Source organism: Zea mays, chromosome 7, assembly GCF_902167145.1.
Source record: "Zea mays cultivar B73 chromosome 7, Zm-B73-REFERENCE-NAM-5.0, whole genome shotgun sequence".
Taxonomy (NCBI): domain Eukaryota; kingdom Viridiplantae; phylum Streptophyta; class Magnoliopsida; order Poales; family Poaceae; genus Zea; species Zea mays.
The window spans coordinates 4,676,178-4,748,266 of NC_050102.1; the positions used below are offsets into that span (position 1 = coordinate 4,676,178).

General features: G+C 44.6%; 3 protein-coding genes and 1 pseudogene across 3 annotated transcripts in view; 3 read left to right on the plus strand and 1 right to left on the minus strand.

The window, feature by feature from the left end:
• The first annotated feature begins 26,904 nt into the window (after nt 1-26,904).
• On the plus strand, nt 26,905-34,597 carry LOC103631932 (GYF domain-containing protein). Its single transcript, XM_008653777.3, has 10 exons — nt 26,905-27,165; nt 28,043-28,110; nt 28,225-29,127; nt 29,212-29,293; nt 29,431-29,469; nt 29,807-30,451; nt 30,546-33,261; nt 33,593-33,756; nt 33,834-33,893; nt 33,977-34,597. Exons 1-10 carry the CDS (start codon nt 27,081-27,083, stop codon nt 34,333-34,335), a joined length of 5,121 nt encoding a protein of 1,706 aa, XP_008651999.1. The 5' UTR covers nt 26,905-27,080; the 3' UTR covers nt 34,336-34,597.
• Nucleotides 34,598-35,734: 1,137 nt separating this feature from the next.
• Nucleotides 35,735-36,954, minus strand: LOC103631933 (uncharacterized). Its single transcript, XM_008653778.4, has one exon. The coding sequence runs from the start codon at nt 36,704-36,706 to the stop codon at nt 35,876-35,878; it is 831 nt and encodes a 276-aa protein (XP_008652000.1). The 5' UTR covers nt 36,707-36,954; the 3' UTR covers nt 35,735-35,875.
• A 717-nt stretch (nt 36,955-37,671) lies between these two features.
• On the plus strand, nt 37,672-39,365 carry LOC103633672 (uncharacterized; annotated as a pseudogene).
• Nucleotides 39,366-71,374: 32,009 nt separating this feature from the next.
• LOC103633674 (uncharacterized) overlaps nt 71,375-72,089 on the plus strand; it is a 1,791-nt gene continuing 1,076 nt past the window's right edge. Inside the window, exons 1-2 of the mRNA XM_008655384.3 lie at nt 71,375-71,879; nt 71,972-72,089. The exon at nt 71,972-72,089 is cut by the window's right edge and continues 1,076 nt beyond it. Coding sequence (XP_008653606.2) covers nt 71,627-71,879; nt 71,972-72,089 — 371 coding nt within the window. The 5' untranslated portion in view covers nt 71,375-71,626. The remainder of the gene's footprint in view (nt 71,880-71,971) is intronic.

A 72,089-nucleotide genomic window follows, 5' to 3' on the forward strand; every position in this document is an offset into this window, starting at 1 on the left:
GGTGCATGTGGGCCCAATAACTTGGGAGGTTCTGCCACACTTTGCTTGATTCATCAATAATGATTCAAGTCCTCTACAACTTATTTAACTTGAGATGAACATGGGATTAGAATTGCACAATCATTCAACCTTGGGTCTATGAATAGACAATAAAAATCAACAGCTTAAGCATAGAGTTTGAATTAACCATCTTAAGCTCTCCCATGGTCTCTAGTCCATCTCGAGGCACCTGCATGGTCTAGTTGGCACAGTTTGGTACCCATCTCGGGATGGGTCCATAACGATCATCCAAAAGAGCCTTTGGTACCCAAATAGCAATTGTGCTAGTTCTAGGTGATCTCATTACTGATCTAGCACAAGTGTATGGTTTGGGTCTTCTAAGCGAATAAGATTGAGACAAATTTACTTGCTTAGGAACCTTACCTTTATTACATACCTCAGGTGGATGACCATGCTCACCACACATATAGCAGAAACGTCGCTCAACCCGACATGACGCTTGTTGTTTATCATTTTCCTTGGTGAGGGTCATCTTGGAGGGTGCATGTCCTTGATTCTTTATGACCGGACATGAGGTGATCACGTGGTCCTTTTCATTGCATCCAAAACATCTCCTTATCCCTTCGTCCTTGTCTTTGTATGGACAAGAAGCAATGAGGTGACCTAATCTCTTGCACTTGAAGCACCTCCTTTTTCCTCTTCTCTTTTTGCTTTTGGATGACATAGAGAGATTATTAGTGCAAATAACATGACTAATTGAATCATTACCTTTTTCTTGTTTCTTGTTGATTGCTTCACTTATTGCTTTAGGAACATCTTTCTCAAGGAGTTTGACCCTTGTTGCGGTTTCTCCTTCCTCAAGCTTCTTTTTTGACCCTACAACTTGTTGCTTATTCAAACATTTGCTTCCTTTTGAGCGACAGGGGTTAGCACATGGTGATATATTATCCAAATGTGCACTTGTGCAAGAATGAGGTTCACATGAATTTAAGTTTGTAATTACAACCTCATTAGCAACATCAAGCATGATATGGTCATCAACTAGTTTACTATGAGAATACGACAACATATCATACTTTTCACCTAGAGCAAGTTTTTCCAAAATTATCATTTCTACTTGTCTCCTAAGCATAGAATTTCCAGTTTTAAGTTGAGCAACATTAGATAAAACATCATCATTATTTCTTTGCTCAATTAAAACTGAATCATACCGTTGGACCACATCATCATGAGAGCACTTTAGCTCCTCATGTTCTTTGATCATCTTCTCCAGGCTGTCGTTGGTTTTGATGAGAGTCTTCTCTAGCCTGAGAAGCGTCTCGCCTTGTTCCTTGTTCCTTCTCAACAGCTTAACCAAGAGCGATTTGTCTTCTTTGTTGAGATGGGTGTAGAAACGGCGAATCTCCTCTTCTTCTACATCGTCGATCTCATTTTCCCTGTCACTGTTGTCAGTGGAAGCAAAATAGGAAAATGTACCTTGTGATGATGTAGACTCCTCATCCTCCTCCTCATGATTGCTTTCATCTCCATTCTCATCGTTAGCAACAAGACATGTATAACAAGTGGGAGATGAACCTGTCGGAGAGGTGGATCCATCGCTTGGTGTCCATCTCTCTTGTTCTTCTCCCTTGGACAAGTTAGTACTACCAGCAATAAAGGGAGCAGAAGCAGTGCATATGGACTTAAAAAATTTTAACTTAATTTTGGTCCATAGATCATGAGCATCAACAAATAAATCACTATCACTACTCATGATTGCAAAATAGGCACTTTTAGAAAGTGACTCAACTAAGATGTTGCAAGCATGGTGATTGAGAGACAGATATCTTAGTTCATCATTAGAAGGATTTTGACTAAATTTGGAGGGAAAAATACTTCTACTAAAGATCTGTCTCAAATCAGGATCAACACGCATGAAGGCATTATAAATAGAGACAGACCAAGATTTATAATTAGAGCCATCGCCTAGAAGAAGTTCTATAGTTACCTCTTGAGACGACATCATCATCTCCGGACGGCTAAGCCCACACTGGAGAGGCCTAGCTCCGATACCAATTGAAAGTTCCCTTTGACCGGGAACAGGATCTGGATGTCGCCTAGAAGGGGGGGTGAATAGGCGAATAATAATAATCACTTTGAATACTTAAATTCTTACTCTACTCGAAGACCAGATCGCAGTGGAATGAAAGACCCTTTGAGTAGGTTGCAGCGGAATAGAAGATCTTGTCTCAAAGTGCCCTGCACTTCAAATATAACTTGAACCACAGATAAGTATTGAAGTGCAGATATAAAGAGTAGATAAGACAGAGGATCAGCACACAACACAGAGCAGAGCACACAGACACAGTAATTTATCCCGAGGTTCGGCCAAGCCTGAAATGCTTGCCTAGTCCTCGTTGGAGTTAGCCACACCTGGGCTTGGAGTCTATTTCAACTCCTTCCTCCGTTTGCTCAGATCTGTCAGTATGACAGATAGAGCCTTCCACTATGTTGAGTTCGGTTACAACAACGTCGTGGCTGCTTACAGTCTTCTTGACAGCACTCCGGCAGAGTAACAATGCGCCCAAGGCTTTGCTCTAGCTCTTTGCAGCACCTCTCCACTCTCTAAAGGCTTATAACTTTGCCTTCACACAAACTAGAGAGAGATACACAAGAGAGAGAGAGAATTGATCCGAGTGATGTATACAATTGTTGGCTACTCTTGTATTTCTGTTGGAGGCGCCTAGGAGTCCCTTTTTGAAAGTCGCCTAGAGGGGGGTGAATAGGGCGAATCTGAAATTTACAAACTTAATCACAACTACAAGCTGGGTTAGCGTTAGAAATAATAACGAGTCCGAGAGAGAGGGCAAAACAAATCGTGAGCGAAAAAAGAGCGAGACACGATGATTTGTTTTACCGAGGTTCGGTTCTTGCAAACCTACTCCCCGTTGAGGTGGTCACAAAGACCGGGTCTCTTTCAACCCTTTCCCTCTCTCAAACGGTCCCTCGGACCGAGTGAGCTTCTCTTCTCAATCAAACGGGACAACAAGTCCCCGCAAAGACCACCACACAATTGGTGTCTCTTGCCTTGGTTACAATTGAGATGTTCACAAGAAAGAATGAGAAAGAAAAGAAGCGATCCAAGCGCAAGAGCTCAAATGAACACAACAAATCACTCTCTCTAATCACTAAAGCTTTGTGTGGAGTTGGGAGAGGATTTGATCTCTTTGGTGTGTCTTGTATAGAATGCTAGCTCTTGTAAGGTGTAGAAGAGTGAAAACTTGGATGCCAATGAATGTGGGGTGGTTGGGGTATTTATAGCCCCAACCACCACAAAGTGGCCGTTGGAAGGCTGCTGTCGCATGGCGCACCGGACAGTCCGGTGCGCCACCGGACACTGTCCGGTGCGCCAGCCACGTCAGCAGACCATTGGGGTTCGACCATTGGAGCTCTGTCTTGTGGGTCCGACTGGCTGTCCGGTGGTGCACCGGACAAGTCCTGTAGACTGTCCGGTGTGCCACCCGCGCGTGCTCTGTCCTCTGCGCGCGCAGGCGCGCATTTAATGTGTTGTAGTCGACCATTGCGCGTGAAGTAGCCGTTGCTCCGCTGGCTCACCGGACAGTCCGGTGTTACACCAGACAGTCCGGTGTTACACCAGACAGTCCGGTGAATTTTAGCGGAGCGGATTCCCGAAGCTGGCGAGTTCAGAGTCGCTCTCCCTTGGGGCACCGGACAGTCCGGTGAATTATAGCGGAGCGCCTCTGAGAATTCCCGAAGGTGAGGAGTTCAGCTTGGAGTCTCCTGGTGCACCGGACACTGTCCGGTGGCACACCGGACAGTCCGGTGCGCCAGACCAGGGAGCACTTCGGTTGTCCCTTGCTCTCTTTGTTTGAACCCTTTTTCTTGGTCTTTTTATTGGCTTATTGTGAACTTTTGGCACCTGTTGAACTTATAGACTAGAGCAAACTAGTTAGTCCAATTATTTGTGTTGAGCAATTCAACCACCAAAATCAATTAGGAAATAGGTGTAAGCCTAATTCCCTTTCAATCTCCCCCTTTTTGGTGATTGATGCCAACACAAACCAAAGCAAATATAGAAGTGCATAATTGAACTAGTTTGCATAATTGTAAGTGCAAAGGTTACTTAGAATTTGAGCCAATATAAATACTTATAGGATATGCATGGATTGTTTCTTTATCTTTAACATTTTGGACCACGCTTGCACCACTTGTTTTGTTTTTGCAACTTCTTTTGTAAATGATTTTCAAAGTCTTTTTGCAAATAGTCAAAGGTAAATGAATAAGATTTTGAGAAGCATTTTCAAGATTTGAAATTTTCTCCCCCTGTTTCAAATGCTTTTCCTTTGACTAAACAAAACTCCCCCTCAATAAAATTCCTCCTCTTAGTGTTCAAGAGGGTTTTAAGATATCAATTTTTGAAGGTGCTAATTTCTCCCCTTTTGAATATAATAAGATACCAATTTGAAAATCATTAGTTTTAAATTAGGTGGTGGTGCGGTCCTTTTGCTTTGGGCTAATACTTTCTCCCCCTTTGGCATGAATCGCTAAAAACGGATACTTAGAGTGAAATATAAGCCCTCGTCTAACTACTTTCTCCCCTTTGGCAAATAAAACATGAGTGAAGATTATACCAAAGATGGAGAGATGCTCGGAGCAACGGCGAAGGTTGAGTTATGGAGTGGAGTGGAAGCCTTTGTCTTCGCCGAAGACTCCAAATCCCTTTCAATATACCTATGACTTGGTTTGAAATTCACTTGAAAACACATTAGTCATAGCATATATAAAAGAGACATGATCAAAGGTATACCTATGAGCTATGTGTGCAAGACATCAAAAGAAGTTCCTAGAATCAAGAATATTTAGCTCATGCCTAAGTTTGTTAAAAGTTTGTTCATCTAGTGGCTTGGTAAAGATATCGGCTAATTGTTCCTTAGTGTTAATATATGCAATCTCGATATCTCCCTTTTGTTGGTGATCCCTTAGAAAATGATACCGAATGACTATGTGTTTAGTGCGGCTATGCTCAACGGGATTATCCGCCATGCGGATTGCACTCTCATTATCACATAGAAGAGGAACTTTGGTTAATTTGTAACCATAGTCCCTAAGGGTTTGCCTCATCCAAAGTAGTTGCGCGCAACAATGACCTGCGACAATATACTTGGCTTCGGCGGTAGAAAGAGCGACGGAATTTTGCTTCTTTGAAGCCCAAGACACTAGGGACCTTCCCAAGAACTGGCAAGTCCCCGATGTGCTCTTTCTTTGAATCTTACACCCCGCCCAATCGGCATCCGAATAACCAATTAAATCAAATGTGGATCCCCTAGGATACCAAATCCCAAACTTAGGAGTATGAACTAAATATCTCAAGATTCGTTTTATGGCCGTAAGGTGAGCTTCCTTAGGGTCGGCTTGGAATCTTGCACACATGCATACGGAAAGCATAATATCCGATCGAGATGCACATAAATAGAGTAAAGAGCCTATCATCGACCGGTATACCTTTTGATCGACGGATTTACCTCCCGTGTCGAGGTCGAGATGCCATTGGTTCCCATGGGTGTCTTGATGGGCTTGGCATCCTTCATCCCAAACTTGTTTAGAATGTCTTGAGTGTACTTTGTTTGGCTAATGAAGGTGCCCTCTTGGAGTTGCTTCACTTGAAATCCCAAGAAGTACTTCAACTCCCCCATCATAGACATCTCGAATTTTTGTGTCATGATCCTACTAAATTCTTCACATGTAGATTCGTTAGTAGACCCAAATATAATATCATCAACATAAATTTGACATACAAACAAATCATTGTCAAGAGTTTTAGTGAATAAAGTAGGATCGGCCTTTCCGACTTTGAAGCCATTAACAATAAGGAAATCTCTTAGGCATTCATACCATGCTCTTGGGGCTTGCTTGAGTCCATAAAGCGCCTTAGAGAGTTTATATACGTGATTAGGGTACTCACTATCTTCAAAGCCAGGAGGTTGCTCAACGTAGACCTCCTCCTTGATTGGTCCATTGAGGAAGGCACTTTTCACATCCATTTGATAAAGCTTAAAGCCATGGTAAGTAGCATAGGCAAGTAAAATGTGAATTGATTCAAGCCTAGCTACGGGTGCATAGGTTTCACCGAAATCCAAACCTTCGACTTGTGAGTATCCCTTGGCCACAAGTCGGGCTTTGTTCCTTGTCACCACACCATGCTCATCTTACTTGTTGCGGAAGACCCACTTGGTTCCTACAACATTTTGATTAGGACGTGGAACTAAATGTCATACCTCATTCCTAGTGAAGTTGTTGAGTTCCTCTTGCATCGCCACCACCCAATCCGAATCTTGTAGTGCTTCCTCTACCCTGTGTGGCTCAATAGAGGAAACAAAAGAGTAATGCTCACAAAAATGTGCAACACGAGATCTAGTAGCTACCCCCTTATGAATGTCGCCGAGGATGGTGTCGACGGGGTGATCTCGTTGGATTGCTTGGTGGACTCTTGGGTGTGGCGGTCTTGGTTCTTCATCCTCCTTGTCTTGATCATTTGCATCTCCCCCTTGATCATTGCCGTCATCTTGAGGTGGCTCATCTCTTTGATCTTCTCCTTCATCAACTTGAGCCTCATCCTCATTTTGAGTTGGTGGAGATGCTTGCGTGGAGGAGGATGGTTGATCTTGTGCATTTAGAGACTCTTCGGATTCCTTAGGACACACATCCCCAATGGACATGTTCCTTAGAGCGATGCACGGACCTCTTCATCACCTATCTCATCAAGATCAACTTGCTCTACTTGAGAGCCGTTAGTCTCATCAAACACAACATCACAAGAAACTTCAACTTGTCCAGAGGACTTGTTAAAGACTCTATATGCCCTTGTGTTTGAATCATATCCTAGTAAAAAGCCTTCTACAGTCTTAGGAGCAAATTTAGATTTTCTACCTCTTTTAACAAGAATAAAGCATTTGCTACCAAAGACTCTAAAATATGAAATATTGGGCTTTTTACCGGTAAGGAGTTCATATGATGTCTTCTTGAGGATTCGGTGTAGATACAACCGGTTGATGGCGTAGCAAGCGGTGTTGACCGCCTCCGCCCAAAACCGATCCGACGTCTTGTACTCATCAAGCATGGTCCTTGCCATGTCCAATAGAGTTCGATTCTTCCTCTCCACTACACCATTTTGTTGTGGCGTGTAGGGAGAAGAGAACTCATGCTTGATGCCCTCCTCAAGGAAGCCTTCGATTTGTGAGTTCTTAAACTTCGTCCCGTTGTCGCTTCTAATTTTCTTGATCCTTAAGTCGAACTCATTTTGAGCCTGTCTCAAGAATCCTTTTAAGGTCTCTTGGGTATGAGATTTTTCCTGTAAAAAGAACACCCAAGTGAAGCGAGAATAATCATCCACAATAACTAGACAGTACTTACTCCCGCCGATGCTTATGTAAACTATCGGGCCGAATAGATCCATGTGTAGGAGCTCCAGTGGCCTGTCAGTCGTCATGATGTTCTTGTGTGGATGATGAACACCAACTTGCTTTCCTGCTTGACATGCGCTACAAATCATGTCTTTCTCAAAATGAACATTTGTTAATCCCAAAATGTGTTCTCCCTTTAAAAGTTTGTGAAGATTCTTCATTCCAACATGTGCTAGTCGGCGATGCCAGAGCCAGCTCATGTTAGTCTTAGCAATTAAGCAAGTGTCGAGTTCAGCTCTATCAAAATCTACTAAGTATAGCTGACCCTCTAACACTCCCTTAAATGCTATTGAATCATCACTTCTTCTAAAGACAGTAACACCTACATCTGTGAAAAGACAGTTGTAGCCCATTTTGCATAATTGAGATACGGAAAACAAATTGTAATCTAAAGAATCTACAAGAAAAACATTGGAAATGGAATGGTCAGGAGATATAGCAATTTTACCCAATCCTTTGACCAAACCTTGGTTTCCATCCCCGAATGTGATAGCTCGTTGGGGATCTTGGTTTTTCTCGTAGGAGGAGAACATCTTCTTCTCCCCTATCATGTGGTTTGTGCACCCGCTATCGATGATCCAACTTTAGCCCCCGGATGCATAAACCTACAAAACAAGTTTAGTTCTTGCTTTTAGGTACCCAAATGGTTTTGGGTCCTTTGATATTAGATACAAGAACTTTAGGTACCCAAACACAAGTCTTTGACCCCTTGTGCTTGCCCCCAACATATTTGGCAACTACCTTGCCGGATTTGTTAGTTAAAACATAAGAGGCATCAAAGGTCTTAAATGAGATGTTAGAATCATTTGATGTCTTAGGAGTTTTCTTCTTAGGCAATTTTGCATGGGTTGATTGCCTAGAACTAGATGTCTCACCCTTATACATAAAAGCATGATTAGGGCCAGAGTGAGACTTCCTAGAGTGAATTCTCCTAATCTTGCTCTCGGGATAACCGGGAGGGTACAAAATGTAACCCTCGTTATCCTGAGGCATGGGAGCCTTGCCCTTAACAAAATTAGACAATCTTTTAGGAGGGGCATTAAGTTTGACATTGTCCCCCTTTTGGAAGCCAATGCCATCCTTGATGCCAGGGCGTCTCCCATTATAGAGCATGCTTCTAGCAAATTTAAACTTTTCATTTTCTAAGTCATGCTCATTGATTTTAGCATTAAGTTGAACTATGTGATAATTTTGTTTCTTAATTAAAGCCATGTGATCATGAATAGCATCAGTGTTAATATCTCTACATCTAGTGCAAATAGTGACATGCTCAGTGGTAGATGTAGAGGGTTTGCAAGAATTAAGTTCAACAATCTTAGCACGCAATATGTCATTGTTATCTCTAAGATTGGAAATGGAAGTATTGCAAACATCTAATTCTTTAGCCTTAGCAAGCAATTTTTCATTTTCAATCCTAAGGCTAGCAAGAGTGATATTCAATTCTTCAATCTTAGCAAGCAAATCATCATTGTTATTTCTAAGATTGGGAATTGAAACATCACAAACATTAGAATCAACCTTAGTAATTAAACTAGCATTCTCATTTCTAAGGTTGACAATAGTATCATGGCAAGTGCTTAGCTCACTAGATAGTTTTTCACATTTTTCTACTTCTAGAGCGTAAGCATTCTTAACCTTAACATGCTTTTTGTTTTCCTTGATTAGGAAGTCCTCTTGGGTGTCCAAGAGTTCATCCTTTTCATGGATGGCACTAATTAATTCATTTAATTTTTCTTTTTGTTGCATGTTTAGGTTGGCAAAAAGGGTACGCAAATTATCCTCCTCATCACTAGCATTATCATCACTAGAGGACTCATATTTAGTGGAGGATTTGGATTTAACCTTCTTCTTTTTGCCGTCCTTTGCCATGAGACACTTGTGGCCGACGTTGGGGAAGAGAAGACCCTTGGTGACGGCGATGTTTGCGGCGTCCTCGTCGAAGGAGGAGTCGGAGGAACTCTCGTCGGAGTCCCACTCACGACACACATGGGCATCGCTGCCCTTCTTCTTGTATTATCTCTTCTTCTCCTTTCTTCTCCCCTTCTTGTCGTCGCCCCTGTCACTATCACTAGATAATGGACATTTTGCAATAAAATGACCAGACTTACCACATTTGTAGCACACTTTCTTGGAGCGGGGCTTGTAATCCTTCCCCCTCCTTTGCTTGAGGATTTGGCGGAAGCTCTTGATGATGAGCGTCATTTCCTCGTTGTCGAGCTTGGAGGCGTCGATGGGTGTTCTACTTGATGTAGACTCCTCCTTCTTCTCCTCTGTTGCCTTTAATGCTACCGGTTGTGCTTCGGACGTGTAGGGGCCATCAAGCTCGTTGATTTTCTTTGAGCCTTTGATCATCAATTCAAAGCTCACAAAGTTTCCTATCACTTCCTCGGGAGTCATTAGTGTATATCTAGGATTACCACGAATTAATTGAACTTGAGTGGGGTTAAGGAAAACAAGTGATCTAAGAATAACCTTAACCATTTCGTGGTCATCCCATTTTTTGCTTCCAAGGTTGCGCACTTGGTTCACCAAGGTCTTGAGCCAGTTGTACATGTCTTGTGGCTCCTCCCCTTGGCGAAGTCGGAAGCGACCGAGCTCCCCCTCGATCGTCTCCCGCTTGGTGATCTTGGTCACCTCGTCTCCTTCGTGCGTGGTCTTTAGCACGTCCCAAATCTCCTTTGCGCTCTTCAACCCTTGCACCTTATTATACTCCTCTCGACTTAGAGAGGCGAGGAGTATAGTGGTGGCTTGGGAGTTGAAGTGCACAATTTGGGCTACTTCGTCCTCATCATAGTCTTCATCCCCTACGGATGGTACCTGCACACCAAACTCAACAACATCCCATATACTTTTGTGGAGTGAGGTTAGGTGATATCGCATCATATCACTCCACCTAGCATAATCTTCACCATCAAACGTTGGTGGTTTGCCTAAAGGGACGGAAAGTAATGGCGTATGTTTAGGAATGCGAGGGTAGCGTAGGGGGGTCTTACTAAACTTCTTGCGCTCATGGCGCTTAGAAGTTACGGACGGCGTGTCGGAGCCGGAGGTGGATGGCGACGAGGAGTCGGTCTCGTAGTAGACCACCTTCCTCATCTTCTTCTTCTTGTCACCGCTCCGACGCGACATGTGTGAAGAGGATTCCTTTTCCTTCCCCTTCCCTTTGTTGTAGGACTCTTCCGATGGAGCCTTCCCGTGGCTTGTAATGGGCTTCTCGCCGGTCCCCATCTCTTTCTTGGCGTGATCTCCCGACATCACTTCGAGTGGTTAGGCTCTAATAAAGCATCGGGCTCTGATACCAATTGAAAGTCGCCTAGAGGGGGGGTGAATAGGGCGAATCTGAAATTTACAAACTTAATCACAACTACAAGCTCGGTTAGCGTTAGAAATAATAACGAGTCCGAGAGAGAGGGCGCAAAACAAATCGTGAGCGAAAAAAGAGCGAGACACGATGATTTGTTTTACCGAGGTTTGGTTCTTGCAAACCTACTCCCCGTTGAGGTGGTCACAAAGACCGGGTCTCTTTCAACCCTTTCCCTCTCTCAAACGGTCCCTCGGACCGAGTGAGCTTCTCTTCTCAATCAAACGGGACAACAAGTCTCCGCAAGGACCACCACACAATTGGTGTCTCTTGCCTTGGTTACAATTGAGATGTTCACAAGAAAGAATGAGAAAGAAAAGAAGCGATCCAACGCAAGAGCTCAAATGAACACAACAAATCACTCTCTCTAATCACTAAAGCTTTGTGTGGAGTTGGGAGAGGATTTGATCTCTTTGGTGTGTCTTGTATAGAATGCTAGCTCTTGTAAGGTGTAGAAGAGTGAAAACTTGGATGCCAATGAATGTGGGGTGGTTGGGGTATTTATAGCTGAAAGGGAAATGTGCCCCTGGGCCATTTCTAAGTATTTTGGTGATTGGGTGCCAACGCAAGTGCTTTTGTGTTGATCTATGCAATGTGGTGGACAAAGTGCAAATCTTGTCAAAAGGTATGTTTCTCAGACTTAGTACATTGTTTTAGAGACTAATGTATTGTGTCTAAGTGATGGAAACAGGAAAAGAACAATTGGAAATGTCTTGGCTCGAGCAGCCAAGACTCTGCTCAGTCTGGGAGCACCGGACTGTCCGATGGTGCACCGGACAGTGTTCGGTGCGCCAGGCTGGCTCGTGCGAACTCGCTGCTCTCGGGATTTCGTCGGCGGTGTACGACTATAATTCACCGGACTGTCCGGTGTGCACCGGACTGTCCGGTGAGCCAACGGTCGGTCGGGCCAACGGTCGGTTGCGCGATCTGCGCAAGACACGTGGCCGAGCCAACGGTCGGGAGGGGGCACCGGACTGTCCGGTGTGCACCGGACAGTGTCCGATGCGCCAACGGCTCCCAGGCGCCAACGGTCGGCTTCGCCAGGGAAGGAAAGAAATCCGCACCGGACAGTGTCCGGTGTGCACCGGACTGTCCGGTGCGCCAGGCGACAGAAGGCAAGATTTGCCTTCCAGGAATGCTCTCAACGGCTCCTAGCTGCCTTGGGGCTATAAAAGGGACCCCTAGGCGCATGGAGGAGAACACTAAGCATTCTCTAAGCATTCCTAAGCACTAAGACATCGATTCCGCGCTTTTGATTCCTTGCGATAGCAATTAGAGCTCTAGTTGAGTTGTGAACTCATTGAGTTGTGTTGTGAGCTCTTGTTGCGACTTGTGTGCGTGGTGTTGTTGTGATTTCTTGTCTTGAGTGTGTTGCTTATCCCTCCCTTACTCCGTGCTTCTTTGTGAACTTCAAGTGTAAGGGCGAGAGGCTCCAAAGTGTGGAGATTCCTCGCAAACGGGATATAGTAAAGCAAGCAAAACACCGTGGTATTCAAGTGGGTCTTTGGACCGCTTGAGAGGGGTTGATTGCAACCCTCATCCGTTGGGATGCCACAACGTGGAGTAGGCAAGCGTTGATCTTGGCCGAACCACGGGATAAACCACTGTGCCATCTCTGTGATTGATCTCTTGTGGTTATTGTGTTCTGTTGAGACTCCTCTCTAGCCACTTGGCAATATTTGTGCTAACTCCTAATCAAGTCTTGTGAGTTAAATTTCAAGTTTCACAGGATCACCTATTCACCCCCCCCCCTCTAGGTGCTCTCAATTGGTATCAGAGTCGTTCTCTTCAAGAAGGGACTAATCGCCCGAAGAGATGGATCCTAAGGGAAAGGGGATGGTGGTCAACAACAACGAGAAGGAGTCTATCTTCAATGAGTCGAAAGATGACAAGCCTACGGACTCGGGCTCAAGCCACAAAAGAAGAGACGGGAAGAAGAAGAAGACAAGGCGCATCAAGGAGATCATCTACTACGACGACAGCGACGAATCCACTTCTTCCCAAAAGGACGATGACGACTACGAGAAAAAGAAAACGGTCAATTCAAACTTTTCTTTTGATTATTCTCGTATTCCGCAAAGCACAAACGCTCATTTACTCTCCATTCCACTTGGTAAACCTCCTCACTTTGATGGAGAGGACTACGGTTTTTGGAGTCACAAAATGCGTAGTCATTTGTTGTCTCTCCATCCAAGCATATGGGAGATAGTCGAGAATGGAATGCATTTTGATAGTAGTGATAGTCCCATGTTTATCAATGAGCAAATTCACAAAAATGCACAAGCTACTACTGTTCTTCTAGCATCATTGTGCAGGGATGAATACCATAAAGTGAGCAGCTTGGATAACGCCAAGAAGATTTGGGACACCCTCAAGATCTCACATGAGGGGAACGATGTCACCATGCTCACTAAGATGGAGTTGGTGGAAGGCGAACTCGGGAGATTCGCGATGATAAGGGGGGAGGAGCCAACCCAAACATACAACCGGCTCAAGACCCTTGTCAACAAGATAAGGAGCTATGGAAGCACGCGATGGACGGACCACGACGTCGTCCGCCTAATGCTAAGGTCCTTTACTGTTCTTGATCCTCATCTTGTGAACAATATTCGTGAGAATCCTAGGTACACCAAGATGACGCCCGAGGAGATACTTGGAAAGTTCGTAAGCGGGCGGATGATGATCAAGGAGGCTAGATACGTGGATGATGCATTGAATGGCCCAATCCAAGAGCCTCAAACTATAGCTCTCAAAGCAACAAGAAGCAAGGAGGCGTTACCGAGTAAGGTGGCGCAAATTGAGGCGGTCGGTCTTAATGATGAAGAAATGGCCCTCATCATCAAGCGCTTCAAGACGGCGCTAAAGGGTCGCAAGGGACAGCCAAGCAAGACCAAGACAAAAGGGAAGCGTTCATGCTTCAAATGCGGTAAGATTGGTCATTTTATTGCCAACTGTCCTGATAATGAAAGTGACCAGGAACAAGGGAGCAAGAGGGAGAAGAAGAAGGCATACAAGAAAGCTAAGGGCGAGGCACACCTAGGAAAGGAGTGGGACTCGGATTGTTCGTCACCCGACTCCGAAAATGAAGGACTCGCCGCCACCGCTTTCAACAAGTCATCCCTCTTCCCAAACGAGCGACACACATGCCTCATGGCAAAGAAGGTATGTACTCGAGACAATACTACTTATGATTCTTCTAGTGATGATGAATCTAGTGATGAAGAAATAGATTACTCTAGTTTGTTCAAGGGATTGGATAGAACTAAAGTAGACAAGATTAATGAATTGATTGATGCCTTAAATGAAAAGGATAGACTCTGTTGGGGACTCGTTCTCAAATGCTATGAATTAAGAACAAGGCAACATAAAATGTTAAATGTTAATGCCCTTCGTCCAATGAAGCATTATTCCTTTGAGGATTAATGAACTTCGGACGAAGGCTGAAGACGACACAATTACGAAGGTTAAATCTTCGTAATTGAAATCTAATAGATTATATAAAATAATACAAAATATGAAGCATCAAAGACGAATAAATTATAAATGAACAACATCACTTTCATATTATATCAACTTAATGTATTCAAATATTAGATACATTTATACCTCTGCCTTGGCAAAGATTGATTCCCGAGTGATGCGATTGCAATTACAGGAATGCGTGAACAGTAAAGGAATACTGTTCACTATTTATAGGCACAAGACACAGCCTGTGAGGAATTACAATCAGGCCCCTCATAAAAGTTTACAACAACGACTCGAACACTTATGGACTAAAAGGTCATTCTACTTTTAGGCCGGTTTGTAATTCCGAAGCTTCACGAACGGCAACCTTCGGTCATCACGTGCAGACAGCTTCAGCCGAAGCCGTTTCTTCCTGCAGGACCTTCGGCGACGAAGCATGATCCCAACAGTAGCCCCTTCCCGGTGCTAGATCGTTTTTCGTAACGAGCTTGATCCGTGAAAAAAGTCTCTTAGGCTTCAGGAAGCCGAAGGTCCGAAAAACACCTTCCCTGAGCTCGTTGTCGAGAAACGATTCAGTTTCCGAACGCGTAGCGGTCCCACCCTGCAGGGTTACTATTTGGCCTTTGTGGTCCACCGCGCAGCGGGTGTAAGCAGATGTTTGCCTGGTGTAAAAATCCTGACGATTCACCTTCTTACCTGTAGCACTATATAAACAGACGGGTAGGTGTGAAGTTACCACAACATTCATTGCTATTGCACTGTTTTGCTGCCAAAAATTTTAACCATAGCCGAAGCTTCACTCTCGCAATCAGACGAAGCTCCAGTTTAAAGCCTACTTCGTCAGAAGAAAAAACTTCGGAAGAAAAAGTTTCTTAGTTCCCAAAAAATTCAGATTTAAATGGCCAGAGTGCGCTCTACCGCTAGAGTTGAGCGTGAGGGAGGCGAAGCCGAAGGAGCGGAGACTGTTCCTATCTCCGAAGCGATGCAACGATTCGGACTGCTAACCTCGGAAGAAATTCGTACTGCCGAGACGACAGAGCAGACTGCTGCCGAGACAGAACAAGTTGCTGCCGAAGCAGAAGGAAATATTGAGGAGGCTGATCCCGATGATGATTACCATATTGCCGTGCCAAGCAAGCCCAGTCACTTGGACTTCGGAAAGCCGACTGTCTCCAAGGCTGATCTCTCCAAGATGGTAAAGTCGGGTTATTTCAGTGAGAATGAGAAAAAGCTACTTCGCTTCGGGGGGGAAGAAACTACCCCGAAGCCAGGAAAGGATGAAATAGTCATTTTCAAGAGCTTTCTAAAAGCTGGGTTGAGATTTCCCTTAAATAGGATGATCTCTGATGTGCTGCAAAGATTTGACATCTATTTTCACCAACTGACTCCCAACGCGATTGTCAGGCTCAGCGTCTATATCTGGGCTCTCCGAAGCCAGGCGGTGGAGCCATTTGCCGACAGCTTCTGTCGAGTTCATGAGCTGCATTACCAAACAAAAGCCAGAAAAGATGGATTGCACGAAAATTTTGGTTGCTATAACTTTGCTTATCGGAAAACCACGAAGTTTCCCGTGATCAGCTACCGAAGCAAATGGTCGGCCGGTTGGAAATCAGAATGGTTTTATGTCAAAGTTGACGAAGACAAAGAGAAGCTGGTTCCGAGCCCTCTTGAATTAACCTTCGGAGAAACAAGACCCCGATGCAGAATGGAAGTAGAAGGTCCACCTTGGGCTGCTCTGGGCGAATTCAAAATTATTGCAGAACATATTGGCACTAGAGATTTAGTGCAGGAATTCCTGGCCTTCAGGGTTTTTCCAACTATGAAAGATTGGACAATGCCGAAGCTTAAAGGGGAAAAGAAGAAGGGGGAACTCGTCCGACTGCCCTACCATTACAAATTCAAGAAATACTTTAAAGTACCCTGCCAAGAATGGCTTGATACAATTGAAATAATGAGCAATGAAATTCTTGGGAATTACTCTAAGAAAGAGGACCAACTGATGACAGCGGCCTTCGGCACTCGGCCGAAACGAAGGCTGAACAGGGTGCTTGATGCCATAGGATTTGAATATGCTGACTACGGTCGACTGGGCGGAGATGCTGGGGGCCCGAAGCGAAAAAGGATTGCTAGCACTACTGACGAAGAAGTCATCAAGGCAGCAAAAAAGAAAAAGAAAGATTCTGATAACATTAGTGCTGAAGAGTTAAATCCTGAGCCGAAGGTGGCTACGACAAAAAAGAGAAAAAGTGCATCGCCAGAGCTGGAAACGCCGGTCCAAGAAGAAGAAACTCCTGCTTCTCCTTCTGCTGTTGAAGTAGAGGAGATTATGAAGGTAATGACTGAACCCTTGCCTATCAGGCTAAGTCCGCTGGCATTGGAACTGACGAAGTTTTTTCAGAGGGATAAGGCATCTTCGGCAACAAAAAGTCCTGTGAAGCCGAAAAAGCGGAGAATTATTCAAGTAACAGATGTGATCCATCAGACGCCGCCACCGGCAACGGTGCCAAAAATTGTTTTTGCTGAAACTGCCGAAGCCGAAGCTTCTGGAATGAAAACTGCTGAAGCTGAAATCGGCAGAGCCGAAGCTACCGGGGCCGAAGCCGTTGGGGACTCGTTCTCAAATGCTATGAATTAAGAACAAGGCAACATAAAATGTTAAATGTTAATGCCCTTCGTCCAATGAAGCATTATTCCTTTGAGGATTAATGAACTTCGGACGAAGGCTGAAGACGACACAATTATGAAGGTTAAATCTTCGTAATTGAAATCTAATAGATTATATAAAATAATACAAAATATGAAGCATCAAAGACGAATAAATTATAAATGAACAACATCACTTTCATATTATATCAACTTAATGTATTCAAATATTAGATACATTTATACCTCTGCCTTGGCAAAGATTGATTCCCGAGTGATGCGATTGCAATTACAGGAATGCGTGAACAGTAAAGGAATACTGTTCACTATTTATAGGCACAAGACACAGCCTGTGAGGAATTACAATCAGGCCCCTCATAAAAGTTTACAACAACGACTCGAACACTTATGGACTAAAAGTTCATTCTACTTTTAGGTCGGTTTGTAATTCCGAAGCTTCACGAACGGCAACCTTCGGTCATCACGTGCAGACAGCTTCAGCCGAAGCTGTTTCTTCCTGCAGGACCTTCGGCGACGAAGCATGATCCCAACAGACTCTTAGAAAAACAAGAGGACCTTTTATATGAAGAACATGACAAATTTGTAGAGGCACAAAAATCTTATGCTTTAGAAGTTAAAAGAAATGAAATGCTTTCTTGTGAACTATCTTCTTTCCATGAGACAATTTCTAGCTTAAGGAGCATGAATGATGATTTGAATGCTAAGTTAGAGATAGCCAGTAAATCTAACTCTTGTGTAGAACATGTTATGATTTGCAAGAGGTGTAAAGATTTTGACATTGATGCTTGTAGTGAACACCTAGTGTCAATTTCAAAATTGAATGATGAAGTGGCTAGTCTAAGTGCCCAACTTAAGACTAGCAAAAACGAATTTGATAAGTTAAAATTTGCAAGGGATGCCTACACGATTGGTAGACACCCCTCAATTAAGGATGGACTTGGTTTCAAGAGGGAAGCTAAGAACTTAACAAGCCATAAGGCTCCCATCCCCGCCAAGGAGAAAGGGAAGGCCCCTATGGCTAGTAGTGCTAAAAAGAACCATGCTTTTATGTATCATGATAGGAGACATGCTAGAAATGCAAATAGAAGTTATGATGTTTTTAATTCACATGTTTATGACTCTCATGCCATGTTTGCTTCTAGTTCTTCCTATATGCATGGTAGAGAAATGTTGTTAATGTTCCTAGGAAAGTTAATGAACCCTCTACAATATATCATGCTTTAAATGCTTCCTTTGCTATTTGTAGAAAGGATAGGAAGATAGTTGCTAGAAAATTAGGGGCAAAATGCAAGGGAGACAAAACTTGCATTTGGGTCCCTAAGGATATTTGTGCTAACCTTGTAGGACCCAACATGAGTTGAGTACCTAAGACCCAAGCCTAAATTTGCCTTGCAGGTTTATGCATCCGGGGGTTCAAGCTGGATTATCGACAACGGATGCACAAACCATATGACGGGGGAGAAGAAGATGTTCACCTCCTACGTCAAAAACAAGGATTCCCAAGATTCAATAATATTCAGTGATGGGAATCAAGGCAAGGTAAAAGGGTTAGGTAAAATTGCTATTTCATCCGAGCACTCTATATCTAATGTGTTTTTAGTTGAGTCTCTTGGATATAATTTGTTATCTGTTAGTCAATTATGCAATATGGGATATAATTGTCTATTCACAAATATAGATGTGTCTGTCTTTAGAAGAAGTGATGGTTCACTAGCTTTTAAGGGTGCATTAGATGGCAAACTTTACTTAGTTGATTTTGCAAAAGAGGAGGCCGGTCTAGATGCATGCTTAATTGCTAAGACTAGCATGGGCTGGCTGTGGCATCGCCGCTTAGCACATGTGGGGATGAAGAACCTTCACAAGCTTCTAAAGGGAGAACACGTGATAGGTTTAACTAACGTTCAATTCGAAAAAGATATACCTTGTGCAGCTTGTCAAGCAGGTAAACAAGTGGGAGGAGCACATCACAGCAAGAATGTGATGACCACATCAAGACCCCTGGAGCTGCTACATATGGACCTCTTCGGACCCATCGCCTATCTAAGCATAGGAGGAAGTAAGTATGGTTTAATTATTGTTGATGACTTTTCCCGCTTCACTTGGGTGTTCTTTTTGCAGGATAAGTCTGAAACCCAAGGGATCCTCAAGCGCTTTCTAAGGAGAGCTCAAAACGAGTTTGAGCTCAAGGTGAAGAAGATTAGGAGCGACAATGGGTCTGAGTTCAAGAACCTTCAAGTGGAGGAATACCTTGAGGAGGAAGGGATCAAGCACGAGTTCTCCGCTCCCTACACACCACAGCAAAATGGTGTGGTAGAGAGGAAGAACAGGACGCTTATAGACATGGCAAGAACGATGCTTGGAGAGTTCAAGACCCCCGAGCGCTTTTGGTCGGAAGCCGTGAACACGACTTGCCACGCCATCAACAGGGTCTACCTTCATCGCCTCCTCAAGAAGACGTCGTATGAGCTACTAACCGGTAACAAACCCAATGTTTCGTATTTTCGAGTTTTTGGGAGTAAATGCTACATTCTAGTGAAGAAGGGTAGGAATTCCAAATTTGCTCCCAAAGCCGTAGAAGGGTTTTTGCTAGGTTATGACTCAAATACAAAGGTGTATAGAGTCTTCAACAAATCATCGGGTTTGGTTGAAGTCTCTAGCGACGTTGTATTTGATGAGACTAATGGCTCTCCAAGAGAGCAAGTTGTTGATGTTGATGATGTAGATGAAGAAGAAGTTCCAACGGCCGCAATACGCACCATGGCGATTGGAGATGTGTGGCCACAGGAACAAGATGAACGAGATCAACCTTCTTCCTCAACAATGGTACATCCCCCAACTCAAGATGATGAGCAGGAGGCGTGTGATCAAGGGGGAGCACAAAATGATCATGTAATGGAGGAAGAAGCACAACCACCTCCAACCCAAGTTCGAGCAATGATTCAAAGGAGGGATCATCCCGTCGACCAAATTTTGGGTGATATTAACAAGGGAGTAACTACTCGATCTCGATTAGTTAATTTTTGTGAGCATTACTCCTTTGTCTCTTCTATTGAGCCTTTCAGGGTAGAAGAGGCCTTGCTAGATCCGGACTGGGTGTTGGCCATGCAGGAGGAGCTCAACAACTTCAAAAGAAATGAAGTTTGGACACTGGTGCCTCGTCCCAAGCAAAATGTTGTGGGAACCAAGTAGGTGTTCCGCAACAAGCAAGACGAGCACGGGGTGGTGACAAGGAACAAGGCACGACTTGTGGCAAAAGGTTATGCCTAAGTCGCAGGTTTGGACTTTGAGGAGACTTTTGCTCCTGTGGCTAGGCTAGAGTCCATTCGTATTTTGCTAGCATATGCCGCTCACCATTCCTTCAGGTTGTTCCAAATGGATGTGAAGAGCGCTTTCCTCAACGGGCCAATCAAGGAGGAGGTGTACGTGGAGCAACCCCCTGGATTCGAGGATGAACGGTACCCCGACCACGTGTGTAAGCTCTCTAAGGCGCTCTATGGACTTAAGCAAGCCCCAAGAGCATGGTATGAATGCCTTAGAGACTTTTTAATTGCTAATGCTTTCAAGGTTGGGAAAGCCGATCCAACTCTTTTTACTAAGACTTGTGATGGTGATCTTTTTGTGTGCCAAATTTATGTTGATGACATAATATTTGGTTCAACTAACCAAAAGTCTTGTGAAGAGTTTAGCAGGGTGATGACTCAGAAATTCGAGATGTCGATGATGGGCGAGTTAAGCTACTTCCTTGGGTTTCAAGTGAGGCAACTCAAGGATGGAACCTTCATCTCCCAAACAAAGTACACACAAGATTTGATCAAGAGGTTTGGGACGAAGGACGCCAAGCCCGCAAAGACTCCGATGGGAACCGACGGACACACGGACCTCAACAAAGGAGGTAAGTCCGTTGATCAAAAAGCATACCGGTCTATGATAGGGTCTTTACTTTATTTATGCGCTAGTAGACCGGATATTATGCTTAGCGTATGCATTGTGCTAGATTTCAATCTGATCCAAGGGAGTGTCACTTAGTGGCCGTGAAGCGAATTCTTAGATATTTAGTCGCTACGCCTTGCTTCGGGATCTGGTATCCAAAGGGGTCTACCTTTGACTTGATTGGATATTCAGACTCCGACTATGCTGGATGTAAGGTCGATAGGAAGAGTACATCGGGGACGTGCCAATTCTTAGGAAGGTCCCTGGTGTCATGGAGTTCTAAGAAACAAACCTCTGTTGCCCTATCCACCGCTAAAGCCGAGTACGTTGCCGCAGGACAGTGTTGCGCACAACTACTTTGGATGAGGCAAACCCTCAGGGACTTTGGCTACAATCTGAGCAAAGTCCCACTCCTATGTGATAATGAGAGTGCTATCCGCATGGCGGATAATCCTGTTGAACACAGTCGCACAAAGCACATTGACATCCGGCATCACTTTTTGAGAGACCACCAGCAAAAGGGAGATATTGAAGTGTTTCATGTTAGCTCCGAGAACCAGCTAGCCGATATCTTTACCAAGCCTTTAGATGAGCAGACCTTTTGCAAGCTGCGTAGTGAGCTAAATGTCTTAGATTCGCGGAACTTGGATTGATTTATAGCATACATGTGTTTATGCCTTTGACCATGTTCCTCTTGCATTGTGTTGTTTACTTATGATGCCCAAGTTGTACATGCACTCCCCGGACCTCACAAGTCCTTTGCAAGTGATGCATAGATTTAGGGGGAGATGTGCTACAACTTGACCCTTTGAGACTAACTGTGTGCTTGAGTTTGCCTGATTTAGTCTCAAAGGTGGATTGAAAGGGAAAAGGTGGACTTGGACCATGCAAGACTTCCACTGCACTCCGATGAAAGAGTAACTTTTTCCAAGTTCATCTTAGTGCTCTTATTGCCTTTTACTCTTAGTTGAAGATTTTGGTGAGGCAATGGGGTTACAAAGGCCAAAATTGATCCCGTTTTGGTGCTTGATGCCAAAGGGGGAGAAAAGAAGGCCAAAGCAATAAATGGATCAGCTACCACTTGAGAATTTTGAAAATAATAGAATAGAGCTCTTGTTTTGTCAAAATACTCTTATTGGCTCTTTTACCAAAAGTTGGCTTCTTGTGGGGAGAAGTGTTGATTATGGGAAAAGGGGGAGTTTTTGAAATCTTGAATCAATTTCTCTTGGAACCACTCTCTTCATGTCTTAACAAGTGTGTTTGACTTAGAGATATAAATTTGAGTTTGATTTGCAAAAACAAACCAAGTGGTGGCAAAGAGTGATCCATATATGCCAAAAATGAATCAAAACAATTTTGAGTTCTCATTTGCATTGATATAGCACTTGTTCTAGTTGCTTTATGTTGTGTTGGCATAAATCACCAAAAAGGGGGAGATTGAAAGGGAAATGTGCCCCTGGGCCATTTCTAAGTATTTTGGTGATTGGGTGCCAACGCAAGTGCTTTTGTGTTGATCTATGCAATGTGGTGGACAAAGTGCAAATCATGTCAAAAGGTATGTTTCTCAGACTTAGTACATTGTTTTAGAGACTAATGTATTGTGTCTAAGTGCTGGAAACCGGAAAAGAACAATTGGAAATGTCTTGGCTCGAGCAGCCAAGACTCTGCTCAGTCTGGGAGCACCGGACAGTGTCCGGTGCGCCAGGCTCGCTCGTGCGAACTCGCTGCTCTCGGGATTTCATCGGCGGTGTACGGCTATAATTCACCGGACTGTCCGGTGTGCACCGGACTGTCCGGTGTGCACCGGACTGTCCGGTGAGCCAACGGTCGGCCGGGCCAATGGTCGGCTGCGCGATCTGCGCAAGACACGTGGCCGAGCCAACGGTCGGGAGGGGGCACCGGACTGTCCGGTGTGCACCGGACAGTGTCCGGTGCGCCAACGGCTCCCAGGCGCCAACGGTCGGCTTCGCCAGGGAAGGAAAGAAATCCGCACCGGACAGTGTCCGGTGTGCACCGGACTGTCCGGTGCGCCAGGCGACAGAAGACAAGATTTGCCTTCCAGGAATGCTCTCAACGGCTCCTAGCTGCCTTGGGGCTATAAAAGGGACCCCTAGGCGCATGGAGGAGAACACCAAGCATTCTCTAAGCATTCCTAAGCACTAAGACATCGATTCCGCGCTTTTGATTCCTTGCGATAGCAATTAGAGCTCTAGTTGAGTTGTGAACTCATTGAGTTGTGTTGTGAGCTCTTGTTGCGACTTGTGTGCGTGGTGTTGCTGTGATTTCTTGTCTTGAGTGTGTTGCTTATCCCTCCCTTACTCCGTGCTTCTTTGTGAACTTCAAGTGTAAGGGCGAGAGGCTCCAAAGTGTGGAGATTCCTCGCAAACGAGATATAGTAAAGCAAGCAAAACACCGTGGTATTCAAGTGGGTCTTTGGACCGCTTGAGAGGGGTTGATTGCAACCCTCGTCCGTTGGGACGCCACAACGTGAAGTAGGCAAGCGTTGATCTTGGCCGAACCACGGGATAAACCACTGTGCCATCTCTGTGATTGATCTCTTGTGGTTATTGTGTTCTGTTGAGACTCCTCTCTAGCCACTTGGCAATATTTGTGCTAACTCCTAATCAAGTCTTGTGAGTTAAATTTCAAGTTTCACAGGATCACCTATTCACCCCTCCTCTAGGTGCTCTCAATAGCCCCAACCACCACAAAGTGGTCGTTGGAAGGCTGCTGTCACATGGCGCACCGGACAGTCCGGTGCGCCACCGGACACTGTCCGGTGCGCCAGCCACGTCAGCAGACCGTTGGAGCTCTGTCTTGTGGGCCCGCCTGGCTGTCCGGTGGTGCACCGGACAAGTCTTGTAGACTGTCCGGTGTGCCACCCGCGCGTGCTCTGTCCTCTGCGCGCACAGGCGTGCATTTAATACGTTGCAGTCGACCGTTGCGCTCGAAGTAGTCGTTGCTCCGCTGGCTCACCGGACAGTCCGGTGTTACACCGGACAGTCCGGTGAATTTTAGCGGAGCGGATTCCCGAAGCTGGCGAGTTCAGAGTCGCTCTCCCTTGAGGCACCGGACACTGTCCGGTGGTGCACCGGACACTGTCCGGTGGTGCATCGGACAGTCCGGTGAATTATAGCGGAGCGCCTCTGAGAATTTCTGAAGGTGAGGAGTTCAGCTTGGAGTCTCCTGGTGCACCGGACACTGTCCGGTGGCACACCGGACAGTCCGGTGCGCCAGACCAGAGAGCACTTCAGTTGTCCCTTGCTCTCTTTGTTTGAACCCTTTTTCTTGGTCTTTTTATTGGCTTATTATGAACTTTTGGCACCTGTTGAACTTATAGACTAGAGCAAACTAGTTAGTCCAATTATTTGTGTTGGGCAATTCAACCACCAAAATCAATTAGGAAATAGGTGTAAGCCTAAATCCCTTTCACTTTTATAGACCCAAGGGGCCTAGGAGCCGTTGGAATTCATTTTGGAAGGCAATATTTGCTTTCTGTCGGGTGGTGCACCGGACAATCCGGTGCACCACCGGACAGGTCATGTAGCATGTCCGGTGCGTGATCTCTTTCCAAAACGGGCTCAGCTGACCGTTGGAGCAACAGTCGTCTTGGCCACCAGACACTGTCTGGTGCACACCGGACAGTCCGGTGCACCAACTATCCGTTGGCCCAAGCCACGCGTCGCCCGCTGATCGCGCTGCCGACCGTTGGCACAGTCGACCGTTGGCTCACCGGACAGTCCGGTGAATTATAGTCGTACGCCGCCAAACTTCTTCCGAGAGCGGCCTGTTCACCGGAGTTCAGTCTGGCGCACCGGACAGTCCGGTGTGCCAGACTGAGCAGAGTCATGCCTGTACATAGCCAAGTCTTTTGCATCTCTTTTCTTTTCTTCTCTTCTTTGTTTCTAACACCTAGACAAATATATTAGTACACAAAAACCAATGTACTAAGTCTAGAAACATACCTTCTCTTTGATTTTCACTTCTTTAGCATTTGGCATGCTTGAGATTGATGTTGGACTCATAAATCCTCAAGTCAGCATGACTTGATCTAGATTGACATTTCTGAGCTCCAACATCCATCAAAGGTCACATAGAATATCTCCAAACATAGGAACAACCCAAACTAAAGGTCAAGGTGCACTTAGCTCTTTTGGGCTGCTTCCAGTTCTGATTTCGACATTGGTTCTCCTTCTAGTGACCTTGTTCACTTCTTGAGCTTGATCTTGAGCCTTATGACTTACACCACATAATTGTAGATGTTACCTCATTGGTTGTAAGTCATGTCCTTATGTAGTGTTCCTTGATGCACCATAACTCTTCTTAACTCGATCAACCTTGATTCCGCAAGTCTCCTTCTTCACCCCTGGCTTTGGGTTCCTGGTCTCCTTGACTTTCTCCCGTGCACTCGATACCTCGAAGCTCTTCTTGCTTCCAACCTTGGTTTGATCGGTTGTCTCCAAGTTATGCACATCAAGTCTCACTTAAGCAATGTCCATCTTCCTTGTGATGTCCATTATATCTATAGATAACTCCGTCTTTGGACCATCACGTCTGTTTACTTATGTTGAACCTTATTAGCTTTGCATTCAGCACCTGTTCAACACTTAGCACACTAGTTAGTCCTTTAATTGAGTTGTCATCCAAACACCAAAACCCACAAGAGAGCTTTCAGGGTGACCGGTGGCGACGCTCCTATGGCGGGCGGGCAAGCACCGACGGCGCTCCTGAACCGGACGAGCGGCGGCGGCGGTTTCCTCGGGTGTGCGAGCGGCGACGATCCCAGGGGCTAGCGGCGGTGGCGCGCCGAGGCGGGCGACCAGCGGTGACGCTCCTATAGCGGGCGGGCAAGCACCAACGATGCTCCCGAACCGGACGAGCGACGGCGGCGCACCCTAGGCCCAGTGGTGACGGCGTTTGCGCGAGGCGCGATAGGCTTCAGCAGCATCGACGACGGTTCTTGGAGGAGCGCACGCGACACCGAATGCCAGAGGCGCCCGCACGATGTCGGCTCCTCGGAGACGCGCGCCCCGGAGTGGCGCCCGCTGGTGTCCCCTTCCGCGACGACGCCAACATTCCCAGGCGACAAGCGGTGACAGATCGACGACCTTGTTTTTATGCTATTTTGTACACATATTTATGCTAACGTCAATAAGTTTTTATGTTGCCTTCTCTGGACCGGCTGAGCGCCCGATAGAGCGTTTTCCTATTCTAGTAGGAACGCATAATTTGAGGTGTTACACGTTAATTTTTGACTTACACTCTTCCATCTCAGGGCTCCTTTGGATCGGAGGGTAGGCGTAGGATTTTTGGAGGATTTGTGTTCCTATGGATTTTTTCCTATCTAGGTCTTTGGTTCACCGGAAAAGAGAAAGAATGGTTCCATAGGATTTCAGTCTCGTAGTTCAATTCCATAGGAAAGTAAAAAAGAGCTCAGACCTCATGGAAAATTTCCTTTGCATGAATGGACACGTCGCGGCGCACTGTGATGCTTTTGCATGTTTGACGGCAACGGAAGAGAAAAGGAATTTTCTTTTTCTTTTTGTATAAAAAGATTAATGGACAAACTGTGCTGGTTTCTTTCCTACGGTGCTACCAAATGGCTTTCCATCCAGATTCCTGTAGTTTGAGTTTCCATAGGATTGAAAAAATCTTACACCTCAATTCCTATGTTTTTTTTATTCCTGTGTTTTTGCTACCTGTGTTCCAAAGGAGCCCTCACTTTTGATGATCACTTCTATTTACCTCTTGTCACCCTATATTAGATTGCTCACGAATGTGCAAGTTTTAAAGTGATCATATGAGCATATGATACGTTCCAAAAAAACACCATTACATGATAATAATTGCATTACCAACTCCAAATATATAGACATTAGTTACATGCACTCATAAATAAATATCGGTAAATACCTATTTGTAAAACATTAATAAATAATAACTATCATATATTTATTTATTAATAAAAAAGAATATCAACAGTAATACAAAAGACAAATACTTAAACTTATTTACAGAGAAACCAAGGGGCCTGTACGCAAATGTGGCATCCGGGAATCGTGTGCCGTGGTCTGCGCCCGGTTTTCTATCGTAGCTGAAGGGACACCCCACACCCGCCCGCTCGCTTCCGCTCCTCCGTTCCCAAACCTCCCCAACCAGCAGCTCTAGGGTTTTCGCCGCCGCCGCCGCCGCCGCCGCCCATGGCCGCCACTCCGGACCGAGCCAATGCCGACCTCCGCCATGGCCTCTCCGTCGACACCCCCCTGCCGCCCCAGATTGCCAGAGGTAACCGCTCCGCCCCCTTCTCGATCCGCACGAAACCCTAGCTCAGACCCGCTTCTCGGTTTGGTCTCGATTCGGTTCTCGTTTGGCCCTTCGATCCGCGCCGTAGCTTTAGGATTTGCGGGGGCCTTTCGGCGGGTGTTGGATGGCGCTGCCCCCATGTGTTTTTGTGCTGTCGTTGCCGGTTAGTGAAGCGAGTTCGTTTCGATTTGGTTGGCCTGGATGGCTGGATGCAATGTTCTGGTTGCCTTCCGTATGGATTTTGGGGGCTCTTGTTTGACTGATTGGATTCGTTTGAGTCAGTTAATAGTTCTTATTTTTGTCGTTGATGCTAGCAGAGATCCCTCTTATTATGTTTGATATCTATGTTCTGTGTAGATTTGTTGTTGTGGCTGAATGTCTCACTACATGCAGATCGGTGTGGTGATGTTTGATGCACCCGTTAATAATATTCCTATGTTGCATAATGTCTCAGCCCTATTTCTTAAAGCATGCCTTAGCTTTATGTCGTGGTGCTACTGCTACATCTATTGCAGGTTTAGTCAATGCTTATTCATTTGATCTCTGTACAGAAGGTACTAGATCGTTCTTGTTTTTTTGAATTAGTTTCACGATTTATGGCATTCTCATGGTAAAAGAAAGAACCTGCTTGAACTTTAGAATACATTGCAAATCTCCTTTATCCAAATATATACATATCAGTCATATGGGAAGGTTTATCACATGTTTCTCTTGTTTGATGAATCGATAAAGTTACAGTTATCAACTAGGAATAGATGAAGGGTGCATCAGCAATAATAATAAGTCATTTATAAGTTAATCTTTCCACATTGTTAGTGCTATTTCGATACTGTATTGAAGTAGCTTTTGGTTGGCGCAGAGAAGCAAGGCCTTGATACTGAAATACCCCTTTCTCCTCAGTGGCTTATGAAGGTGGGGGAAAACAAGGTCAGTCCTCGAAGAGATACTTCAATGTCATACATGAAGACTACATTAATAGGGTATTTGTTAGGTTTATATTAATATCATACAGTGATATATATGATTGTTTGTTTGTTGAAGGATCCTGTTTCACATGGTATCCGCTCAGATGTTTCAAAAACATCAGGGGCTGGTGAAGACCAAGGCTACAATACGAAGAAAAAGGATGTTTTCAGGGCTTCAGTTCTTGATGGTGAAACTGGGCGTCGTGACCGCTGGCGCGATGATGAAAGGGAACCAAATTCAACCCATCGGTGGAGTCGCTGGAGGGAGACAGATAAGGAACATGGCGATGCACGCAAAGCGGAAAGATGGTCAGATGACACCTCCAAGCATTCTGTGGATGGACGTCGTGTTCCGCAGGAGCGCTGGGGCGATTCCAATAATAAGGATGGCAGTTATGACCAACGACGTGAGAATAAGTGGACTGCACGTTGGGGTTCCAATGATAAGGAGTCTGAAAATTGGCGTGATAGGTGGGGGGATTCAGGCAAAGAGGGTGATGCTTACCGTGAAAAAGGTTTATCTCACCATGGGAAGGATGCCAACAGTTATGAAAAGGATGACAATATTTCTCGTTCATGGAAACCTAGTTATTCCGCAGGCCGTGGGCGTGGAGATTTGCCAAATTATACTTCTCAGACACTGCCGAAATCACCTGCTCCTTCTGGATATGGTAGGGGGAAGCTAGACAATGATTTTGCAAAGTTTCCAAACAGTCGTGGAAAGTTCACATCTGGTACAAGTGCAATCAGTAGTGGATCTTCACGACCATTCCATCTTGGTCTTCTTTCTGACAGACCTGGTGGTATATCAGATCGTTCGGCATTCAGATACAGTAGGCTGAAATTGCTTGACATATACCGAAATTGTGATGTCACTGATTTTAAGTTATCTGTTGATTGTTTGGAGGAACTCTCTGTGTTCATGCAAGAGGATGTTTTAGAACCTTTAGCACTATCTGCTCCTGTTGCTGAAGAAGCGGTAATTATGTTATTATTTTCTCACTAGTGTCTTATTTCTGTGGTATCAAAACATTCTTATCTAACTGCTGAGTTAAATTTGTAGACCATTTTAAAAGCTATTGACAAAGGGGATATCGTAAACAGTGGTGTCCATCAGGCTTCTAAAGATGGTTCTGTTGGAAAAGGTAATCCTGATGTGGTGCATTCAAAACAGCTAATTTTTTGTGCCAAATGGTTTATATCTATTTTTTTGATAGCTGGCATGTATATATACTATGTATTGTATGGTTTCTCATTGAATGCTGTTTTTATTTTTCTCCAGCTGGTAGAGAAGACCAGCCAGGAGGTGTGGAAGTCTCAGGTGCGTTGACTGGTTCTGTTTACATGATGTTGTTGTTTACATCATCTCACATGGCTGAACAAGCTCAAGAGATACACAGAGTGGCCATACATGTTTTGAGCATTTCTGTTTCAAATGTTACTAATCTCACATAATTGGCTCTATGCCGTTAATTCACACAAGACCCTTACATATAAAAGAAAAAACAAAAGTACAATTTATGATGAAAGTAGCATTACTGGATGACTCGTTTGTTCTGTTTCCTTTAGCATATTGTTGATGACTGATGTAGTTTGAACTTTGAAGCTTTCAAATTGTTCTTAACCCCTTAAAAGTTTTTTGTATTTATCTTTAACAGGTCTTGCTGGAAATACTGATTTGGCAGCAAGAGGGGAACCAATGCATCCTGCGACATCTACTTATGTTGTTCCACAAAGGTCACAGTTTATTGGAGAACATAAACTTGGACCATCTGAATTTGGGCATCAAATACCTAATTTCTTAAATCAAGAATCAAAAACTGTTGGCATGTTGGGTTTTGATAACTTTGCCAGTCCAGTGCATTCTCATCCTAATCCAGAAAACCTCTCTCTATACTATAAAGATCCACAAGGTCAAATTCAAGGCCCTTTTTCTGGTGCCGATATTATTGGCTGGTTTGAGACTGGTTATTTTGGCATTGATTTGCTGGTTCGTCCAGTGAATGCACCCCATGATGTTCCTTTCTTAATGCTTGGGGATGTTATGCCTCACCTGCGAGCAAAGGTAAGGCCCCCACCAGGATTTGCCACTTCAAAGCCAAGTGATATGCTAGCTCCAGAGACCCTACCTACAGGGAAGTTTGTCAGCTCTAGCATGCAAGCAGGATCAACTGGCATTGGAATATTTGACAGTGGGCCAATCAGGAAAGATAATGCTGTTGAGGCTCAAAATCGTTTCCTGGAGTCACTTATGTCCAATAGTGCGCGGAATCCTTCGGCAGGCACTATCTCTATAACTGGAGGTCCGTTCCTGTCATCAAGAGTTCTATTTCATATTAGTTTCTTAACCTTTGATATCTGCATTTTCTTGTCTGACACTATTTTCTTCTGAACTAGGTATGAATGAACTTGTTAGTACTAGCTTTGGCAACATTTCTGTGCGCGGAGGTGAGAGCGGGGTCAATCTGAACTATCTTTTGGCACAGAAAGGACTGTTGGAGAGACAAAACTCTTTGCAAAACCCTGTTTCATATTGGACAGGAGATGCTCCAGCATCAAAAGTACATCCCATGGCTGATACATCTCGCCAATCTTTGCAATCTCAAAATGTTGATTTACTAGCCATGCTGCAACCAAAGGAGAAGCCTCAAGTTCCTACTGGTAATTCGGGTCTGCCACTATGCTCCAATTACCCTGAAGCAAGTATCGTTAATCCCAACTTGCATAGTGGAGATCTTGCTCAAGGGGCTCTTAATATGCGTCAAGATATGCAGAACTCCCAGAACATTGGTATTGGAGTTCAACAACACAACTTAATGCCACAAAACCGACCAGCTTTGGCTCAGTTGCCATCTGAGAAGCTTGCTGAGATGTCTCAAGATCCACAACTGTTAAATATGATTCGTCAAGATCTGCAGAACTCCCAGAACATTGGTATTGGATTTCAACAACACAACTTAATGCCACAAAACCGACCAGCTTTGGCTCAGTTGCCACCTGAGAAGCTTGCCGAGATATCTCAAGATCCACAAATGTTAAATATGCTTCAGCAGCAATATCTTTTGTCACAACTACAGTTGCAGTCTCAGACACCTTTTACACCTCAGCCTCCACTCTCTATGTTGGACAAGATGTTATTGCTCAAGCAGCAGCAGCAGCAGCAGCAACTGCAGCAGCAGCAACAACAACTGCAACAGCAACTGGAGCAGCAACAAAAGCTATTGTTGCAGCAGCAACTGCTCTCTCAGATGGTGCCTCACGCGCATCCTAATCAACACACTGATGATTCTTATGCATTGAAGTATACTTCTGTGCCATCTGATGATTCTACCAGTCTTGGTTTTAGAAGAATGCAAGAGGCTATTGAAGTAGATCAGAAATTTTCTGTCCATGGTATGCAAGTGGGTCAACAACCTAGTCAGTCAATTATGAATTTTAGAAATATGGATGGTATAGCTTTATTGCAAAATCCTGTAACTGCACTGCCGGTGCCCCATGAAACTGCTGTGGGTGCACTTCCAAAAGAGGACCACTCTCGTCCTGGAATGTCGGAAGATTTTGCAAATGTCGACTTACAATTGAAATCAACTATGGTACACTCAAAGCTGGTGGAAGTTGCAGATAGGAACGAGGGTTTTAAATCTCACGAAGTGGACACTGCAGCAGAAAAAAATAAAATGTCTGAAAAGGAGTTGAATTCTGGATCTACTATAATCATGGGGAGTGCTTCTGATGAAGCTAAGAATTTGCATGAACCACCACTAGATCCAAAGTCAGAAAATTTATCTTCTGATATTTCTGGTCAGGTTCAAGAGTCAAACCTGTCTGCAGAAGATACGCCTCCTGGCATCACAGCAGCTGTGGCAACTGAAGTAAAAGTTACTGATACACAGGAGACCAAAAAAGCAGAAAAGAAAAGGAAGCAAAAGAAAAAACAGGCTGCTGCAGATGCTGGCAAAGGAACATCAAAGGCGGTTGTAGCCCAGCAGCAAAGGCAGGAAACTGAGGTTGACAATTCTGATATTGGTGGTAATAAGCATGATTTAACAGATGATACAGAGGAACTATTTTGGGGTTCACCTATCAGAGTGCAAAATGAGATTTTACCCTCCAAAAGTTTTCCAGAGGAACATGACGCTGACAAAGCTGAATCGCAGTTTAGTTCTCTATCATCTGATCCTCATAGCATGGCAAGCCAGCGTGCATGGAAACAACCTACTCAAGGTCTCAGGCCTAAGTCACTGCTAGAAATCCAAGCTGAGGAACAACTGCGTGCACAGAAAGGATTAACTACTGAAACTGCTAAGCCAGCAGCTTCAGTTCCTTCAATTTCTTGGAGTGGCATGTCAATATCTTCCGAGCAACATTATGGGGGTTCAAATATATCATTGGGAAGTATGGAAAGTGCTGTTGAGAGAAATAAAAGAAGCCAGTTGCATGATTTGCTGGCAGAAGAAGTTCTGGCGAGGTCAAGCATTGCAGATAATGAGAATAATGCCAACGATGCATTTTTCTCTCCTCTGTCGCCTGCTGCTGTTCAGGCTGATGCTCCTGCCCTTGATGATAATGACTTCATTGAGGCCAAGGACAAAAAGAACAAAAAGAGGTCAGCAAAAACAAAAGCTTCTACTGTGAAGGCTCCATCACCTGTTGTTTCCTTTGATCCACCAGCTATTTCGATGCCTTCTGAAAAGGGAAAGTCTGCCAAGCAAGCACAACAGGAGTTAGAAATATTGCCAGCTCCACCAAGTGGTCCATCGTTTGGAGATTTTGTTCTTTGGAAGAGTGATCAGACTAGCTCTGTGCCTGCTCCAGCATGGTCTAATGACTCAGCAAAGGTGCAGAAACCTTTGTCTTTGAGAGATATTCAGAGAGAACAAGAAAGGAGAACCGCATCTATCCAGCAACAAGCACCCTCACCAACTCCAGCAAAGGTGGCCCCGAACCAAAGAAGTCATGTGAATGCTTCTTCCTGGCAAGCTTCTGGACCACCTCCATCACAGGCAGTTGCCCCTGTCCAAATGAGTTCCAATGCTCCCAGTCATTCCAGGTCAAGTGCTGAAGATGATTTGTTTTGGGGCCCTTCTGAGCACTCCAAACAAGATACAAAGCAGTATGTCTTGCAGCAGCTCTTGCATTTGAATTGATTTAATGGTGTTGCTTTCAAGATACTATTACACATTTTTTCAGGACTCCATGCTTACAAAGGATTAGTGAATTCATCAATATTCTAAATTAACAAAATAAGATCGAACTTCATACTAGAAATAGTTGCAGAAAGGATCTCTTTTGAAATTTAATTTAAAGCTTTATTCCCTTGTCTAATTTGTTTGAGACTTTAAAACCTTTTAATAGCTATTTTCGTTGGTGTATTTGGATCACTAAAGATGGATATACGGATCTGCAAGAATTTTTATGTTTTATTACCATGATATCGTAACCAGGTCTGAGTTTCCAAGTCTGTTGAGCCAAAGCAGAAGTTCCATGATGAAGGATCATTCTGCACTGAATCGTCAAAAGTCTCAGGCAGGCAGATTGCCAGTTCCTTCTGCTGCTACTGCAAACCAATCTGGCAAAGGGAAAGCAGAGGCTACAAACAAGCAGACTGGTATACCTAAAGTTTTTTACTCGTATTCTTTAAAGACTATCATCATGTTCAAATTTCTAACATCTGTCATCATGCAGAGGCAATGGACTTCAGAGATTGGTTGGATAGTGAATGGGCCAAGCTTACTGGAACAAATGGTTATAACTGTGTCTTGCTTCAAGTTAGGATAATTCAATCTTTTGTATTACTTCTGTTAATTCTAATACACTTCCCCTTTCAGATGTAAGCTTCCTTGAGTTCTGCATAAAGCAATCAACTACCGAAGCGGAAATACTCCTCCATGAGAACATTGGTTCCCTTGACCGCAACCACGAGTTCATCGACAAGTTCCTCAACTACAAGGCCTTCCTGTCAGCAGATGTGATCCACATGGCCTTCCAAGCTCCCAGCAGCCGTGGTGACGGTGCAGGGTGGGCAAACCCTGCTGCTGCAGCTAGAGGAGGCACGGTCATAGACGCGGAGCTGGATGGCGGCGGGAAGAAAAAGGGGAAGAAGGGGAAGAAGGTGAGTGCCGCAGTGTTGGGGTTCAACGTGGCGAGCAACCGTATAATGATGGGCGAGATCCAGAACGTGGATTAGGAGGATGGCGGCACACCAACACCACCGTGTATATAACATAGTTTGGCCTTTGGTTACATGCCACCGAAGTCTCAGGGCTCGAGGGAAGCTGGGGGTGCTCGGAATGGCGGTCTGGTCTACCTGTTTTTGCCGAGGGTGGGAAACTGAGCTTAGATACAGGGTCATGTGCTGGTGATTTTGGGTTCCTGTAACAATTGGTTAGGATCCTGTAACGGACAGAAATATTTTCTTCAATAGAAACTCACCAGATGGATTCAGTTCAGTAGTTTGTGACGTCGTTCAGCTTTTTGCACGGTGTGGGCAGTGGCCCCAGCGCTGCCATCCCCACGTCGCAAGTACCTCGGGGCCATCGAAGGCAGACAGAAACAATGAGAAAATACATTTTTGGAGGTTTTTAGCTCGAACTGTGTATGCTTGTAGTATGTAAAATTTTATTTCACCAACGGATCACTCCCATCTAGGGCTAGAGCTGATACTTTAAAGATCTAGGACTGACTTGTAGATCAGGGCATCTTTTATATGAACATAGTTTTACTCACATTTTTTTTATAAAACTAATATGATATTAAAAACGCATCAAATTATTCATACAATATCTTAAAAAATTCTTAACATTTCTTGGTATAAAATCATCAGTGATGGTGGATATCAACCCCATCCAATATTTTCTTATCAATCTGCTATTTTGTTCTCCTATAGGTCCCTTCAACAATACATCCCTAGAATTTTCATCAAGGCTGTCCCGATTTCTAGGATCATAGATATCTGTAGAAAAAAAAACATCTTGATCGTCAATGCTAGTAGATTCTATCGCAAATGACTAGGTGCCTGTTTGTTTTGGTTTCTAGCAGCTTCTGGCCACCAAAAGATGCTGCGGACTGCTAAACGCTCAGCTTTTCAGCTAGCTTTTATAAAATTCGTTGGAGCAAAAACCATAAAAAATCAATCTAAACACATAATCGGTTGAGTCGTTTTAATAGTAGGAATCCGTCACTTTCTAAATCCTGAGCCCTATGAATAACTTTATCTTCCTCCACACGTAATCGTAATGATACTCAGATTATCCCTACAGCCAGATTTTTAGAAAAGCTGGTCAGAAAAAAGTCGAACCAAACAGGCCCTAGATATATTTCTATGATCACTTACGTTGTCATCATCCGTGTTGATTTATGGAAAGTCTTTTGTGACTTTTCTTTAAATTGGAATGGGTATAACACCCTTTTGTGGGCACTTAATTAAATGTCATACAGGAAGTAAAGCACATGATAGAACGAGAATACGATATCACTGCTGATATAGCAATTAAATTGAAAGAATGATGTTGGGCTCAGGTCTGTACACTCTAGTAGAGTAGAGGGCTGCGACGACACGGAACAAGTGACAGAATGCACAAACAGCATGGTGAAAACTCACGATCTATTTGTATTAACCGCAGTTTGCACACGAAACAATAACGACACTTAAATTCGATCCATCAAATCGACCCTAGCAAAGTCTTATCTGTTGTATACTACTACTACTACTCTAAAAAAAACTGAATTTAAATCATGACTAATGCCAAGATCCGGGCTCCGGCTGCGTAGGAGCCACGGCGTGCGAGGACGGCTCGACGGCGACGGACCGACGGCACGTACGCGGGGCCCGGGTACCCGTACGGGTACAAGAAGCTGGCGCTGAAGGCATGTGGCGGCGCCTGGTACACCACCATCGTCTCGTATCCCGGCAGGTACCGGTACGTCTCGCTGTAGCCGTAACCAGATCCTGTAGCCTCGCCGCCGTAGTAGTAGTAGCCGTACCCAGATCGTGTAGCGGGGCCGTACGCGCCGCGGTAGCCGAAGTAGTGGTACAGAAGATACGGCAAGACGTCGTCGAGGGCAGCCGCCGGCTCCTCGTCTTCTCCTTGCTCGTCGATGTTGGGCAGGAGCTCTTCCGCCGCTGGCTGCGCTCCGACCTTCGCTTCCTCCTCCTCCTCGTCGCTCTCCTCCTGCTCCTCGGCGGCGGCGGCGTCCTGTGGATTGTCCTCTCCTGCAATGGCGGCGGTGACGGTCACGGTGACGGCGTCGGCAACGGCAACAGCTTCCGCGTCCTCCTCCACCGTCTCCTCAACGGCAACATCCTCCATATCCTCGTCCACTGTCTCCTCAACGGCGACAGCAACATCCTCCACATCCTCGTCCACCGTCTCCTCAATGGCGACAGCAACAGCCTCCACTTCCTCGTCCACCGTCTCCTCAACGGCGACAGCAACAGCCTCCACCCTCTCCTCAGGTGAGAGGACGTAAACCCAGTCTTCGTCGTCGGCCATCAGGATCGCTTCCATGTTTCGGCGGCGGCGGCGGCGGCGGATTGGATGAATCTCGGTGTGGGGCATCCGTGAGGCCGGATCTATCGATCTATATATACACACACATAATAACGTGATCGATCGGTCGAGCCCTCACCACGAACAAACAACGCGTAACAGACGCTGGCGAGTCCCTCGCGTTTTCCCTATCGTTTGAGCTGGGATCTAACAGAAAGCCGGGAAATTTGTCCTGCTCCTCGCTCCTGCGTCGCGTGTGCCGCCGGGCCGCAGCAGGTGGTGCGCGAGGTGAAGAGCAGCCTGCACCGGGCGCGGCGCCAGCTCTCATCCACCTCCACCGGGCGGGCACCTCCTCCTCCAGGGCCCTCTCCTGGCGATCCGACGCCCATTTGTCCCCTCCTTCCTGCAATCCAGTTTGGTTCAGGTTCCCTGTCTCTTTCGTACTAGGATCGCTAAAAATGACTGCCACAAACAGCAGCTACGAATCCAAGCTCTTAGAGCAACTCCAGTAGTTCTCTAAAAGACTTCCTAAATCAATAATTTAGGTAGTTAATATGAAAACTATTCTCCAACAGTTCTCTAAATGAACTTTCTAAATTTAACAACTTGTCATCTAACCTCATTTTCTCTCTACATTTGGCAACCATTTAACAACTCCCTAAACAAAAATGTTGGCTGCATTATATAGTTTTTGTGACTTATTTTTTATGTGGATAAATACAAAACAAAATTACAACCTATATTTAGAGAACTATTGGAGAACTCACATTTTTTTACTCCAAAAGCCATTTAGCAACTTCTTAAATCTGTGATTTAGAGAGCTAAAATTTACATAACTATTGGAGTTGCTCTTAGTTAACATTTGGTCATTGCTTACCTGTCAACTCAGTTGGTACATAAGGAGGCCGTGAATTATTCATTGAGCGAGAATGGTCATGCAAAATGAGGTAGAAGCCGCAGTGAAGATTTCCCTATTGGCAGCTTTGGGCTCGACTACAAATAAACTTGCCAAAGGTCAGTTAGATGATCTCACAGTAACGACGGTACGCTCTTCTGTATACTACCTGTACATAAAGAGTACATGAATTAAGATTCAGTAACCGAGGAGTGAATGCTAGAGTTGCTGATATTCATAAGACTGCTCTGCTCTGGAAACCAGCAAATGGTTTGTCCTATAGTTTCTGAAACCATCTCTGCACTGTGAGATGCTATACTACTTTGTATAGATGACAACTTTTTTTTTGGCGGAAATAGCATAAGTATTGCTAAATCAACAGGAATTCTGTCAGTTACCAGCCAATTTCCTGGCATACTGAATTTGCTGTGACTGACTGTAAACTGATCTGTAATCCTGTGATGCAAATGTTGATAATAAACTTAACAACTATAACAAAGCATTCACTGCTCATATGATAGATAACTCTGTGGTCTGCTCATACTGAAATTGTTTTCTTGTTTCTATTTTCGTGGCAATGGTAATGCATCTGCGGACAACAGGAGACCCTTGGAGTTAAAGACTCCACCAATTACTGCAGGATATTCGCGCACGTGATTCTACCATCAATGAAACCGCGTTTAAATTACAGGAGACTGCAGAAGCAGCTGAAACTGCTGCTTCTGCAGCACGTTCAATTGATGAAGAGAGAATATTTTTTTACGTTAGAACTTGAACGTCTGAAACAAGACCATGAGAAACAAGTTGAAGCATCTTCGCTTAGGGTAGCAGTCGCATGCAGTGCACATATCTTCTAATGCCTATCAGTTGTTACAGAGCTATGGATTAACTAGATTCAGGCCACCATGAGCATGGTTCATGTCAACAAAAATATTTGAAGTTGTCTGTATTTTTTGTTTCAGTTAAGGAAATCGGAGGAGAAAGCAAAGTTTCTTGTCGGAGAGAGAGATCGTTTGCTTACAGAGAGAGATTCTGCTCTTCAAGAAGCTCAGATGTGGCGCTCAGAGCTAGGAAAAGCTAGAGGAAATGCTGCAATTCTAGAAGCAGCTGTTGTCAGAGCTGAAGAGAAAGCTAGGGTCTAAGCAGCAAATGGTGACATCGGCATAAAAGAAGCCATGAGCCGACTTGAGTCTGCCATCAAAGAAAAGGAAAATCTCCTAGCCCTTGTGGATGCTCTACAATCTCAATTACAAAGGTTTGGCATCCATAATTCAATTTGATTCACCCAGTCGAAAGTTTCTCAAACCTAGATTCTTGTAGTCTTGTAGAGGCAGCTTGATGGATGATTATATGTTTTTTTTTTTCAGACAAGAGACTAGCACAATACATGTTTGTGAAGAGAGCTCGGAGCTCTCTCTACTGCTCCGAAGCACATGGAAGATGACAATGTTCATAAAGCTTGCATATACAGACCGAATACTGGTTATAGAGAACGTTGTTGAGTTGGATGATGAGGGAGTCGATAATCCCCACTCTTTTGAAGCGTCTGGTGTAAGGGAAGTAACCACAGAACGGGAAGAAAACAGGTTTGACATTCCTGTTGGTACTTGATGTCCGACCTTTTTGCGTGAATTGCTTAGAAGGCTTAGCTTGGACTGTGTGGCCGTTCTTGTTCACCGTGATGAGTTTGTATTGGTAGATTCTCACTTTAGTTCATTATTACGTTCTTGTTCAAGTTTCAACACGAGAGTTCCAGAACTTGAATCCCTTTAGACTTGTGCTCTGTCCCTGATGAAATAAAATAGCACATCTGGTGTTGAGTGTGTGAGTGTACACCTGAACCGTCATGTTTGGCAGTTTCTTTTTTTCTCAGCCAGGAAGTTCTTGTTGTATCCTGCAAACTGAGTTAGTAAGAGGGTGTTTGGTTCCTTTAGCCATTCCTATAAACTTTAGGGACTAAACTTTAGTCCTTAGAAATACTATTTGGAAGACTTATTTTAAGGGGTGTTTGGTTTCTAGGGACTAATGTTTAGTCCCTAGATTTTATTCCATTTTAGTTCCAAAATTACCAAATATAGAAACTAAAACTTTATTTTAGTTTCTATATTTATCAATTTATACACTAAAAAGGAATAAAATGAAGGGACTAAACATTAGTCCCTAGAAACCAAACACCCCCTTAGTCACCCTGTTTGGTATTTTAGGAACTAAAAGTGTCACTGAAGTTTAGGAGGTGGGAACCAAACATCCCCTAAATTTGCACTAACTCTTTCTATTTATCGTCAAATATAAAGAAGTAAATTTGGCATCTCTTGCCTTTCATCTGAGATGATATTATAGACATATGTAGCTTCTGGAAAGTAAAAAAGAAGAAGCAATGGTCTGTGCTAAACCATTTACAGGGATAATGGAGAAGAGAAGTTCAATTACACGCAGGCAGATCGAATCTCCATCAAAGAACGGGTCTTTACCAACTTGCTGACCAAACTGTGTGCTTTCTCTACCCTACCACGGTAACATATACGAGGAACCATCAGCCGTGATGACTGACGGCAAAGCAACGTCCCTAATCCTTCACCGGCACACCAAGATCGGTAAGCAGGTTCAACCACGCATGATCGCAACTCACTTGGACGACCTGCGTGTACGGCTGTCGGCCGTACGCGCTCATATCCTAGTTACTTAATTACCGTCTGACCAATTCAGAACACAGTATCAAATTTATGTTCAGTAAGCAGCTTAGAGAGAGAGAGAGAGAGAGAGAGGATACTTTGTATCCAGTCGCTATTTGGTTATGCTGTCCTAGTGTCCTTCCATGCATGAGCTCATGCCATGACCATACATAAAATAAAGCACACGAGGCCTAGAATTGAATGCATGTCAACATGTGATTAGCCAAGCTGACGACCTTATATACTCTTAATCAACCTGTGATTATACGTGTAGGACTGGAACAGCTCGCTGATGACGTGGACAGCTAGCTAGCTGAGGAGAGCAGCAGAGACAATGTGCAGGCACCGCGTCACAGGCATATTCTGCTTTCTTACCGACACAAACACGTATGCTCCGTTTGACTGAAACCCAGGATTTGTAATCGGCCTTTAGCAACTGATGCATCAGCCTCGTTTCCATATGGTCGGCGGATTATTTAGACCGTGGCAACGACTTTCCCATGCAGACGTATTTCGATTCTAAAAAAAAAGTTTGACAAAACAAAATTCGGCTACTAGTTAATTTCTCTTACTAGCTACATATATATTGTCATCTGCTAATGAATCAAATATTTTTTTTCCACAGTTGTGAAGATCAATCTAGTCGCGCCGGGAATATACACGCATGCATCAATCGATCAATCTAAAGATATGCAATGATGTATAAAAATGGCTAGGACGATTTTAAAATAGTCCACGATTTAGAAACGGTTGGAGAATTTCAATAAATATAAACTCAACCTTTTCTAGCCACTGGGAAACTTATCGAATTTACTGAATGTTTATAGTTTCAATCATTTTCGGCCACTAGAAAAATTATTGATGTACCGATTGTTTTCTAAACCATTGGATCGAAGATGCTAATCCTTGTTTAGTTTGGAAGTGTTATGTAGCGCGCCACTCCACGTGGGAACTAGATGCAGGAGATTCCTATTATTTTCCTACCTACCAAACTATATATATAGTAATTAAACATTTCAAGTCCAATGGGTAGACAACAAGTTACACTTTCTCTCGTCGGAAAAAAAAACAAGTTACGCTTTCTATGCCTTCTTTTACATCCAGGAAAGAGTCCATCCACAAATATTGTTGCATGTTTGTACTGCTTTGCTCGGTCAACCATGCTAATCGTGCGCGGCTCCTGCAGCTTTAATTCATAAAGACAAAATACTGTAGAAGCCGTAGTCGCAGCCGGATTAAAGTCGCAGCAAACCGTATGTTACTTGCAGTTTAGATTATTTATTTAGTCTGAACAATAGAATTATACACAGACATAGGTGCGGATGCTGCTGTACATAGATGGCATGACCTATCCAAGGAGTTTGCATACCTTGTTCAGACCCTTTGGTTAAGGACCTATCTAGCCGCATGACAAATGGTCGAGCGCTGAGGTCACAACCATGGCGGTCGAACTTCTCGATAAGGTACGGCAACAACTAACGGAGAAAGAAGACGAGAAAAGGATGAAGCAAGAAGGAAAGGGTGATAGATCGTACGAGAAAATGGGAAGATGAAAGGTGAAAAATCACATACCCATACTTAAAGCCCTCTCTCTCAACCACTAGCTGTGGAACCAAAGAGTAACACAACCTACGGGATTTGAATGTTGTGTGACATAACTATCAACCAATGTGGTTAACACATCCAAAATTCTTGACATGCATGGAAGAACTATTCTGCCAGACATTTTTGGGAAAGATGCCCCACTTATAGGCCTTTCCCATGATTTATTCGGTCATTATTTTCCCTTTTTTATCTTGTTAACTACCGGTCTCCAAGCATGAAGCATCACATGGCTCATTAAGGGCGAACAAATGTAACACCCAGATTTAAAAACAAATCCAGATGCACCTTGTATATGTGTCAGGATTAAGTTTCACACATATGATGACTCAATGTATAAAAACTAATATCACAATCTTTATTACATAGCAAAAATGTCTTACAAAATAACTGGAATAAAGTAAAACCGAATAAAGATAACTTTCTCCACAGACATGGTTGACTGGGAGACGACAACCTACATCTCTCCGAACTCATCTTCATAATCCTCCTCTTGAGGTATCTGCTCTTGATCTGGGTAGTGATTATAGCAAGGGTAAACTTACATACGGCCATCTCAGCAAGTGTGGGAAAAAAAGTGTAGTGCAAGGCTTACCAAGGAAGATGGTTGAGATTAAGCATCCGCTCTTAATTAAGTTGGTCAAAATTTTATTAGCAGTTACAAAGTGTAAGTAAATACCAATTCAATTAAATAGTAGATCATAAATGAAATCCCACAATGCAATGCATGTCCGATTTGTTTTAATTCCATAATTTACTCATGTGAGGGTTCAAGCCACTCATAACCATGAGCACGGCTAATATATCAGTTTTGCACTATGTAGCGGTGGCGCATCTTTACCCACAAGTTGTGATCCCTTTTTGTTATGAGTTTTATGGACCCTTAAACACTTCTAAGATGAGTTGGCAAGGGCTCATTACGAGGCCTTTACAAAGTTCCACTATGGTTTCAGGCAGATGGGGTATATGCCTTTTTCCGGTGTATGTAACCCAATCACAGTAATTACAGTTAGCACTATACTTGCACAACTCATCCCTGCTTGTCCCTTTTGGGTAAGGTTCTCACACACTAGCTTCCCTAATTAATTAGCTAAGGATGTCCCGTACCACCCTCATGGTTGCACTATTTTTTCGGACAGTCGCTCCATGTTTCAATTAAACAAAACGATCTTATCATGCATAATAATAAAGCCAACAATTATAACAATGCATGATCATAATTCATATGTACCATTAATCCCAAAACCAAGTAGAGTAATAGCTAGTCTATATGCAATATTAAGCAACCAGGTGAAACAACGTATAGGGAAAATAAATCTAGGTAACCTATTAGATTTCCATCAATTTAATCTAACTGTGTAGGCAGGGTGAGAACATAAAAGTTAATATTATTAGGTCAACATTGTGATCAAGGACATAATTTGCTTTTTACTTGCGATAGCCTGTCGATGAGAGTCTTCAGCAAGTCTTGAACTGCAGATCCACGTACACTCGCCCGTCTAAACGAAGCAGTACAAACATACACACAAATAATAATAAAAAATGAAATACACCTCCTGGGTGGGAGACACAATCACGACATGTCCGAGGCCAACTTCAGGCGGAAGACATAGTCACGACTCGTCCGAGGCCAAGCCCAGACGGGAGACACAATCACGGCTCGCCCGAGACCGTCCACGGGCGAGAGACACAATCATGACCAGCTCGAGGTCAACCCGAGGCAGGAGACGATCACGACTCGCCCAAGGCCATCCCCGGTCGGGAGACGCAGTCATGACTCGTCCGAGGCTAACTCCGGACAAGTAGCGCATTTCCGACTCGCCCGAGGGCATTTCGGTCGATGCTCTGGCAATAATAGGAATAATTTGTACAATATTAATAATGTTTGCTATATGAATTTTACATATCATTATGATGTTTATCGTTTCGTATCTATGTTTCATACAATTTTTTTTACTTCTGTCGCAAGCACGGGCACATAGCTAGTTTACTTTTATGGACACTAAATAGAAGTAAAAGTTGAACAACGACGGTCAAATCTGCGCACACCAGGAAAAAACAACACCACTCTCGTGCAGGATAAAATGGAGACGTGTTACCAACTTGGCGATGACTTGTTCAAATGCTGTTACTCTAGAAGGTACATGTATATGCTGTGTCTGCAAAATTTTCCGGGAAGATTGTTGGATGCATGGAAGATAACGTAGTTGGAGTGGCATTGTAGTAATACTCCGTCCGTTCTTTTATATTTGTCGTCTTTAGCTCAAAAATATATTAGCGGACGATAAATATTCGAAAACGGAGTATGCATGCCTATGTTCTCTGTTTGTATACATAAGAAGCTGACATCATGACCAGAAATGCTCAAGGCTAATTAACAATTATTCAAGTCTTACTTGGCTTCAGATACGTGCCTTGGTGAGAGACAGGAAGATGAGGATCCATCTTCCATTCGTCCACAAGAACTTGCCCATGGGTTTTGCTGCTTGCAAAGATCAAAGAGGAGAGCACATGGGCATGTGCCGCCAGCAGCAGGCTATCATCAGCATTTTTTTTTGAGAAATTCGGGGGGAGAGGTACCCACCTTTTCATTGCCATTAGTAAGGGCCTATACATGGTCAAGTTACATGTCGATTAAGATTGTTACAGAGGAGGAGAAGAGGAGAACACCATCACCCAGGCAAGGGACACATGACGATCCGAGTGAGGTAATCTACAAGACCACAACTCCGCGTCCTCACGGCAGCCAGCCATGAGACGCGTATAACACGGGGAAAGCGAGCGGAAGGCGACATCATGACGGTGTTTCCAGAGACGCCAACAACATAGGAGGAGGAAGGTATTGAAGTGTGCGGTGGGCATGTGAACAGGGGGCTGAACATGCCAAAGTTGTTGCGCATCCTCCTCAGAAATGTTCATCCCCAACCTTGCCCAGAAACCAGCTGCGAAAGGACAACCAGCGATCAGATGCGATGAACTTTCCACAGCCAACGAACAGACCTCGCATACACTGTCATCAACGCAATGTTTTCTGAGGAGGTTCTCCTTGGTCTGAATCCTGTTTTGCACCAACAGCCAGCCGAAGAATTTGACCTTAGGAGGGGCACAATTCTCCCAAATGAATTTATAGTACTCACAGCCTTCTCCATTGGAGACAACTGCACGATAGACAGATGAGGAGCTAAGCTTATGCAATCTGTCTTCCCAGGGACACACACGTACATCTGGGGTATTTGTTAACACCACACCATCAAGCAGCCCCATCAATTGCACCAGTTCAGCAGCAGCTACCGTTGAGAGCCGAGAGACGAAGGCGAGGCGCAGACCTTTTGAAAGAACGTCGCTGACTGAGGCTGTTGGAGACTTGTACTTAAATGCTATGAATTAAGAACAAGGCAACATAAAATGTTAAATGTTAACATCCTTCGTCCATGAAACATTATTCTCTTGAGAATAATGTTTTCGAACGAAGGCTGACAAGTGCATAGTTACGAAGCTTAAACCTTCGTAATAAAATTTCAGCGGAAATTATAAGATAACATAAAATAAAAGGTATGAGAAGGACAAATAAAACGTGTACAAATCACATTATAATTACTTAATATATTGAATTATTGGATACAGAAATACCTTTGCCTTGGCAAAAGGTTGAATTCCGACAGATGCGATTGCAAAATACCAGAATGCGTGAACAGCAACGGAATACTGTTCACTATTTATAGGCACAGGACGCAGCCTGTGAGGAATTACAAGTATGCCCCTTATAAAAGCTTACAACATTGACTCAGACCTTCATGGACTAAAAAGTCATTCTATCTTTAAGTCGGTTTATACTGTCGAAGCTTCATGGAAAAGAACCTTCGGCCATCTCATGCAAACAGCTTCAGCCGAAAGCCGCTTCTCCCTTGAAGACCTTCGGCGACGAAGCATAGACCCAACAGTAGCCCCTTTCGCGGTGCTAGATCGTTTTTCGTAACGAGCTTGATCCATGAAAAAAGTCTCTTAAGCTTCGGGGAGCCGAAGGTCCAAAAAACACCTTCCCTGAGCTCGTTGTCGAGAAACGATTTAATTTCCCAGCAGTAGCGGTCCCACCTTGCAGAGTTTACTGTTTGTCCCTGCGGTCCACCGCGCAGCGAGCGCAAGCGGGTGTACGCCTGGTGTAAAAACTCTGGCGCTTCGCCTTCTTACCTGCAGCACTATATAAACAGACGAGTAGGTGTGAAGTTACCACAACATTCATTGCTATTTGCACTGTTTTCCTGCCAAAATTTTTAACCATCACCGAAGCTTGTCTGTTAAAATCGAACGAAGCTCCAGTTTGAAACCTGCTTCGGAGGAAGAAAATATTAAAGTTTCACAAGTTCATAATTGAATGGCCATAGTCCGCTCTACCGCCAGGGTTGAGCGCGAGGGGGAGGAAACTGAAGCTTCGGAGACTCTCCCCATTTCCGAAGCCATGCAACGATCGGGTCTAGTGACTTCGGAAAAGATCCCTCATGATGATGCAGAACAAGCAGAACAAGCAATCGCTGAAGCAGAGGAAGAAGATATTGAGGAAACTGATTCCGAAGATGATTATCGCATTGCCATGCCAAGCAAGCCGAGCCACTTGGACTTCGGAAAATCTACTGTTTCGAAGGCTGATCTGTCCAAGATGGTAAAATCGGGCTTTTTCACTGAAAATCAGAAGAAGCTTTTGCGCTTCGGGGGAGAAGAGACTACCCCAAAACCGGAGAAAGATGAAATTGTTATTTTCAAGAGCTTTTTAAAGGCTGGATTAAGATTCCCCCTACATGGGATCATTGGAGAGGTGCTGAAGAGGTTCGGTATCTATTTTCATCAGCTGACCCCTAACGCTATCGTTAGGCTTATTGTTTATATCTGGGCACTCCGAAGCCAAGCAGTGGAACCATTTGCGGACAGCTTCTGCCGGGTTCACGAGCTGCATTATCAAACAAAGGCTAGAAAAGATGGATTGCACGATAATTTTGGTCGCTATAACTTTGCCTATCGGAAAACTACAAAGTTCCCTGTAATTAGCTACCGAAGCAAGTGGGCAACAGGCTGGAAATCAGAGTGGTTCTATGTCAAGGTTGATGACGACAAGGAAAAGCTTGTACAAAGCCCGCTGGAATTAATCTTCGGAGAAACCCGACCTCGCTGCAACATGACACCCGAAGGTCCAACACAACAAGCAATGAGTGAATTCAGAATTATTGCAGAGCATATCAGCACAAGGGACCTAGTTCAAGAGTTTTTAGCATTCAAAGTTTTTCCCAGTTTGAAAGAATGGGAAATGCCGAAGCTACAGGGGGAAAAGAAAGAAGGTGAACTCGTACGTTTACCTTACTATTTCAAGTTTAAAAAGTTCTTTAAAGCACCTTGCCAAGAGTGGCTAGATACGATTGAAGCAATGTGCAATGAAATACTTGGCAATTACTCTAAAAAAGAAGATCAATTGATGACTGCGGCCTTCGGCACCCGTCCGAAGCGAAGGCTAAACCGAGTGTTGGACGCTCTGGAGTTTGAATACCCAGACTATGAAAATTTAAACAAAAATGCCGGAGGCCAAAAAAGGAAGAGGATGACCGAAGCTTCAAACAAAGATGAAGAAGAGACACCGAAGAAGAAGATTCCAAAGAAGAAGAAAGCATCTTCTCCGAAACAAAAAATATCTGATGAAGAAAAATCCCCCGCATCACCCTCTACCACTGATGTAGAGGCCATTCTGCAGGTAATGACTGAATCCATGCCTGCGAAGCTAAGTCCACTAGGGCCTCGACTGACAAAATTTTTTCCGAAGGAAAAGGAGCCCGAAAGAATGAAGAAAACAACTAAAGTAAAAAGACAGAGGATGATCGGTGTGACAGAAGTTATCGACAAGACACCGCCAAGAGCTTCTGCTCGAAAAATATCAGCGGCTGCGGAAGAGACAAATATTGAAATTGCACCTTCGGAGGTCACAGCCGCCGAAGCTGCCTCAGTTGAAGATCTGAACCTAGAGAGCACATTTGAACATATTGACCAAATACTGCTAGACATGACTACAGAAGAAGTTACCACCACCACCGAAGAGGCCGCGACCGTAGCGTCGGCGAAAGGGAAAGAAATTGCTGATGAAGCTTCGGAGAACGAAACTTTCATGTTCCGGAATTTAATCGGAGAACAATTATCAAAAGCGGAAATAAAAGAGCTTAAAGAATACGCCAAATCCTGCGGATACAAGCCTGGAGCGCTCCTCTTCGGAGGCGTTGATGATGAAAAATTGGGCTGTATCCGAGATCAAACTGGAGCCAAAATTATCAGTACTCTGTCCAAGAATATCGGATTTCCGAAGCTAGAAACGGACATCAGCCGCTACCGACGACAACATGTCGTTGGCAGCTTATTTTATTCCAACTTCAAGGTGAACTGCTTTTCCCTTAACCTTTATTATTTCTAAGAACGAAAACCTGTCTGACGAAGGTTGTTTTCGTGCAGAGTATGCTTCTGAGCAAAGCCTTGCAGATGCAACAAGATTTTGAAGATAAAAAGCACGAAGTCATGATTGAAAATTTGGAAAGCAAAATAAAGGAACAATCAGATGCCTTCGAGAAAAAGAACTTTGAGCTCCAGGCAACCGAAGGGCTATTGGCGGAAGCTGAAGCAAAAATAACAGAACTGAACACGAAGCTTCTCCGCCAGTCTGAGCAGTTCGAACAAGAAAAACAAGATCTTAATGCAAAACTTAAAGCCGAAGCTCAAAAGAATTCAGATTTGAAAAAACTACTGGCAAGTCTTCAAGAAAACTGCTTGGAATTCAGCCACAGATGCATTTATCGGTTAAAAAAGATTTTTTACTCAGTTGGAGCCAGCAGTGGAAACTTTACCCCCTCAGCTGAAGATCTACCAAAAACCTTCGAATATATTGAGGGGGAGATTGACGAGCTCGACGAAGTCATAGCTGGGCATGGTGACTTCTGTGCCTGGGTGGCTTCTCGAGGCACTGCTGCGGCTTTCCTGAAGGCTGGCTGCGAGCATGGAAGGATTGTGAATAGGCCAAATTTCACTTTGTCGCCATCAATCCTGGACGACATTCCTGATCTTGCCCGAAGTATCTTGAATAGATTTATAAAAATGATATGGACAAAAGGTGGGCGAGAAAAGGCAGGAGACGAAGCTCGTAGCCACCTTGAACCAGTAAGAAACCATACCTTGTGCTTACCTTTTCTTGTAAGCTCGATTTTGACTTACAACGATCTTATTCATGTAGGATGACGAAGCTGAAGTCGAAGGTCAAAAATGATGCCGAAGCCGCCGAAGCCGAAGCTCCTTGGGGATTAGATAGTAGACTGTAAACAATGCTTGAGAAACTTTTGAGAGCTTTTGTAAACATAACTTTTGTAAATGTAAACAATGCCGAAGGTCTTTAATGAATTCTGTTCATACCTTATTATATATCCTTACCCTCCCATTGCTGTATAGGAAATGCTTTGATGTGGACGAAATTTTTCTTTTTTGAGCCGTCGGCGAAAAAACACCTTCCCTTCTTTTCGTACGCAGCGAAGCATAGAGAACAACATTTTCCCTTTTTTCCGAAGCTCTCTTTTTTGTGCACGAAGTTCTTTCTTCCCCTTCTTTTTCCTCTTTTTGCTGAAGCAACCATTTATGCCATGAAGATGACTATCCTACTTATGCCTAGATGAATGTTTATGAATGCAAATGTTATGATGTAATGTGATGTGCAAATGCATGGCCAAACACGTATCCGAAGTCATATTCATAACCATTTTAAGAACAATCACACCTCAGCTCTGCATTCCCTTAGGAACGACTTTGGAGCTTCTTCGCCTTTACTTTTGGCGGAATCAGCGTTGACTTTTCGCTGTAAGCTCTGCATTCCCTAAGGAACGACTTTGGAGCTTCTTCGCCTTTACTTTTGGCGGAATCAGCGTTGACTTTTCGCTGTAAGCTCTGCATTCCCTTAGGAACGACTTTGGAGCTTCTTCGCCTTTACTTTTTGGCACTCGATGGTGCGTTCTCAGCTTTTACATTTACATTCTTTGGGGGATTTTGCTCTTATAGAACTAAAAAAGAAAATTACACGTGATGGCCCCATTAAAAACCTTTCTCCCCCTTCGGAAAGGAAAATGGTGCCATGAAAGAAAAAATAAAAAATAAAAAATAAAAAATATGAAAAATAAAAAATATGAAAAATTACATCGAATTATACATAATATCGCCGAAGCTCATCCGCATTCCAAGATCTAGGAATGTCGTTGCCGTCCATATCCTTCAATCTGTATGAACCGGGTCTTGACGAAGATGCTACTAAGAAAGGTCCATCCCATTTCAATTGTAACTTGCCCACTGTTTCTGGATTGGCCACTCTCCGAAGCACCAAGTGTCCTGGCTCAATATTCTTTAGTCGAACCTTTCTATCTCGCCATTTAATTGTTTCGGCTTGATATTTGTTGATGTTTTCCACGGCTTGCAACCTGATCCCTTCTAAAGCATCTTTTCCACAGAATAATCAGCTTCGGAACCTGATGCTGCCGAAGCTATTACCCTTATTGATCCGGTTTTAGCTTCTTCTGGAGTTATTGCTTCGTCACCAAATAATAACTTGAATGGGGTAAAGCCGGTAGACCTTGATGTTGTTGTATTATGGCTCCACACCACTTTGGTTAACTGATCTGGCCACTTTCCCCTTGGTTGATTGAAAATTGACTTCATTATTCCTGTCATTATAATACCATTGGCTCTTTCAACAAGTCCATTTGACTCCGGATGTCTGACTGATGCAAAATGGATCTTCGTACCAATTTGATCACAGAAATCCCTAAAAGCTTCGGAGTCAAACTGTGTTCCATTATCCACAGTGATAGCCTTTGGTACCCCGAAACGACAAACAATATTCTGCCAGAAAAACTTTTGGACGGTGGCCGAAGTTATTGTAGCTAAAGGCTTTGCCTCAATCCACTTAGAAAAATATTCCACCGCCACTACAACGTATCTTAGGTTCCCTTGGGCCGGTGGTAACGGACCTAACAAGTCAAGGCCTCACCTTTGCAATAGCCAAATGGGTTGTATGAGTTGTGTTAAGGACGAAGGTTGTTTTTGATCTCGTGCACATTTCTGACAACCTTCACACTTTTGAACTAACTCCGCTGCATCCGAAGCCGCCTTCGGCCAATAAAATCCTTGGCGGAAAATTTTTCCAAGCAATGGCCTGGATCCAATGTGAGATCCGCAGAGGCCTGCATGTATTTCTTTCATCAACTCAATACCTTCGGTTCTGGATAAACATTTGAGTAGCGGAGCACAAACTCCATGCTTGTACAATTCTCCTTCTATCATGACATATGGACGAGCCCTTGCCTCTATCCTCCTGTTATAAGCTTCGTCATCTGAAAGGAATTTTCCCTGAAGGTAGGAGATGATCTCAGTTCTCCAATCCTCGCTATAAACAGGAGATATGTTGAGGACTGCTCTTTCAAGAAGTTCTACCGAAGGAGCTTTTATTATTTCAAAGAATACATCCGAAGGTAAGGGCAGCCCCTGTGCTGCTGACTTAGCTAGCAAATCAGCATGTTCATTTTGTCCTCTAGGGATATTTTTGACAGAAAACCCTTCGAAGGAAGCTTCAACTCTTCGAACCATATCCAGATATTTTTCAAGCTTCGGATCCTTAGCCTTGCAACTCTTGTCAACATGACCCGAAACAATCTGGGAATCAGTTTTAAGTATGGCCCTTCTTATTCCCATTGCTTTTAGCTTCCGAAGACCTAAAAGCAAGGCTTCGTACTCGGCAATGTTATTTGTGCAACTAAAGTCAAGCTTTGCCGCATAACAAGTTTTAACCTTGGAAGGTGAAACCAACACAGCAGCCGCTCCTGCTCCGAAGGTTCCCCAAGATCCATCGCAAAACACTGTCCATGCTTCGGCATCTTTATTTGTTTCTTCCTCCTGAGCCCCTGGCGTCCAGTCAGCAATGAAATCTGCTAATGCCTGAGACTGAATCGAAGATCTATGAACATATTCAATACAGAATTCGTTGAGTTCTGCAGCCCATTTTCCAATCCTTCCAGTAGCTTCTCGGTTCCTCATGATATCCTTCAGAGGTTGTGAAGAAGGAACAATTATGTTGTAAGCTTGGAAATAGTGCCGAAGCTTCTTGGAAGCCATCAAGACAGCATACAGTACCTTCTCCAACTTTGTATAATTTTTCTTTGATAAACTAAGAACCTCGGAAACAAAATATATCGGGGCCTGCCTCTTGTCTTGACCATCGATCTTTTCCTGGACAAGTGCTGCACTTACCGCTGAATGCGAAGCTGCCACATATAATAATAAAGGAGCCCCTGGCATTGGTGGAGTCAATGTTGTTAGGTCTATCAAATACTGTTTCAGTTCTTCGAAAGCCTTCTGCTGGACTGGTCCCCATTGAAAGACTTCGGCTGACTTCAGCACTTCGAAGAATGGTAAGTTTCTCTCTGCTGATCTAGATATGAATCTATTGAGAGATGCCAATCTCCCTGTCAATCTTTGAGCCCCCTTCTTTGTAGTTGGTGGCTCCATCCGAAGTATAGCCTCAATTTTACTTGGATTAGCTTCAATTCCCTTTGTTGAAACCAAGCATCCAAGAAATTTCCCCTTCTTCACTCCGAAGACACATTTTTCTGGATTTAACTTTAAGCCAGCTTGCCTGAAACTGGCGAAGGTCTCCTGCAGATCAGCAATATGATTTTCCTGCTTCGTGCTTTTTACAATGATGTCATCAACATAAGTTAGCACATTTCTGCCTATTTGAGATTGGAGAACCTTCGCAGTCATTCGGCTGAAACTTCCTCCAGCGTTTTTGAGCCCTTCAGGCATCCGAAGATAGCAATATGTGCCACTTGGAGTTATGAAGCTAGTCTTCGGCTCATCTTCCTTCTTCATCCAAATTTGGTGATAGCCTGAATAACAGTCTAACAGACTCATGAGCTCTGAAGAAGCTGCTGCATCAACTAAAGAGTCTATCCTTGGTAATGGGAATTCATCCTTCGGACAAGCCTTGTTAAGATCTGTAAAATCGATGCACATTCGCCACTTACCATTGGCCTTTTTTACCATAACAATGTTAGCTAGCCATTCTGGGTACTTCACTTCTCTGATAACTCCTGCACTGAGGAGTCTTTTGACTTCGTTGCGAGCACCTTCAGCTTTATCATCTGACATTTTCCGAAGCCTTTGCTTTCTGGGTCTAAAGGATGGATCGACATTGAGCGAGTGCTCAATAACATCTCTATTAACTCCACAGAGATCATTGGCTGACCATGCAAAAACATCTTTGTTGTTGAACAAGAACCTTAGCAAGGTTTTCTCTTGTGCTTCGGATAACTGAGAGCCCAACAGCACCTTCTGTTCTGCTACATCCTCACATAAGAGCATGGGCTTCGGCTGATCTGCTGAAGCTGCTTTCTCCCTTCTGAATTTGTATTGTTCGCAAGCTTCAGCTCCATCTATGTTATGGATTGCTTTTGAATCAGTCCAATTTCCTTCGGCCCTTCTGGCAGCTTCCTGGCTTCCATGAATAGCGATGGGTCCCTGATCCGAAGGTATCTTCATGCAAAGATAAGCGGGGTGAAGGATTGCTTCGAAGGCATTGAGGGTACCACGACCAATAATTGCATTATAAGGGTATTCCATGTCAACAATGTCAAACACAATTTGCTCAGTTCTAGTGTTATTGATGAATCCGAAGGTCACTGACATGGTGATCTTTCCCAGTGCTACAATCTGTCTCCCTCCGAAGCCACAAAGAGGATGTGTAGCATCATGAATCTTATCTTCTGGCTCTTGCATTTGCCTGAAGGCTTTAGCAAATATGATGTCAGCTGCACTGCCTGTGTCAACCAAGACATTGTGAACCAGAAATCCTTTGATAACACAAGAGATAACCATGGCATCGTTGTGTGGGTAATCTTTGAGCTGAAGGTCCTCTTGGGAGAAGGTAATAGGAATGTGAGACCATCTTGACTTGATGAAGGGTCCTTGCACCCCAACATGCTGTACCCTTCTCTGTGCGTCTTTTTTCTGCTTCTTATTGGCTGGCTCTGAGGACGAACCGCCTGTAATCGGGAGCACCAGCTTCGGGTCCGAAGCAGCCCCAGCTCGATCATTGAACGAAGCCATCAGCTCAAAAAGTGGAAGTGAGTTCACCGGAGGTGGGCGCCAATGTTGGAGACTTGTACTTAAATGCTATGAATTAAGAACAGGGCAACATAAAATGTTAAATGTTAACATCCTTCGTCCATGAAACATTATTCTCTTGAGAATAATGTTTTCGAACGAAGGCTGACAAGTGCATAGTTACGAAGCTTAAACCTTCGTAATAAAATTTCAGCGGAAATTATAAGATAACATAAAATAAAAGGTATGAGAAGGACAAATAAAACGTGTACAAATCACATTATAATTACTTAATATATTGAATTATTGGATACAGAAATACCTTTGCCTTGGCAAAAGGTTGAATTCCGACAGATGCGATTGCAAAATACCAGAATGCGTGAACAGCAACGGAATACTGTTCACTATTTATAGGCACAGGACGCAGCCTGTGAGGAATTACAAGTATGCCCCTTATAAAAGCTTACAACATTGACTCAGACCTTCATGGACTAAAAAGTCATTCTATCTTTAAGTCGGTTTATACTGTCGAAGCTTCATGGAAAAGAACCTTCGGCCATCTCATGCAAACAGCTTCAGCCGAAAGCCGCTTCTCCCTTGAAGACCTTCGGCGACGAAGCATAGACCCAACAGAGGCATTTTTATGTCGTGCGTGTGTGTACAGCGACGGCATTGCCTCCACGAGGGGCCCTGAGGGCAGCCAGCAGTCATACCAGAAAGCCGTAGTACGCCCATCACCAACCTCCACCGTGGTCAGCAACCGATAGTCTGGGAGGAGCCGACGAAGGGCCGCCCAATGCGAACCCGCTGTGGCATTGTCTGGTGCAGATAAAGGCCCACCAAACTCCACTTGTAGCCAACAGGACCATGCTGAATCTGGAGAGTTGTGAGCACGGTGCAGAAACTTTAGTAGCAAGCATGTGTTTTGCAAGCGGAGATCACGAATGCCAAGGCCGCCATCTTTTTTCGGAAGGCAGACACGTTTCCAATTCACTAGGCATTTAGCTCCTGAGATGCCTTCCTCTCCTGCCCAGAGGAAAGCCCGGCGCCTAGTGTCAAGAGCTTCCACCACACCCTGGGGAAGGACTAGAACTCCCATGGCATAAACAGGAAGGCTGTCCAGAACAGAATTGACAAGGACAAGGCGGCCATGGTGATTGAGGAGGCTCGCCCACCACCCTGATAGATAGCGATCAACACTAGCAATGATGGGAGCGAAGGCAGCCAAATTAAGCTTCTCATTAGAGAGGGGGAGACCAAGGTAGGACTGAGGGAAAGCCCCTTCGGTGCAGCCAAGAATGTTCACAAACTGAGCAACCTCCAGTGCAGGCACATGCATAGGAACCAAGGTGCTTTTGGTATAGTTTATGTCCAGACCAGTCGCCCGGGTGAAACTTCGGAGTAGCTCCTTGAGTCGCACCATAGCCGACTCATCTGCTCTTGCTACGATAAGTGTGTCGTCGGCATACTGAAGTACAGTGCACGGTCGGTCTGCTGCTAGGGGATGACGGATGACGCAATCTCTAGTCAAAAGTTGTTGCAGCACATCAGCGACAAGGATGAACAAGTAAGGGGACAGTGGGTCTCCTTGACGAAGCCCTTTTTTGCAAGAGATCCATTTGCCTGGGACACCATTCAGCAGGACAGCTGACTTGGCAGTAACCTGAAGTTGTTTGACCCATTCACACCAGAGAGTGGGGAAGCCGCGTGCCCGTAAAACAGCGAGAAGTCCATTCCAGCTTACACTATCAAATGCTTTTGCAAAGTCAAGTTTTAGAACAACAGTGGGAGTTCGCCTCTTGTGACAACATTGCACCAACTCAGTTGCATATACAAAATTTTCAGAGATGGACCGGCCTTTCAGGAAACCTGTTTGATCCATATCAACCAATGAAGACACTTGCTGTTGGAGCCGGGAGGTCATGATCTTCCCCACAATTTTTACCGGGCATCCTTGAAGCGAAATCGGGCGAAACGAACCTGGGGCCACTGCACCAGCAGTTTTTGGGAGCAGCACGATATACGCACGGTTGATCCGCTCCAAATCAGCAACACCCCCATGAAAGGAATCTAGAAATTTCATGACTGTAGGCTTGACAAAATGCCAGGTATGCCTGTAGAAGCTGGGGCCAAATCCATCCGGACCGGGGGCGCTATTTGAATTCATGGCTTTGACTGCCGCATGTGCTTCAGCTTCAGTGAATGGCGCAATTAGCGGCTCAGGGTCAACTCTCGGCAAGGTGCTTAGCGACACGGCGGGTGTCCTTTAACCTAGCGACAAATGCACCCATCAGCATTGGAGAGACCTCGCTCGCTCAGAAGGTTGATTTGGTAATTAACATATAAATAAACAGATGAAATCTGTCTTGACCCTCTAGACCAACAGTACTTAGGGCATGTACAGTAGAGAGACACCAAAACGGTTCTCCAAGCACATGAGACAACTAAGAGACTCTATTGTATAATGGAGTGTCTATAAACGTAGTCTATTAATAAATACAGAATTAAATGTATTTGTATAGCATCAGATCGATAGAACAGACGACAAATTCGTACAGTGGGAAGTGAGGCGTCTGTTGTTACTTGGTTTACGAGCCAGAGGCGTCTCTTCACGGAGAGACGGCTCTAAGATTTTTTTACAAATAACCCCCTAAAACACCTTAAGAGCCCCCACATTAAACACCACTGTACATGCCCTTAGATATTCCTTCTTCGTCTTGGGGTGTTTTTCCTGATGACAAGACCGCAATCTTAGACCATCGATCGTCGAACCAGTCTTCATTAACTCTCTGAACATCCTTTTCACATCTACCTTTCACCGCTTCGAGAGTAGATCTCCCAGCTGCCAATGCAAAGCTAGCTAGCTCGGTAAAAATGAATTAACTGAAACAGGGTGAAAACACATTCAACCTCCTGACGCCACCAAGAATGCACTCCAGCTAGCGTTAGATCGAGCAATCTAGAGACTGGCCTAGCTAGGTAAAAAAAAAAAATTGCACACTTAGTTAGACTTAGCTGTACATTGGTTACCTAATTAACAGTGAACCAAGCATGCGTCTGTTTACTTCTGCTTGTCGCTGTAGTTCAATGCATGATCTCATGGCAATAAGAATATGCATGCAGCTAGCCCCAGACTGAGGAGGCAGACGACGAGCGAGCGTTGAGAATTGCATATGCACGGTTATTACGTTGTTTGGACTTGGTGATGCGCTGTTAGCTGTATTGACCATCCACTTAATATATATGCGCTGATATCATCCTTTCATGATGAAATATTTCTATGGAAGAAAGAATAGTTAAAGCGCCGAACTTACTGACATTAACGATTGCTGAAACATTACATCTCTCGATCTATCTATCTCTACCCAGGGTTTCTTCGCTTGTTTAAGGGATTGGAGGGGATAAGGGACATTCAATCTCCCTCAATTCACCTCTAACCGAACAAGTTCTGTCAGGGATTCATGACTTTTTATATATATAGTAAGGGAAACACAGAAGTAGTCAATAAAAGGCCGGTCAAATTAATTAAGTTCTAGAATTGAGATCCACTCCCAAGATTGCCGCTCGGCAGGAGGACGCTTTATACGTACCATCATGACGACTAATAAGGACATAATAACCATATTGTTAGGACTACAGGCAACAGAAGGGATTTTCCCCCCTTCCAAATGGTATCAACGGATCATTAATTGCATGTTTACACGGGCTTATGCATTCATACTACGTACGTACTGTGCCCCATGCCCCCATCTGCTGAGAACCTCTGAATAGGAGGGGACAACATGTTGACATGCACACACCAAGTGCTAGTATGCAGTGGAGATAGGTCAAAACAGCAAGGCCCGACGAACAGGGCAGCTATGTTGGCGGTCCTCAGATTCCAGGGACCCGGAGCAAAACATAAAACAAGACCCATCTAGTAATGATCATGTATTATATTTATGATCGATACACGATCAAGATGCATCCAAAACAATGAATGCAAAAATTATATTTATGTTATTGACCACTAGTTGTGGCCTTATTCGGGAACAGTACAAAAAAATCGAACTTGCTATCTAATTGTTTTTAAATTGCATAAAACGCAAACGAAGTCAGAAAATTATGAAATTTGTCGAGATGTTATGATCTCATATGTACACCCTATGCTAAAAAAATTATATTGTTTCGTGAAAGTTGTCACGTACTATATATTGTTTTGTTAAGGAAACCACATGTAGAAACCTTCAGTAAAAATTATATTTTGCGAAAATGTTGCGAATTTTACGCGAAAAACGACGACCAGATGAGTCATCCCTGATTTTTTTTGCTATTTCTAAACCATTTTATATTTTCTAGAAAAGATTTTCACTGGCAGTTTTATTATCTCGACCGCCAGTGGAAATCGATTTCAACTGGCGATTCTAAATTACCCGCTTGTAAAAGGTCCCTAGCATTGATCGTTCTGAAAAACGTCAGTATAAATAGATTGAGAACCACCACTATAGAGCTTCTGTGTACTAGTGCATTAACCACCGTTGCCGCCAGCCCTCCTCAGCTATCGTGTGTCGCCAGTGGATCACGTGCGCACCGTCGACCGCACCACCGCCCCCACGCTTCCTTCCCGTATTCGGCCTTGGGCCGCCGGCATCGGCGCCACCCCCGACCCCATACCTGACGTCGGTCGTCGCACGCCGCCACTAGCCCTGACACTGGCCTATGCGCGTCTCCATCGGTACCGTCACCGACCGATATGGTTGGTTTGTCCCTTTTTTGGGTCTAAATTCAATATCGAGAGTTTGCATAATTACTGATTAACTAGTGTGGATGTCTCTAAGTATTAGATGGTGTGTTTACATCTCTTAAAATAATTACTATGTTCATTTATGGGTGATTGTTGGCTTGTTGGTAATCGGACTCAGTTATACTTTGTACAACTGCAATGCAACACAAATTTATTTATGTAAGCATTCATCCATACAGATTGCATTACCATATGGTCACTAGCTGTGAGCTCAAATTGACCATTGCAATGGTGTATGTTAGTATATATATAGACTAGGAAATGTTATGTTAGTGAAACATTGGTATAATATTAGCATAGGAATTAGGGAAGGTAAACAGTAGAAGGATAAGTTTAGACGACTTTACTTTAGAGGTCAAGTTACAATCGAGTTCTCAATAATATTCTTATGCTTGGATTGAAAATTTATATGTGATTGTCGTCCATCGTGTCGTTGATATATATGTGTAAACAAGATATATGGATAAAATATAGTTTTTTTGCTTTAGAGTTCTAATGTTATGAATATCTGATGATTTTCCTAATCTTCATTCGGTATTTTGAGACTAAGCTGAAGTACATTGCCTCTCAAACCACACCTCTTAAGTTTTTATTACAGTTGTCTATTTTGATTGGACCACTGAAAATATCATGCATGTACTATTTTTTTGTCTTCTTGTAGCAGTCTAGAAAATTGATGATCAATGTTTGATTTTGTGTTGGAACTAATAGATGCATGGAACATCTTAAACATCTTTATGTCCATTTCAGGAACAGTTGGGATGACTTCGATTGGAGAAGTTGGACAAAGTCAGACTCGATATAATCGAACATAGATAGTCATATCTTTCCTAGGTCTTTTGATTCCTTTATACATTAAAAAACTCAGTTGTGAATTGTCCATATGATCGTTGACTCTCTTTTCCATTTCCTCAACATGTTTTATCTTAACTGATCTATAATTAGTTTTTTTTGCCGTTCACGATATTTTAACCATTGTAGTACAGTAAGAGCAGTAGGTCTCAACCACCCGTCTGCTCGAAAAACAAACTTGTGATAGTATACTATATAACTAGAATTTAATCTAATTTAATTTGATAAAATATTAGTTATGCCTACATTAAATCTAGCACTTATATTAATGATAACCATGTTACTGAAGTTAGTCTTTTGCATTTCCTCTGCATCCAACGGAAGCTGCATGCATATTGATTGCTCGTTATTACCTCAGATCCGACGTGGTCGACAGCAAAAGTGCACGATTTTGTTGGAGTAGAATTTTTATATGCTGATTGTATTCCTAGTATTTATGTACCCTTGTATGTGTTCAAGAAGAAAAAAAACCTTGTCTTTTGCAGATGAAAAAATATTTACGTTTCAGCTATCAAATGTGCTGACTACTTCGCCTGCTTGTGAATGTGTATTTTTTCTGGCTATTTTATAACAACTGAGGCTATCCGCACTCTTTCAACTCTAAATTTCTACCCTAAAAAGAATATTCTGTCCTTGTCAGCAAAATTCTTTACCCTATACCATAATTCTCCGCAGTCATATTTACTCCATATCTCAACTCTATACCAACTACCACATATTATATCATTTATTTTTCATTCTCTTCCCTTCCCCACCCAATTAACCACCATAGAGTTCACGTTCGCGCGTGCGGTAGTTGGGAAAACAGAGAGGAGAGAGATATGAAGTGAAGGGGAAAGGAACTCTGTAAATAGAGTTTTTTGAGCCCGTCCCTATTTTACCGTAGATGGGAGAGTTGTCCGCTGCAGCAAAATATCTACTGTATAACGACTCCATCTCAGTAGCGCTTCGTGTACCGTTGCTCACTGCGGGTAGCCTGAGATCATAAAAGCATGTCTAGCTAGTCAGTTTATTTTATTTAAAATAGGAGTTTAAAGGGATCGGAGGGATATTTTTATTTAGCTACGAAGTTGACGGAGCTAGCTAGCTAGCCGCATCTGGTCTTCAACAATGGCGGACGAGTAAAACTGGCTCGGCTACCAAATATTACATTTTTACCAATCGGCAACGGTTGTTGGTGTTTCATCGAATATTGTCATGACACGGCTCTTCACACGATGAACCGGCTCGATCGGGTACACGGTAGTCGCATGCCAATTTCACTTTCTACTTCTTTCGCAAAGACACGAAAATGTGCCTTTCTACTTTTCAATGGAATAAAAAAAACGACAGTAGTACAGTAGACAGTAGTCCAGTGGTTTACCTATTATATACTCCAACACAGGAAAGGAAAAAAAAGCCCATATATAGTTGTATGTACGTACTGCTAATTAAGTAAAGAACTCGAGAAAATCTGTATGATCGAATGAGATATATAGTGATGATGACATGCATATGTTGATCGATCGTTTGGTACACGATTTTTTAATCTTAACAGGTAACTGGCAGGCAATATATGTAATTGTTCATCGTCGTCGGCGTTGTTGTGCCAACACGGATTCATTAGATTTTGTCGAGTTTGTGATTTTATCTAATAACAGGCCGGCGCTAGTTTTTTATTCTCGAAACAGAAAAATGTAGATTATATAAATTGTAGAATAATCATCCTCCTCTCGTGTTAATAATGTCTCTGCTGAGTGCCGACTTTAGTTTCCAGGAGATTAAATTTGTCCCATCGGTTGTTGTTGACGTTGTTTCCTGCTGTACATGCACGCACAGTTAGTCGTGGCTAGCTCTTGTACGGCAAAGGGATAAAACGAGGCCATATTGAGTCGCAACAGCAAGCAGTAGTAACCATTCAAAAGCACGAGCGTACGTAATAATTAAAACACACAGAGATCGATTACCATTTGCTGAGAAACTAAAGGTAAATTGTGGCGGCGCGCTTTTGGACGTGGCGGCACTACCGGAATCCGCGCCTTTGCCGAGTGCCGGCGGCTTTGCCGAGTGCTTTTTATCGGGCACTCGGCAAAGCAGACTTTGCCGAGTACCGCACTCGGCAAAGTTCTGCGCTCGGTAAAGAGCTGGTTTACCGAGTGTAGGACTCTCGGCACATCCAAGCACTCGGCAAAGACTGCTTTGCCGAGCGTCAAGCACTCGGTAAATATGGCTCTCGGCAAAGGGCCGTTAGCGACCGTCTACAACTGACGGCCGTCAGTCTTTGCCGAGTGTCAAATATCTGGCACTCGGCAAATAGTGTCTTTGCCGAGTGTCCTATGTAGACACTCGGCAAAGCATATTTTTATTTTATTTATTTTGGCCACCAAACTTTTTGTGGTATGTTCCTACACTATGTAGACCAACATGTATCATTTTGGGACAATTATAACAGTGGTTTCTATAGCTAGTACATTTAGTTTGTTTATTTGAATTTCTTCGGAAAATTCAGATTTGAACTGCAGGTCACTCGAAACTTAGAAAACCGTGCATGCAAAAATGATATCCATGTTACTTAGCACAAGTTACGACCGATTTCAGGAGCGGACCGGAAACTTCGAGCACCATGCTCACTCAACATGACCGTAAACTAGCCATCCAGGTGTTTAAAAATTGTATAAAACAGAAACAAAGTCAGAAAATCATGAAACCTGTCCACGTGTCATGATATCATATGTAGAGGCTGTGATAAAAATTTGAAAAAGTTTCGAGAAAGCTGTAACGCACTATGTGTACAAACCTAAGAGATCCACATTGAAACTCTATGATTTCATGTGTGGTTCTCTTAGGTTTCTACACATAATGTCTCACAACTTTCTCCAAACATTCTAAATTTTTTATCACAGACTCTACATATGATATCATGACATGTGAACAAGTTTCATGATTTTCTAAGTTTGTTTGTGTTTTATACAATTTTTAAACAGCTGTGTGGCAAGTTTACGGTCATGTTGAGTGAGCATGGTGCTCGAAGTTTCCGGTCCGCTCCTGAAATCGGTCGTAACTTGTGCTAAGTAGTATGGATATCATTTTTGCATTCACGGTTTTCCAAGTTTCGAGTGACCTGCAGTTCAAATCTGAATTTTCCGAAGAAATTCAAATAAACAAACTAAATGTACTAGCTATAGAAAACACTGTTATAATTGTCCCAAAATGGTACATGTAGGTCTACATAGTGTAGGAACATACCACAAAAAGTTTGGTAGGGAAAATAAAAAAAATAAAAAAGTAATTTGCCGAGTGTCCACAAATGACACTCGGCAAAGGATGGTTTGCCGAGTGCCAGCTGTACAACACTCGGCAAAGGATTGTAAAAGATTCTTTGCCGAGTGCCAGCGATCTGGCTCTCGGCAAAGAATATTTTAATATTTTTAAAAAAGTCTTTGCCGAGTGCCAGATCACGGGCACTCGGCAAAGCTTATTTTAAAAATAAAAAAAATCTTTGCCGAGTGCCAGATCGCGGGCACTCGGCAAAGAAGTGAAATATACTTCGCGGCCGGGTTCTTCTTCTTTCTCTCCTCTCACTCTCTCTGTTTAACCGCCGCCGCCGCCTAAATCGCCGACGCGCCCTGTGCCGCCGCGCCCTGCGCCGCCGCGCCCTGCGCCGCCGCGCTGCCCCGCCGTGCCCTGCGCAGCCGCCGATCCCCTCCCCACGCGCCCCGCCGCCGCGCCCCGCCGTCGCGGCCACCGCCGGCCGCGCCCACCGCCGAGCCCCGCCATCGCCACCGCCGTTACGGTCGTCGCGCCGCTGTGCCCCGCCACCACCGGCCTCCCCACCGCCGTGCCCCGCCACCGTCGTCGCGCCGCCGGCCTCCCGCACCCGCGGCGAGCACCGCCATCGCGCCCACCGCCGGCCGCGCCCACCGCCGTCGCGCCACCGCCATCGTCGACCGTACATTAGAAAGTATAATAAATTTAATTAGTTTAGTATGTATTTATTGAGTTTATAGTATATGTGTTTAGTGGATTTAGTGATTTTCGTGAGTTTAATTAGTTTAGTATGTATTTATTGAGTTTATAGTATATGTGTTTAGTGGATTTAGTGAAATGCGTGTGATGGTGGATATGGATGCCACTTAGATGTGACTTGCATTCATCGTGTCGTTTGTATATGTGCGTGTCAGCCATCGTGCTGTTAGATCTATTTGCAGGTTTTGGAAACCTCCCCGTACAGGGGAAGTGCTGCCGATTTTTTTGACATGCTTGTTTATTTTTTACAGAGAAGATACTTGTCTTCCTAGCCACTGCGGGTCTGCCTGCACCGCGTCGCGTCGCCACTGCACCGACCCGCCACAGCCCCGCTAGCCTGACTCCACCGTCACCCTAGGTATAACCTCTATTTCCGCATCATGGTCGTAGATCACGTAACCCAGTTAGGCGTCTCCCGTTCGAAAGAGATACAGTGTAGATATGCAGATCTTTGCATATCTACAAATGTATCAGTTTCGAATTGTCCACGTTTTTTGGACAGCCCGCGGTTGCGTAGATGGTGTTAGTTTCCATGCTCTACTCCGGTCCGAGAAAGAGTTTCGGCGTCACCTCCCTGTTGTTCTCCGGACAGTACACTCTCCCTGCCAGGACGTGTATCCGGAGAACAGCGGGGAGGTGCTGCCGAAATTCTATCTCGGATCGGAGTAGAGCATGGAAACTAACTCCATCTACGCAACCGCGGGTGGGATTAGGACCTATCCTCACCTATTAGAAGGTAGGAACGTAGTGTACATGCATTACATGTCTATATTAAACTATACTCGGTTATATATGTTAGAGGATGGAGGACCGTGAGTGGATGTACACGGGCCGCGTTCGACGTAATGATGTCACCCCATAATGGATTAGGAAGACCGATGCTTTCGTGGAACGGGCATATGGCGAAGCTGCTAAAGGAGCTAGCCTAGTCCCTTGTCCGTGCAGCAAATGTGACAACCGGAAAAGAAAACCAAAGAAGGCCATGGTAGAACATATTTGGAAGAATGGATTTACGCCGGACTATACTCGGTGGATCTTCCATGGTGAAGCGCATCGCACGAGAGAGGAGGTGGTGAGACAACGCGTCGAGGATTACGATGCTGATGCCGGGGTAGGAGACATGTTGAACGACTATCACGAGGCACAGTTCGCCGAAGGACGTACGGAGGACGAGCCAGAGGCGACCGCAAAGACATTCTACGACATGTTTGACGCGGCACAGAAACCCCTTCACGGCAAGACAAAGGTTTCTCAACTGGATGCCATTGGGCGTATAATGGCGTTCAAGTCGCAGTATAGCATGAGTCGAGATGTATTCGATGGTTTGTTGACAGTTATTGGCAGCCTGCTTCCGGAGGATCACGTTCTGCCAAAGAGCATGTACGAGGCACAGAAACTCCTTCGTGCACTCAAGATGACGTATGAGCAGATATATGCTTGTCCGAAGGGCTGTGTCCTATTTAGGAAAGAACACACTGAGGCAAAGTACTGTCCGAAGTGTAAATCATCTAGGTTCATGGAGGTAGACTCTGGTGATGGACAGAAGAGGCAGCTCGACATCCCCGTGACAATCCTACGCCACCTTCCGTTCATACCGAGGATCCAGCGTCTATACATGACAGAGGAATCCGCGAAACAGATGACATGGCACAAAAAAGGCAAACGATACAATCCTGACAAGATGGTTCACGCATCCGATGGTGAAGCATGGACCCACTTTGATGCCATTCACCATGAGAAAGCCAAAGAGGCTCGTAATGTTCGTGTTGCGCTGGCCACAGATGGGTTCAATCCCTATGGAATGACCGCTGCCCCATACACATGTTGGCCCGTGTTCGTTATCCCCATCAATCTCCCCCCCGGCGTATGCTTTCAAAGACAGAACATATTCGTGTCGTTGATAATTCCTGGACACCCGGGGAATAAAATGGGCGTGTACATGGAGCCTTTGATTGATGAATTGGTCCGTGCTTGGGAGGAAGGGGTATGGACGTACGACCGAGCTACGAAGACAAACTTCAAAATGCATGTTTGGTACCAGTACTCCATGCATGACTTTCCGGCGTATGGGCTATTTTGTGCCCGGTGTGTTCACGGTAAGTTCCCATGCCCAGTTTGCAAGGAAGCTCTTAGGTTCATTTGGTTGAAGAAGGGTGGCAAATATTCGTCATTCGATAAACATCGACAATTTCTCCCTCCTGACCATGCATTCCGACTAGACATCAAGAACTTTACGAAAGGTGTCGTGGTGACAGACCGCCCACCTGCACTGATGACTGGTGCCGAAGTTCGTGAACAGATAGATGGTCTCGTGGCCAACCCAGAAGGTGGTTTTGTGGGATATGGTGAGCAACATATGTGGACACATAAGTCAGGCTTGACTCGGCTCCCCTATTATGATGACCTGCTCCTTCCACACAACATTGACGTGATGCACACTGAAAAGAATGTCGCCGAGGCACTTTGGGCGACAATTATGGAGATTCCTGATAAGTCAAAGGATAACGTAAAGGCAAGAGTGGATCTGGCAGAGTTATGTGATAGACCAAACCAAGAGATGAAGCCGCCTAGTGGTGGTAAGACATGGAGAAGGCCTAAGGACGATTTCGTCTTGAGCAGGGCCCAGAGGAAGGAAGTACTACAATGGATCAAGATGTTAATGTTCCCTGATGGGTATGCAGCTAACCTTAGTAGGGGGTGAACTTATCTACCCTGCGAGTCTTAGGGATGAAGAGTCATGACTTCCACATATGGATTGAACGAATTCTTCCGGCGATGGTTCGAGGCTATGTCCCTAAGCATGTCTGGCTAGCGCTTGCAGAGTTGAGCTATTTCTTCCGCCAGCTTTGTGCAAAAGAGTTAGCTCGGACCATGATTGCAGACTTGGAAAGGATGGCACCCGTGTTACTGTGTAAGCTGGAGAAGATCTTTCCACCCGGCTTCTTCAATCCGATGCAGCATTTGATTATTCATCTCCCGTATGAGGCACGAATGGGGGGGCCCGTGCAGGGACGTTGGTGCTATCCAATCGAGAGATGTCTAAAGAGTATCCGAAAGAAATGTAGAAATAAATGCAAAATCGAGGCTTCCATTGCAGAGGCATACATACTGGAGGAGGTGTCAAACTTCACAACAACTTACTATGGTGACAAACTGTCGAGCGTGCATAATCCACCCCCTCGTTACAATGATGGCGGCAATGAATCGAACCTCAGCATTTTTCGAGGGCAACTCGGAAGCGCGAGTGGTTCGACCACCAAGACCCTGAGACATGAAGAGTGGCGCCATATCATGCTATATGTATTGACCAACCTTGAAGAGGTGACGCCATACATGGAGCAATTTCTTCATGAATTCTGGCGTCGATCAAGGGGCCCAACTCCACAGGAATATGATACCCTTCTTAGAAAGGGTGCGGGAAATGGATTGCCCGATTTCATTTCCTGGTTTAAACATAAGGTACGTGCTTAGTTTGTTATTCCAAGTTGCTCTTACGTGCGAATAATATAACAATCTAGCGTGTTTGAACTTGCAGGGCCAAAGAGAGCCGTCTATGAGTGCCGAGTTGAGACAAGTAGCCAATGGCTTTGCCTATAGGGTCAGGAAATTTTCTGGGTATGACGTCAATGGATACCGTTTTCGCACAACAAGCTACGACCAAAGTCGGCCCAATCGAAAAACCACATGTTCTGGAGTCTTTACGCCCGGGCTTGACGAGGTCGAGTATTATGGAACAATTGAAGAAATATATGAACTCAATTTTTATGGTTCCAAACCTCTTACTCCAGTGATATTCAAATGTCATTGGTTTGACCCTGAAGTTACGAGACGGACACATTCTAATCTTGGGCTAGTCGAAATTCGATAGGATTCCACCTTACCAGGAGACGATGTCTATATTGTGGCCCAACAGGCCACACAAGTGTATTATCTTCCATATGCGTGCCAAACGAAACAACATCTTAAGGGTTGGGATGTGGTGTATAAGGTATCACCGCACGCTAAATTACCTGTTCCAAACGATGAAGATTATAACTTAGACCCGGACACATATGACGGAGAGTTCTTCCAAGAAGATGGGCTCGAAGGGCAATTTGAGATAGACTTAACCGAAGCGATCGGAATGGAAGTAGATATTGAAATGATTGTTGATGACGAGGATGATGAGGTGCAAAATGAGAATGACTTAGAAATACTTGAAGGCAATGCCAATGACGAAATTACGCCTTCAGATGATGTTGACTATGAAATGGTTCATAGTGATGATGACACTTATGATCCGGCTAACCCGGACACATATGAAGATTATTTTTAATCGATGTAATGCTATATTTCATTTATTTTGCATATGTTTCTAAATACATATTTTTTTATCTGTGCTTAATTGTTTACTCTTAATTGCAGGTTGTTGGACAAAGATGGTGGGCGGTGGGACGAGGAGGGGGAGGGGGAGGGGGAGGGGGAGGAGGAGCACCCGTAGGACGGAGGAGGAGGCGCAGCAGGACGACGCCGTCCAGCAGCAGGTGGAGCAGCAAGCCGCTGTCGATGCGGCACATCAGGACGACGACGATGCGGCGCAGCAGGACGACGACGACGACGCCGCTCAGCAGGACATCTCAGGTTCTGGCTCCTCAGGTTCGAGGAGTATCTACCTGCGAGGTCCCGCGAGCCTACCTAAGCGACCCATACTTCGTGACAGACGTCCGCTGATACGACCCGATGGAGAGAGGTAGGTAACTTTAGATGTTGTTGCTGCTTTTTCATATTATATGTTCAAAATAATAATAGAAACTAATACTTCATCTTAATCACTTCAACAGGTCTTGGATGGTTTTGGAGACTGCAGGGGGTCACGGCCGCAACCCCAATGGCATCCTCGGCCTTCTATGCCGGGAACACTTTCCTGGACTTGTCGAGTACGCCGGAGTGACGAGCCCAGCATACACCTTCGACCACTACGCCGTCGCCCCCGATGCAGTAGATCGGGACGGCAGACAATTCAACAACAAGGCGGAGCGGGTGAAGCAAGAGCTGTGGGTAAGTCTTCCTCGCACTATATTGTTTAATAAGTCGCATTTGTTGCATATTCTTGAAATAATGTATGGATACATCGTCTTTGTATGTAGGATTTCTTCAGGTGCGATGCTGGATACGAGGCCAGGGCGGATGTGGTGTCTACGACGTGCTGTAAGAAGCTCGTCGTGGACATGCACTACGAGGCGCGCATCCAGGCCATCGTCACTTACCACGGCTCCGTCCTTGGGGAGAAGGTGAACAAGAAGGACGCCCGAACCATGTCATTGACTGCGGACCAGTACTTGCAGGTAAATACAAAACTTTATTATTGATACTAAATATGCTTATTCTTATCTTCTGATATGCGGTGTACTTATATTTTTTTAGATGATTCCTCATTGGTGCGCCGCGCATCCTGAGTGCTGGGAGAAGATGGTGCAGAGGTGGTGCTCGGCTGATTGGGACGAGGCGCACAACGCTAGCCGGGAACGGCGTTTGCTGATGCAAGGTCCCTCCCACCATCAAGGCAGCCGCAGCCTGGGCAAATACGCGGAAGCATGGGTACGCACTCTTTTTTATTTAGGTATATAACTTTCGATTAGACATGATTTCAAACCATATCGTTGGTTTTCTCGCAGTCGGCGGCACATGGTGGCGCGCCTTGCTCCACGTTCTCGGCATATGCCATGGCCCACAAGGGGAAGGCGACGTCCGACGTCACCTACAACCCGGATGACGGGCCCGAGGCGTACACCAACCCCGCCATCCACAGCCGACTCAGTGAGTACACCGCCATGGCCAAGGAGGTCCATGGGCCAGATTACGATCCGAGGACCGAGGACATCGACGGAGATGTCCTCATGAGGGTCGGAGGAGGCAAGAGGCATGGGCGGTACTGGATTGCCGACGGGGCAATCGACTCGTCCTCCACTCCCACTCTCTCTCAGGTGCGAGCAAGGAGCACGAGCGCGAGCCCAGCCATACGACCTCGGCAGGACACCTCACAGCATCGTATCCAGCAACTCCAGGTTATTCCTTATCTATTCATCGTTCATTGATTTTTATATATCTGTTCTTTGCATTATCGTAACATTAGGGCGAAATATTACAGACTCAGCTAGATGATGAGAGGAGGCAACGTGAGGAGCTGGAGAATAGGATGGCGGAGATGTTCGTGTACATGCAGAGCCTTGGCGCCGCACAGGGTCATGCTCCACCACCTCCGTTGTTCCCTGCAGCTGACCCTACAGAGTTCACTACTCCTGTGAGTATCAAAATTTTAGTACTGCATGATATTTATTCATATGTTCTCACACATACAATCTTTTCTCTGTGCAGGGTCAATCGACGGCGTCGAACAACCCTCATGCTTCGTCCAGCCCTTCGCCGAACCAGTCCAGATGCCCACCTCGTTGATGATCTGTTTTGTGATGATCCGGACTTACCTTTATGAGTGTTGGTGATGTTAGTTAAACTTTATCTTGTGAGATACTTGGTGATGTTAGTGATGACGCAGACTTATATCTGTTTTGTGATGATCCTTACTTATATTTGTGAGACTTTGTGATATATATGGTGTTCACGATAAATTTGTTCATTCTGTGATGTGATTGATATATAATGTGATGTGAATCATATATATCTTTTGTTTGTTTGGATGGAACAACAAAAGCAAATAAAAAGGGACATTCTGGTCACTTTGCCGAGTGTAACACTCGGCAAAGGGGCGCTTTGCCGAGTGCTATGACCATGGCACTCGGCAAAGAAGGCAACCTGGGAACCGGTAAAGCCATCTTTGCCGAGTGCTGACAATGGCACTCGGCAAAGAAGGAAACCTGGGAACCGGCAAAGACATCTTTGCCGAGTGCCATTGCCAGGGCACTCGGCAAAGGGACTGGCACAGGGGCCCACTGGAGGGTTCTTTGCCGAGTACCTGTCCAACAAACACTCGGCAAAGAAGCCTCCTTTGCCGAGTGTCTACTAGAGCTCTCGGCACAGGGACTGGAAGTGGGGCCCACTGGGTCAGTCTTTGCCGAGGGCCTCTCGAGCAAACACTCGGCAACATTGACCTCTTTGCCGAGTGCCACAGACGGCACTCGGCAAAGGATCCGTCACCGTTACTTGGCACCGTGACGGTGACTTTTCTTTGCCGAGTGCCATTTGGCACTCGGCAAAGTCGTTGCCGAGTGCCCGACAAATAGTACTCGGCAAAGAGGCTGTTGCCGATGTACAGTTTACCGAGCGTTCTTTGCCGAGTGTTACACTCGGCAAAGCATTTGCCGAGTGTAAACTTGCCTTTGCCGTGTGTCTGAGACACACGGCAAAGGAGCTGATTCCGGTAGTGCGGCACAACCGTGGAAGCAAGGTCACACGGCCGCCGTGTCGTGTCGTGTCGTAGGAACAAGTCACCGGCGACGACGGCGTGCAAGCGTGCAGGCAGGCCACAGGTGCGTCGTGGTGATTCATGCTCATGCATGGACGAACAGTCAAGGGAGAGACATGTGTGTGTATATATGTACAAGCAAAATCTATGCCAAGATAAAGACAGTATCATCTATGGTTGTTGGTAGCTAGCGAGAAATCAAGTCAGACACAGAGCTTTGACCAGGCATATAGGCATGCATGCACGAACCTTCCTTTCTTCGTAGCTCCGGCGGACAAGTTCAGTACACACACACAAGATCGAGCAGCCTGCCTGCCTGCCGCATCACACACGCGTGCTTATATATATATAGAGCCCTAGCTGCTTTCATGTTGCAAGAACATAAAGGCAGCCGGAGCCCGGAGCTAGCTAGCAGGCAGGACGTACGGCTGCTGCGCGCTGTTCTACGTACGTACTCATCTGCTAGCTAGCTACTGCAGATCGAAGAGTAACAAGATCGAGCCAGCAGATTAGCTATATATACATACGTAGCATAGCAGCTACCATCATCAGCAAGGATCCCAAGCATTAATTTGGTGTGGTACGGTGCAAGAAAACACACACTACATATATATATATATAGTACATGGCGCCAAGAAAAGAGATCATGGCTGGTGACCATGGCGGCGGCGAAGGGGAGGAAGTAGTGGTGCTTGTGGGAGACTACGACTACGAGCTAGAGGAGGAAGACGAAGACATGCTCCCCGGGTTCCGGTTCCACCCCACCGACGAGGAGCTGGTCACCTTCTACCTCCGCCGGAAGGTGGCCGGGAAACGCCTCACCATCGAGATCATCAAGGACTTCGACATATACAAGCACGACCCATGGGACCTTCCAAGTAAGGCATTTTCTTTTACATATGCATGCTTTGAGACTGCAATTAATTCATGGACTGATCGAACGGAACCCGCCATTATTTGGTCCCTGCAGAGTCGAGCTCCATCTCGGGAGAGAAGGAGTGGTACTTCTTCTGCCTGCGGGGGAGGAAGTACAGGAACAGCATCAGGCCCAACAGGGTCACCGGCTCCGGATTCTGGAAGGCCACGGG

Bases quoted from the DNA above. Each gene is read 5' to 3' on its own strand.
- LOC103631932 (XM_008653777.3), top strand. From the start codon at position 27,081: ATGGCCGCCACTCCGGACCGAGCCAATGCCGACCTCCGCCATGGCCTC. The intron at 27,166-28,042 runs GTAACCGCTCCG...TGGTTGGCGCAG, and splicing joins GCCGCCCCAGATTGCCAGAG to AGAAGCAAGGCCTTGATACT. The intron at 29,294-29,430 runs GTAATCCTGATG...ATTTTTCTCCAG, and splicing joins AGATGGTTCTGTTGGAAAAG to CTGGTAGAGAAGACCAGCCA.
- LOC103631933 (XM_008653778.4), bottom strand. From the start codon at position 36,706: ATGCCCCACACCGAGATTCATCCAATCCGCCGCCGCCGCCGCCGCCGA.